The 71169-nt window shown below is 45.4% G+C and overlaps 4 protein-coding genes across 5 annotated transcripts; 2 read left to right on the top strand and 2 right to left on the bottom strand.

Annotated features, from left to right (window-relative positions):
• Nucleotides 1–11706: 11706 nt before the first annotated feature.
• Nucleotides 11707–29595, top strand: LOC127294901 (nardilysin-like). Of its 2 annotated transcripts, XM_051324810.1 has the most exons (19): nt 11710–12084; nt 12433–12508; nt 12618–12664; nt 14447–14559; nt 14658–14731; nt 14839–14934; nt 15015–15134; nt 15241–15474; nt 16039–16187; nt 16630–16786; nt 16865–17020; nt 17579–17955; nt 18534–18683; nt 19107–19289; nt 19480–19683; nt 20018–20124; nt 20588–20741; nt 26807–26928; nt 28885–29595. In XM_051324810.1, the coding sequence occupies exons 1-19, from the start codon at nt 11755–11757 to the stop codon at nt 29129–29131; spliced, it is 3096 nt and encodes a 1031-aa protein (XP_051180770.1). In that variant the 5' UTR covers nt 11710–11754; the 3' UTR covers nt 29132–29595. The 2 variants fall into 2 exon arrangements, with proteins under 2 accessions (XP_051180771.1, XP_051180770.1); XM_051324811.2 differs by lacking the exon at nt 26807–26928 and having other exon boundaries at nt 11707–12084; nt 28885–29041.
• Nucleotides 29596–36182: 6587 nt separating this feature from the next.
• Nucleotides 36183–38121, bottom strand: LOC127294900 (kinetochore protein SPC24 homolog). Its single transcript, XM_051324809.2, has 5 exons — nt 37908–38121; nt 37411–37552; nt 37217–37318; nt 36663–36736; nt 36183–36493 (listed from the first exon to the last, which is right to left on the bottom strand). Exons 1-5 carry the CDS (start codon nt 38086–38088, stop codon nt 36396–36398), a joined length of 597 nt encoding a protein of 198 aa, XP_051180769.1. The 5' UTR covers nt 38089–38121; the 3' UTR covers nt 36183–36395.
• Nucleotides 38122–52426: 14305 nt separating this feature from the next.
• Nucleotides 52427–55810, top strand: LOC127294897 (uncharacterized). Its single transcript, XM_051324806.2, has 7 exons — nt 52427–52704; nt 54469–54517; nt 54601–54703; nt 54796–54891; nt 54984–55058; nt 55160–55229; nt 55483–55810. Exons 1-7 carry the CDS (start codon nt 52462–52464, stop codon nt 55564–55566), a joined length of 720 nt encoding a protein of 239 aa, XP_051180766.1. The 5' UTR covers nt 52427–52461; the 3' UTR covers nt 55567–55810.
• A 233-nt stretch (nt 55811–56043) lies between these two features.
• Nucleotides 56044–58159, bottom strand: LOC127294899 (reticulon-like protein B16). Its single transcript, XM_051324807.2, has 5 exons — nt 57916–58159; nt 56944–57124; nt 56716–56857; nt 56567–56636; nt 56044–56407 (listed from the first exon to the last, which is right to left on the bottom strand). The coding sequence occupies exons 1-5, from the start codon at nt 58025–58027 to the stop codon at nt 56241–56243; spliced, it is 672 nt and encodes a 223-aa protein (XP_051180767.1). The 5' UTR covers nt 58028–58159; the 3' UTR covers nt 56044–56240.
• Between the last annotated feature and the right edge of the window lie 13010 nt (nt 58160–71169).

Below are 71169 nucleotides of genomic sequence, written 5' to 3'. Positions count from 1 at the left end.
AAAGGTGACAGTGTGTGCACCGTGTGGGTCTCTTAGGCTATATTTCACAGAATACTTATTCACTGTTATGAATGGCATAGTGAAGTGCTTATTTATATCTCTTTATGATTGCAATGTGTTTTGTATCACAATTTATCTATGTGCTACTCTAGTGATGTTATTAAAGTAGTTTTATTCCTCCTGCACGGTGTAATGGTGACAGTGTGTGCATCCGTGTTAGTACTTGGCGTAGGCTATGATTATGATCTCTTGTAGATTATGAAGTTAACTATTGCTATGATGGTATTGATGTGATCTATTCCTCCTACATAGTGTGAAGGTGACAGTGTGCATGCTATGTTAGTACTTGGTTTAGTCGTGTTGATCTTTCATGCACTCTTAGGTTATTTAAATATGAACATTGAATTGTGGAGCTTGTTAACTCCGGCATTGAGGGTTCGTGTAATTATACGCAATGGTGTTCATCATCCAACAAGAGTGTAGAGTATGCATTTATCTATTCTGTTATGTGATCAATGTTGAGAGTGTCCACTAGTGAAAGTCTGATCCGTAGGCCTTGTTCCTAAATACTGCTATCGCTGCTTGTTTACTGTTTTACTGCGTTACTACTGCTGCGTTACTACTGCTTGTTTACTGTCCTGGGCAAAGCACTTTTCTGGTGCCGTTGCCACTGCTCATATATATTCATACCACCTGTATTTCACTATCTCTTCGCCGAACTAGTGCACCTATTAGGTGTGTTGGGGACACAAGAGACTTCTTGCTTTGTGGTTGCAGGGTTGCATGAGAGGGATATCTTTGACCTCTTCCTCCCTGAGTTCGATAAACCTTGGGTGATCCACTTAAGGGAAACTTGCTGCTGTTCTACAAACCTCTGCTCTTGGAGGCCCAACACTGTCTACAGGAAAAGGAGGGGGCGTAGACATCAAGCTATTTTCTGGCGCCGTTGCCGGGGAGGAAAGGTAAAAGGCACTCATACTTTGGTCCCAGGTTAAGTACTTTTCTGGCGCCATTGTGTTTGTGCTCGAAGCTATTTCCTTTAGATCCTGCAATTGCAACTTTTTGTTTCTTGTTTACACTAGTTAGGCATAATGGAAAACAATAAAAATATGAGAGATCTTTATGAACTTTATCTTGAATTAGGACATGATGTGTTTGAAGAGAGAATTAAAAAACCGATGGAACTTTATATGCATGCTAATGGGAATGTTATTAATATGAATGCTTTGAACACTATTGTTGCTAATGCTATGGAAAATTCTAAGCTTGGGGAAGCTGGTTTTGATGAGCATGATCTTTTTAGTCCCCCGGGCAATGAGGAGGAAATTTACTTTGATGATACTTTGCCTCCTATTTATGATGATTATAATGATAGTAGTCTTTTGTTACCACCTGTTATGGAGGATGAATTTGATTATGAATACAATATGCCTCCTATATTTGATGATGAGAATAATAATGATAGCTACTTTGTTGAATTTGCACCCACTACAACTAATAAAATTGATTATGCTTATGTGGAGAGTAATAATTTTATGCATGAGACTCATGATAAGAATGTTTCATTTGATAGTTATATTGTTGAGTTTGCTCATGTTGCTACTGAAAGTTATTATGAGAGAGGAAAATATGGTGGTAGAAATTTTCATGTTACTAAAACACCTCTCTATATGCTTAAAATCTTGAAGTTGAGCTTGTCTAGTTTTTCTATGCTTGTTGCATTATGCTTCTTGAATTTGTTTATTTACAAGATTCCTTTGCATAGGAAGAATGTTAGACTTAAATGTGTTTTGAATTTGCCTCTTGATGCTCTCTTTTGCTTCAACTACTATTTCTTGCGAGTGCATCATTAAAACTGCTGAGCCCATCTTAATGGCTATAAAGAAAGAACTTCTTGGGAGATAACCCATGTGTTATTTTGCTACAGTACTTTGTTTTATATTTGTGTCTTGGAAGTTGTTTACTACTGTAGCAACCTCTTCTCATCTTAGTTTAGTGTTTTGTTGTGCCAAGTAAAGTCGTTGATAGTAAGGTTCATACTAGATTTGGATTACTGCGCAGAAACAGATTTCTTTGCTGTCACGAATCTGGGCAAAATTCTCTGTAGGTAACTCAGAAAATTATTCCAATTTACGTGAGTAATCCTCAGATATGTACGCAACTTTCATTCAATTTGAGCATTTTAATTTGAGCAAGTCTGGTGCCCCAATAAAATTCGTCAATACGAACTGTTCTGTTTTTGACAGATTCTGCCTTTTATTTCGCATTGCCAGTTTTGTCATGTTCGATGGATATTTCGATTCCATTGACTTTCAGTAGCTTTGTGCAATGTCCAGAAGTGTTAAGAATGATTATGTCACCTCTGAACATGTATATTTTGATTGTGCACTAACCCTCTAATGAGTTATTCTAAGTTTGGTGTGGAGGAAGTTTTCAAGGGTCAAGAGAGGAGGATGATATATTATGATCAAGGAGAGTGAAAGCTCTAAGCTTGGGAATGCCCCGGTGGTTCACCCCTGCATATATCAAGAAGACTCAAGCGTCTAAGCTTGGGGATGCCCAAGGCATCCCCTTCTTCATCGACAACATTATCAGGTTCCTCCCCTGAAACTATATTTTTATTCGGTCACATCTTATGTACTTTACTTGGAGCGTCGGTTTGTTTTTGTTTTTGTTTTGTTTGAATAAATGCTTGTGTGGGAGAGAGACACGCTCCGCTGTTGCATATGGACAAGTATGTCCTTAGTTTCTACTCATAGTATTCATGGCGAAGTTTCTTCTTCGTTAAATTGTTATATGGTTGGAATTGGAAAATGATACATGTAGTAATTGCTATAATGTCTTGGGTAATGTGATACTTGGCAATTGTTGTGCTCATGTTTAAGCTCTTGCATCATATACTTTGCACCTATTAGTGAAGAATACATAGAGCATGCTAAAATTTGGTTCACATAATTGGTCTCTCTAAGGTCTAGATAATTTCTAGTATTGAGTTTTGAACAACAAGGAAGACGGTGTAGAGTCTTATAATGTTTACAATATGTCTTTTATGTGAGTTTTGCTGCACCGGTTCATCCTTGTGTTTGTTTCAAATAACCTTGCTAGCCTAAACCTTGTATCGAGAGGGAATACTTCTCATGCATCCAAAATCCTTGAGCCAACCACTATGCCATTTGTGTCCACCATACCTACCTACTACATGGTATTTCTCCGCCATTCCAAAGTAAATTGCTTGAGTGCTACCTTTAAATTTCCATCATTCGCCTTTGCAATATATAGCTCATGGGACAAAATAGCTTAAAAACTATTGTGGTATTGAATATGTACTTATGCACTTTATCTCTTATTAAGTTGCTCGTTGTGCGATAACCATGTTCACTGGGGACGCCATCAACTACCTTTTGTTGAATTTCATGTGAGTTGCTATGCATGTTCGTCTTGTCTGAAGTAAGAGCGATCTACCACCTTATGGTTGGAGCATGCATATTGTTAGAGAAGAACATTGGGCCGCTAACTAAAGCCATGATCCATGGTGGAAGTTTCAATTTTGGACATATATCCTCAATCTCATATGAGAAAAATAATTGTTGCTACATGCTTATGCATAAAAGAGGAGTCCATTATCTGTTGTCTATGTTGTCCCGGTATGGATGTCTAAGTTGAGAATAATCAATAGCGAGAAATCCAATGCGAGCTTTCTCCTTAGACCTTTGTACAAAGGCATAGAGGTACCCCATTGTGACACTTGGTTAAAACATGTGCATTGCGATGATCCGGTAGTCCAAGCTAATTAGGACAAGGTGCGGGCACTATTAGTATACTATGCATGAGGCTTGCAACTTGTAAGATATAATTTACATGATACATATGCTTTATTACTACCGTTGACAAAATTGTTTCTTGTTTTCAAAATCAAAGCTCTAGCACAAATATAGCAATCGATGCTTTCCTCTTTGAAGGACCATTCTTTTACTTATATTGTTGAGTCAGTTCACCTATTTCTCTCCACCTCAAGAAGCAAACACTTGTGTGAACTGTGCATTGATTCCTACATACTTGCATATTGCACTTGTTATATTACTCTATGTTGACAATATCCATGAGATATACATGTTATAAGTTGAAAGCAACCACTGAAACTTCATCTTCCTTTGTGTTGCTTCGATACCTATACTATGAAATTATTGCTTTATGAGTTAACTCTTATGCAAGACTTATTGATGCTTGTCTTGAAAATACTATTCATGAAAAGTCTTTGCTTTATGATTCATTTGTTTACTCATGTCATTTACATTGTTTTGATCGCTGCATTCATTACATATGCTTACAATAGTATGATCAAGGTTATGATGGCATGTCACTCCAGAAATTATCTTTGTTATCGTTTACCTGCTCGGGACGAGCAGAAACTAAGCTTGGGGATGCTGATACGTCTCCGACGTATCGATAATTTCTTATGTTCCATGCCACATTATTGATGATATCTACATGTTATATGCACATTTTATGTCATATTCGTGCATTTTCTGGAACTAACCTATTGACGAGATGCCGAAGTGCCGCTTGTCGTTTTTCTGCTGTTTTTGGTTTCGTAAATCCTAGTAAAGAAATATTCTCGGAATTGGATGAAATCAACGCCCAGGTTCCTATTTTGCCCGGAAGCATCCAGAACACACGAGAACCGCCAGAGAGGGGGCACAGGCCCACCAAACCATAGGCCGGCGCGGCCTAGGGGTGGCCCGCGCCCCCCTATAGTGTCGTCGCCCCGTTGACCTTCTGACGCCGCCTCTTCGCCTATAAGAAGCCCCTCGACCTAAAACCTCGAGACGAAAAAGCCACGGTACGAGAAACCTTCCAGAGCCGCCGCCATCGCGAAGCCAAGATCTGGGGGACAGGAGTCTCTGTTCCGCACGCCGCCGGGCCGGGGAAGTGGCCCCGGCAGGCTCCTCCCTCGCCACCACCGCCATCTCCCTCAACGCCGGTGTCTCCCATGAGGAGGGAGTAGTTCTCCATCGAGGCTCGGGGCTGTACCGGTAGCTATGTGGTTCATCTCTCTCCCTATGTACTTCAATACAATAATCTCATGAGCTGCCTTACATGATTGAGATTCATATGATGATGCTTGTAATCTAGATGTCGTTATGCTAGTCAAGTGAATTTTACTTATGTGATCTCCGGAGACTCCTTGTCCCACGTGTGTAAAGGTGACAGTGTGTGCACCGTGTGGGTCTCTTAGGCTATATTTCACAGAATACTTATTCACTGTTATGAATGGCATAGTGAAGTGCTTATTTATATCTCTTTATGATTGCAATGTGTTTTGTATCACAATTTATCTATGTGCTACTCTAGTGATGTTATTAAAGTAGTTTTATTCCTCCTGCACGGTGTAATGGTGACAGTGTGTGCATCCGTGTTAGTACTTGGCGTAGGCTATGATTATGATCTCTTGTAGATTATGAAGTTAACTATTGCTATGATGGTATTGATGTGATCTATTCCTCCTACATAGTGTGAAGGTGACAGTGTGCATGCTATGTTAGTACTTGGTTTAGTCGTGTTGATCTTTCATGCACTCTTAGGTTATTTAAATATGAACATTGAATTGTGGAGCTTGTTAACTCCGGCATTGAGGGTTCGTGTAATCCTACGCAATGGTGTTCATCATCCAACAAGAGTGTAGAGTATGCATTTATCTATTCTGTTATGTGATCAATGTTGAGAGTGTCCACTAGTGAAAGGCTGATCCGTAGGCCTTGTTCCTAAATACTGCTATCGCTGCTTGTTTACTGTTTTACTGCGTTACTACTGCTGCGTTACTACTGCTTGTTTACTGTCCTGGGCAAAGCACTTTTCTGGTGCCGTTGCCACTGCTCATATATATTCATACCACCTGTATTTCACTATCTCTTCGCCGAACTAGTGCACCTATTAGGTGTGTTGGGGACACAAGAGACTTCTTGCTTTGTGGTTGCAGGGTTGCATGAGAGGGATATCTTTGACCTCTTCCTCCCTGAGTTCGATAAACCTTGGGTGATCCACTTAAGGGAAACTTGCTGCTGTTCTACAAACCTCTGCTCTTGGAGGCCCAACACTGTCTACAGGAAAAGGAGGGGGCGTAGACATCAGTGACCATGTATGATCGATTCTTTGAGCAACGGAGAAATGCCGCCGGAGAACTTGGCCATAGCACGTATCAGAAGGTGACTGCCGCCTTGCGTATGTTGGTATATGGTATACCGGCGGATCTAATTGATGATAATTTGGCCATGGGAGAGAGCACTTATATCTTGTGTGTGAAGCGCTTTGCCGTGGCAATTGTGAATGTTTTCAGATCCACATACTTGAGAGCCCCCAATGCTCAAGACACGGCAAGACTTTTGGAGTTCAACGCCGACCGGGGATTTCCAGGTATGCTTGGCTCCATTGATTGTATGCATTGGAGTTGGAAGAATTGTCCGGCGGCATGGCATGGACAATTCAAAGGGTACAAGAAGGATACCACTATAGTCCTTGAAGCGGTCGCCGATCATGAGACTTGGATATGGCATGCATTTTTTGGAATGCCCGGGTCTTGCAATGACATCAATGTTCTTCAACGGTCACCACTAATGACAAGATTTGCAATGCGGGAAGGTACACCAGTGGAGTTTGAAGCAAATGGCCACAAGTACAACTAGGGCTACTTCCTTGCCGATGACATATATCCAAGGTGGCAAACATTTGTGAAGCCGGTTATTCAACCACGAGGTAAGAAACAAATCCAATTTCACAATGCACAAGCGGCGGCTAGGAAAGATGTAGAGAGAGCATTTGAGATTTTGCAAGCCCAATTTGCCATTGTGAGGGGGCCGGCTAGATTTTGTGACCAAGAGTGCCATTGGTATATCATGATCGTTTGTGTCATCATGCATAACATGATTATAGAGGATGATCGTGGGAAAAATGTGGATCATACCCACTATGAGTTGATGGGAGTTTCTGTGCAAGTGAGGAGGTCCGCACATAAGATTTCCTGGTTCATTGCCTCGTACCATGCCATTCGCTCCAACGACACACATGATGAGCTCCAAAAAGATCTCATGAAAGAATAGTGGAATTGGCATGGACAACAATAGTTGCATACTTGTTGTATTTGTTTGAAAACTATATGTTGTATTGTTTCAAAACTATGTTGTATTGTTGTATGTTGATCCGTAAACTTATTGTATTTGTTGTGAATAATTTGATGTACTTGTTGTATTTGTTGTGAACAATTTGTTGTATTTGTATGGTACATTTATTTGTGAAGCTTGTTTGATCTTGTTTGATGCATGGTTGTGTGTGATTGTTGTTTCCGCCGGCGCTACGCCCTATATATTGGAGCATCCGGCGGAGGAACATTTTTAGCGCCCGCACACACGCTCTAGTTTAGCGCTTCCGGTGGGGGAAAATTCGGGGCAGAGCGCGGTAAACGTTTAAAGCACGGTCGCAACGACATATAGCGCCCTGAAATATAGCGCGCCTGTTGGAGATGCTCTTAGCAAGGCGAGTTTTCATCTTACCCTCACACGTGCTCGTTGCTGCGGTGCCACTATAACCAGTGGTGGAGCGTAGAACGGATATAAGGTTGGGTTCAACAAGAGTGGGCGAAATCACCACAAATAGTGACTATTTACTTTTGGTGGGTCAAAATAAATTAGATGTCTCTTGTAGAAGTCATAGGAAAGGATGGGCCACAACTCAGTATGGTCAACCAGACCCTCCGACTATGACTAGAACCCTCGTCGTGACGACCTGGGATGTCGCCTCCTCCTCCTTTTGCGCCCCTGTTGGTGGCTTTAAAAGGCCTAATAGTTGATTTTAGCTTTAAGCCGAAAGCCAAAGCCAAAATCATTTATTTATGTGCTTCTTTGGGGCTTAGAGATATTTTTTTTTAGCCTAACTAGACAACTCCTAGTCTCTCTGCTTTGCTTTCCTCCTTCTGCATCACCCATCGTCATTGGCACAGTCTCCTCCTCCTCTAGTGTCGAATGCTCTTACCACGGTATCCTCCTTATGTGCCCCCACCCTCCTCCTCCGCATACCACCGGTTCAGCCTTCTCTGCCCCCTGCCACGGTCTCCTTTTGACCCGCCATCTCTACATGCCTCCCGCTCCAAACCGTCCAAATGCTAGCAAGGATTTTTTTTCATTCTTTTTGGTTGAATGAATTTATGAATGGGTGAAGTTCGAAGTGATTTTGATGGTGAATGGCTAAGTGGAAGTGTTGACAAATCATCCATAATTGTAATGAAATGCATATGTAAATTTGGTGCCTATTTGTTTGACAATTGTAATGAAAATGCATATGATAATTTAACGTTGGTTTTGATTGGATGCATATGTAAAAATTGTTAATAATTTAGGTGTGTGTCAAATTGTTCATATAGGAGATGCGATTGTTAACATGTGAATTGTCACATGTTATGTGTTATGTCTAGATGAAAGTTTGACATCCTTGCATTTTTTGTGAACTGTATTGAGTTCTTTCCCATGAATGATGGAGGCGATTCAATGTCGGTTGAGGATCTTGGCACTTAAACAATTGTAGGGTGGTGGTGGGGTGGGGGGGGGGGGGGGTGGGGGAGGGGAGGTGACTACACAAGTCAAGAGGGCATATAGTTGTGTGCTTCACACAAAAGCAATGTCAGTAATACCCGATTTCATAGTTGGCAGTAAGTATCCAACAATGTGCACTGGAAGAGGATAGTCAAGCACTACCATGCCAATAAGTTCAAGTCTGATGGAAGGGCAAAATCTCCTTGAGCACCCTTCAGCTGCCATTCAGAAGGAATCAATGATGTTTAAGCGTATTATGACCAAGTTGAGCGTAGTCACCCAAGATACATACACACGCATAAAGAGCATGTAACTACACAATTTTGTTCAATTATTTTTTGTATGTCTATACCAAAACTTTTTTTTTTTTGAAACGGAGGCAAAAGCTTTTCCTCAATCTATTAATTAAGAAGAAAGTGCCCAATTTTTAGGAGAAAATCGGACGAAAACCAACAACACACACCTAGCACCCCGCCAACCTGGCTACTCACACGAAGCACAGACGCCATCGAGGAGAAAGACCATCGTTGAGGATGTCATCGAGCGTCATCGTCGTCACTCCTCCACGAGACAACGATTCCGACTTCACCTTAGACATCCGCCAACGAGACCCTCGCCGCAAACGACATCGGAACCCAAGTGAGCCTATGCCAAACAGTCGACCCCCAAGCACGTCGAGGAGGAGGCAGCTCCGACTTCAACCGTGACCTTCAAAGGAGAAGTTGCACGCCTTGCACCGACGCAAGCACCAATCCAGTGGCATCGTTGCCACAAGTCGCCTCGCAGCTCCGACTTCACCATCACGGCAGGGGTGACGAAGAACATGCCGCAACCCCGATCCGCTCACCATTGTCATCGTCGCCACGCAACCCATGACGCCAACACCATCCAACTTCCACGGGTCCCTCCGACCTAAGCAGCTCCAAATCGATGCCCTCAAGAGGGAAGACGACACAAGAGTGCCGCCATCGACCGATCACGGTGGATCTAGGGATTTCCCCGGAGCAAACCCAGACAAGAAGCGACGACGTCACCTCGACGATGCCTTCAAGAAGGGAGCGGCGCCCGAAGCCGCCACCATCGCCGGCCTCGGCCAGCTGCCGGCCGGCCAGCAACCGAGACAAGGCGTTAGCCCGGGACTTGTCGCGCCATCCTGCTTCGTGCCCAAGATCGGACCACCTTCTTCCACCTTGCCCACCAACACCTCGCCGCTGCCCAGGGCCGCCGCCCCCGGAACTCCACCAGCACCTACCACTGCACCATTGCAGCTCCACCACGGCCAGGGCCTCCCGCGCCAGCCAGCCGCGACGCCCAGGCCACCCACGCCCGGAGCCGGCCCGCAGGGCCCGGATCGGACCACCACCCGCGCCTCCGTAGCCTCCACCGCGCCAACCCCACACCGCGCCACCGCACCCACCGACGGGCCGCTGTGCAAGGCGCCACCCCGCCCGAAGGCCGCAGCCGTCCGCCCGCACCGGGCCCGTGAGGCCCAGATCGAGCCCGCCAGTGGCGTGGCCTCCGCTAGGCGCGAGCCGGCCGCCCTCCGCCGCCGGTCGGCCGCAAAGACGCCACGCCGGCCCGGAGACCACCTCGCCATGCCGCACCAGCCGCCAGGCCGCCGCCGCGCCGCGCCAGCCGCCAGGTCGCCGCCTCTCCGCGCGCAGAGGAGACACCGGGGCGCGCCCACCATTCCCTTCCGCCTTCGGCAGCAGGGCGCCGCCACCGCCACCGGTGCCGGCGGCGGCAGCGGCCAGGGGAGGTGGCTTTGTGGTGGTTGCTTGGCCTAGGGTTGGGCTCTCCGGAGTCGCCCCCGCGCGAGAGCGACCCGGGAGAGGAAGTGATCCGAAACGAATATAGGTTATACCAAAACTTTGGTGCAACTTAGTGAAGCACATGCATTTTCTTCCAAGGAGCCAAGAACAAGTCCATCCAATCTCTTCCTTGTTGGCCCAAGGTGAAGAAATATGAGAAGTTCCAACACTAAACCACATCAAGGGGTTAAGACCTATCAGTCTTAGAGTCCATCAGAGGGGGATGGCAGACTAGAAGTATAAGACGATGATGTCACCAAGAGTCCAACTCGTGACTCATCACGTTCACCGAAGAATAGACCAACATGTAGGAAGGTGGCCAAGGAGACGATTAAAGATGAGAGGGAAAAGTGCACCATACAAGGTGGATCTACAAGTTTTGATGGTGTGTTGTTTGAGGAGTTTTTTTTTTTGGATTCAAGGACATAGTATCATGTTCTGCGATGTTAATACCTTGGAGCCTGACGTGAGGACATATGTGTTGGTAGTGAGGTTGCATATTATGAGAAGTTAGCTTAGGTACTCTAAAAATGATGGTTTGGAGATGAGCTTGGTGGTGGTAGCGCGAGTTTCAATGAAGATGGCCATGGTGGCTTTGGGGTGTATTTGGTGGCGATAGTGCCAACGGTACGAGCCACATTTGATGATGGATTATTTGTGACATTTGATTAGGCATGATCATCTTCACTCATATGTGCCAAAGGCTAAAAGATGTGTGAATATATGTTAAGGGTAAAGAAACTTATCACGACATCTAAGTTTAGCATAAACTGGCAAGCTAAGTAAATTTCTTTTGACCAGATTATTTATATTAAAATGACATTTGTAATTACTTATAGTGCTAACGGATATAAATATGATAAAATAAGCTTAAATAGGTTACCAAGTGCTCCCTCCAATTCACTAATATAAGATGTTTTAGTTTTTAGTAGATTTATCTACTTTGGTATGTATCTAGTCTATTTTTAGTGTGTAAATTCACTCACTATGGTGTGTATCTAGTCACTTTGCAGTGTTTAAAACGCCATATATTTGCAAACGGTGGGAGTAGCTCCTATGAAAGTCCATGGTATGATAAAAATATATATGTGGATTCTTACAAGGATTATTACACCTCTCTATTTTTTCCCTCCAAAGCTCTTTTGCCCAATGGCGTATGCTCCCGTTTTAGACAAGTGATTCGTCGATGGCTTGATGCCCTACACTACAACTCTTCGAAGCAACCCTAATAAACAAGGGGCCCCAGTAAACAAAACCGAGATATAAACGAAAGAAACAGGGGAGGAGGCGGGCTCCTACTGACGCCCCCGGACTATCTCCCACCACCTCCTCCTCTCTCGTATCGGCGGCGGCGGACGGTCGAGATGGCGGCGGCTGTCTCGCGCGACGACGAGCTGGTGGTCAAGTCTCCCAGCGACAAGCGCTCCTACCGCCTCCTCCGCCTCGCCAACGGCCTCTGCGCCCTCCTCGTCCACGACCCCGAGATCTACGCCGACGGCGGCCCTGCCCCCAAGCCCGCCGAAGACGTGGACATGGAGGATGGGGATGATGATGAAGATGACGAGGACGAGGACGACGAAGAGTATAGCGACGAGGAGGGGGACGACGACGACGAAGAAGACGACGAGGATGATGATGGGAGCGAGCCCAAGAGGAAGAAGGAGAAGGGCGGCTCCGAGCCGGTCATTAAGAAGGTAGCAATGCGTTTTTGCTCTTAGGCCTTTACTTAGTCTACTCAAACTACTTTTGCTAGTACATTAGGTCACCCTCGTCTGCGGTTCCTGTGACGCCGCGTTATGAACATCAGTTGGATCTAGCGTGATTTAGTAGTGTTGGCAGCGATCAGTCAGGTGGATCATAATAAACAGTGTAATTGAAATTGGACTGTTGAGAGTAACTCGTTCATTCCAGTTTTTTTTTTTTCCTGCATAATTCTGCAAGTGCTAGGGTGGATTTCGATCGCTGCGAGTATTGCTGCCTGTTGCAAAAGTGTGATTTTTTGGTTTTTTCCTGTGCTTACATGACGGGCATTGAATTTTCAGGCTGCTGCTGCAATGTGTGTTGGAATGGGCAGCTTTACCGACCCTCCAAACGCACAGGGCTTGGCTCATTTTCTAGGTATGCAATCATTGACCTCAAAACAACTAACCCTTCTGTTTGATGCTACCCAAAAGACACCAGTCTGATGATCTAGTTTATATTAATCTCAGAGTCCAATTTTTTGCAGAGCACATGCTTTTTATGGGGAGCTCTGAATTTCCAGATGAAAACGAGGTTTGTACAATGTGCATGCTTTTGTGCCCCTTTCTTCTGTTCTGTGTGTCAAGCCCTAAGATTAGCTGTGTATGAGAAAGTTTTGTGCGTTTTGATGTCCGGTTCCCTTATTTCTATTACCATCACATGTTCTGTTTGGATCAATGTTTTGAATAGTGTGCGGTGGAAACATTGCCCTGAAGTGTTATTTTTCTGTGAATAGCGTATACTGGTGATATAGCATGAAAACACGCTCTCTGAGCTATGTAGTTACTAGACTAGTCAACATTCAATGGAATTTTTAGACGGCAATACTATTGCATAATGATTCTATTAGCAAACCTTCTTCCTCCGATGAATGTAACTCCTCTTTTCCCCCTCTTTTCCATGTGAAGGATGTGGGCTTGCAACTTGTTTATTCTCCTTTACTAACTCCATTTCTTTCTACAAGGCATACTACTCTTATAATCTAGTTGCAAAACTAAGACATGTATACATGCAATTGAACAGATGTTAGTTTCTTAGATTTATTTCTTCTGTTCTGCCCTTATTTCTTCATTCTGTTCCTAAGCATTATGCATGTCTATCCACGGAGACAATCATAGCTGTTTCCACAATACTTAATGGCAAGCTCTTTAATCATTAATACTTGTGCCTAGTAAAAATATACCTTGCAGACGGAAATAAGGGAGTGATACGAATGAACCATTAGAATAAAATACAAACTCTCCTTGTGTTAGGGAAAAAACCTGAAACAGTGAAACATCTTTGTTTAGAAGTGATACACAGTACTTGGTGCTGCACACTAGAGGACTATAGGGCCGCTACATCTGCACAAATGGGTGATACAACGACAGCAGCCAGCCGCTATGTAGCGGCCCTTTCTCTACTGTAGTATTCTGTAGTGCTGGCCTGCTGGCACACTACCTATGCTATGAATAATGGTTCGTATAGTCCCTGGGCTTTTGCATCGATTTGTCTCACATGCAAAGTTGATTTGTCTTACCTTTGCAAAATGCTATCTACTCCCTCCGTCCCGTTTTAATTAACTCAGGGGGAGAAAAACGCTTCAGTAATGCAATTTTACATTTCAGCCCTTTACAATGTAACAAAAATACACCCGCCTCCAAGCAGGGGCCCAGATCTGGCCCGCACCAACCACCATGGCCGCCGGCGTGAGCTCGCTTGCGATCTCCGCCGCCTCAGCCACGGCAGAAAAAGATCCCCGTCAGTCAGTCACAAAATCAGAGGAACCAAACCTTCACAGGCGCCCGCCGTCCGGAGACAAAAAAAAAGAACCCCGAAGTAGAGAAATCCGAACAGAGGAGGTGGCCTTGGGCGGCGGAGGAGGCGCGCGAGAGGCGGAGGTGGGCGGTCGCCGGTCGGAGCGGTAAAGCCGTACCTCTGCCGGGAGCTGGCGGGGAGTGCGGCCCGATGGCGACGGCGGGGTAGGGCTTTCGCTGCGGGGATGCGGCGGCCGGCGATGGGGTTTTTCGCCGGACGGAAAGAAGGAGGGCGCCCCTCCTCTCCTTGCGATCGCTTGCGAGCGGACTTGGGGATCGGCCGGAGACGACCTCATCCACTCCCCAGATCGAGAAGTGTAGGGAACGGGTGGTCAGGAGGTGACTCGCGCGGGGACTGTGGCGTAGAAAGGGGGAAACGTGAGGGGTTTTTCGCATAATTACCGGCGAGTTAATTAAAACGGGACGGAGGGAGTATTTCCTAATAATTTATTTATGGAGACCTTAATTTTGTAGATTTGGTGAAAGCTTTTATATTAATTTGATAAATATTCTTATGTAGTATGACAGTTACTTGTCCAAACATGGTGGTTCGTCAAATGCTTTTACTGAAACTGAATACACATGCTACCATTTTGAGGTCAAGCGAGAGTATCTGAAGGGAGCATTGGACAGGTAGTTATCATCTGCTCTTCTTCATTCTAATGTTTTTCTCTATAAACTAAATTCCCAGTTCAAGTTTACACTAATACATGGTTTTGATTCATTCTTAGATTTTCTCAGTTCTTTGTATCACCCCTTGTTAAGGCTGAAGCTATGGACCGTGAGATATTAGCAGTAGACTCAGGTATGTGTTTTTTCTTTCTTTTTAACCAAGTAACCACTGCTAGTTATTGTTTTCCTGTCTAAATTATGCGTTGTAATTTTGTTGCTTCGACTATTATGTTTTGTTAGAGTTCAACCAAGTTCTGCAAAGCGATAGCTGCCGTCTTTACCAACTGCAGTCCCATACTTGCTCTCAAGGGCACCCGTTGAATAGATTTACCTGGGGTATGATTATCATCTGGTTGTTTTTATGTAGTGCTATCCATTGAATTTTACTAGTGCTGAACTTTTGAGACTATCTATAGGAAACAAGAAAAGCCTGGTGGATGCAATGGGCAGTGGAATAAATCTGAGGGAAGAGATTTTGCAGATGTACACGAGTAACTATCACGCAGGGATGATGAAGCTTGTTATGATTGGGGGAGGTGAGGCTTGTTAACTATTTTAAATTTTGTGTTCACTAACTCATTAAAATGAATTGATGCTCTTGTTCTCTAGCTATTCATTAGATGTATGGTTCATTTGTTTCAGAACCCCTTGACACTCTAGAAGCTTGGACCTTGGAGCTATTCAGTAAGGTTAAAGCTGGTCCTCTGTTAGATATAAGTCCAAAGACTGATATGCCTTTCTGGAAATCTGGTAAACTTTATAAGCTAGAGGCTGTCAGAGATATTCACAGTCTTTTCCTGTCATGGACACTTCCTTGTCTGCACAAGGAATACATGAAGAAACCAGAAGATTACTTGGCACATCTTCTTGGTCATGGTAAATAATTTCTTCCTATAGGGGTAACCTTTTGCTCGTCGGCGCAGGTGCTGTATCTTTTATTGTATGTTGAATACTAAGCATGCACTTGGTTTCCTCTTCAAATATTTGTTTCATTATGTTTTCCTCTCTTGAGGGTTTTCAAGCTGTTTAATAGTAGCCATTCTTTCCTTTTAGGTTCAAATCCTGACAATGTATTCACCTTGATTTATTATGATAGTATCAGTTGGATTACAGATTACCCGATTGAATAGATATTCTTATGTATTATGTCCTTGATTGGGCTGACCCCTGTATGCCTCACCTGCAGGGATTTTCTGAATGTCCTTTATTCTTTGTTTAGGGTTATCTTATTCTATGTTAACGTCTGGAAATTTTGTATTCTTTGCAGCACACTAGCTCTTTATGAAACCTTTTGCATTATAAAAAAATTATATTTTTGAATAAAAAATCCAATGGTGGTTACTATCTTAATTTAGTGTGTATTTGGAGCATGCAGAGGTCTGTTCTTCATGTAATCATGCCCTTCCATTCAGCAACTGATCATCTTGTTTTTATTTTCAGAGGGCAAGGGAAGCTTACTTTATTCTTTGAAAGCTAGAGGTTTGGCTAGCTCATTGAGTGCTGGCGTTGGCAGTGGAGGAGCACAACGATCCTCATATGCCTATGTCTTTGAAATGTCCATACGCCTTACTGATTCAGGACTTAAAAATGTATGAAGGTTCAGACGATGTTTACATTTCTAATTATGCATATCTTTGTTGGCTGAGACTTTTTTTCTTCTCAAATCGAAGTACTTTAGTGTTTACATCATCATTTTACTGTTGCATTTAACAACATCCCAGCAATGCCTTGTGCTGAGGAACACGTGATTGTCTTTATGATGGGGTCAGTTTGTACCTCCAATCCTTAACTGCCAAACATTATTGAGACTAATAATCTTCAGGATATTGTAACTAGCAGCAATACATCCAGTCTTTAGATAAATTCATGTATTCACATGTACTCCCTCCGTCCCATGAAACATGTCGGAATGCACCCAAATTTAGACAAAGTTAAGACAAGTTTCATAGGACGGAGGGAGTATAACTATTTTCTTGCTAGAGAAGCATATTAACAATTTGTAACATTGTCTGATATGGAATGCTTTTGCAGCACTTCGAGGTCATTACAGCTGTGTACCAATATATAAATTTACTTAAGCAGACTGAGCCTCAAGAATGGATATTTAAGGAACTCCAGGACATTGGGTACATGGAGTTCAGATTTGCAGAAGAACAACCTCCAGATGATTATGTAGTAGATCTTTCAGGTCATCACCTTCTCCATGTTTGTTTCTCTTAATTTGTGTATAATAGATGCAGGGTTTACTTATACTCTTACTTTGCAGAAAATATGTTATTTTATTCTGAAAAGCACATCATTTCTGGAGAATATATTTACGAGGAATGGGAGCCGGAGTTAGTCAAGCATGTTCTGAGCTTCTTCCATCCAGACAACATGAGAGTTGACATACTTAGCAGATCATTTGATAAGCAGTCCCAGGGTAACCAGTTCATCTTGTCAGTTTTTTTCTCCTATGCCAGGCTCCTGAACACTAGACTCGTGCAGCATTGTGCAAGCTGTTCAAAGTTTCAAGTTAACATTGTTATGTCAACATTTGATGCTCCTGTGTTATATCATGATTCTTGATCACCATATTGCTCGGCCTTACTATCGTACTACAGTACTAGTCAAATGAGATGCCTCATGTTGTCTTCATTATACTTATGTTTTCTCCTTGTAGTGTATAAAGAATGAAATGATTATTTTACATTCTATATCCATTATTCTAGTATGGTTTTGTAGCCATAATAATAATAATGTTATTTCATGCTTCGACCTAGACATGCAACTTACCATATTTGAAACTCATCCTATTTGTAGAGTTGTATGGAGCAACAGCTTGTTCGGTTTGTGAGTTCGTACTTGACATTATGTTTACACCAAATGCTGGAAAGTTAGGCTAATAATGGGACCAAGTCAAAGTTTGTTCAACTGCGTATTATGCATGTTGTCTTGTGGTATTGACTGTTGCATTTCTGATACAGTCTATTTCTTGCAGATATTAGATGTGAACCTTGGTTTGGTTCGCCTTACATTGAAGAGGATATCCCGTCATCTTTGATTGAAAGCTGGAGAAACCCTGCACATATGGATGCTAATTTTCATTTACCTCGGAAGAATGAATTTATCCCAGGGGACTTCAGTCTGCGGAATTCTAACATTCCTAAATTGTCAGACGATGATAATCCTCAGTGTATTGTGGATGAACCGTTCATAAAGCTCTGGCACAAGATGGATAATGCATTTAATGTTCCTCGTGCAAATGCATACTTTTTGATTTCTGTCAAGGATGGCTGTAGCAGCCTTAGAAACTCTGTCCTGACAGATCTGTTTGCAAATCTTCTTAAAGATGAGCTAAATGAGGTCCTCTATCAGGTGGGTATTATTGAATTTATTTCAACGTTTGTTTGATGAGCTTACCGTAGAATTTTATGTTCTTCGGTGTAAATTGCACATGTGATGTGCTCTTCAAGACTATGAACAAGTTTTATCAGCAGTAGTTCTTGTGGCTGTGGATGCTTTGATGGTGCTGCTAATGTTTGTCACTATTCAACTTAATTAAGAGTGAACATTTACATCTGATACGGTGTAAATGAGAAGGCTTGACATTAGTTGGATAGCTGGCATTCGCAACGGATCCAAAATCCTTTATTGATGCAAAGTTTCACATAGGGTGTTTTATCCATATAAATTAGGGATCATCTCTGTCTACTGAATTTTATTTGTGCAGTATTGTTTTACGAAGTTTTTGTTCTAGCTACTATTGAATATTTCGATTTGCTGTCTTGCTTCCCAGATCAGATATCAGATGACCAACTTTCGTCTCTGTTCCCATATTTTTTGTATTTACAATTTTATTTGAGTTGAAATCACAGTATCTGCAATCTTATTGACTATTGTTAATTGGTTAGGCCTATCTGAATTATATCTTACAATTGGTTTATGACTCCCAGGCTTCTGTGGCTAAACTTGAGACATCGTTATCCGTTGTTGGTAGCAACCTTGAGTTAAAGCTTTACGGATACAATGACAAGCTGTCCGTCCTGCTGTCCCACATCTTGGCTGCTTCTCAATCCTTTTCTCCGAAGATGGATAGGTTTGAGGTAATATGTTTCTATGCTGAAGACATGATAGATTATATTGAATATAAATGTGGTAATGTATTTTTTTTTTCATATGTTTGCATGTAGCTCTGTACCTTCTCCATTGACTTCCACAGGAAAAATGGATAACTTAAATTGACGATTATTCTTGTAATTGTTAACGTGATCAAATTAGGAAAACAATTCATTCATTTGGTCCAACTTCATGTTTTCTGTCTTAGTTATCGACATAGTTAGCTTCCAGCGAGAGAAGCTTGTCAACTGAGTGCAGCCCAACCACTTGTGTGACTGGCTTATACAGTTCTTTTGGTTTTCACCTTACTAGTTGTTAACATATAGATAAGAGAATTCAAGAAAGCACAAAACCGTCTATAGACTTCTGCATCTTAGTATTTATATACAGTTTTATTGTGCACTCACCAGGTCATCAAGGAGGATCTGGAAAGAGCTTACAAAAACACTAATATGAAGCCTATGAGCCATTCCACCTACTTGAGGCTACAATTCTTACGAAAAATATTCTGGGATGTCGATGAAAAACGTAAAGTTCTTGCAACGTTAACCTTTTCTGATCTGGCAGAATTTGTTCCAAAGCTTCTTTCTCAAGTAAGTACGACGTTGATGTTTATATCTGCAATATTTCTGGTACTGCCTGTTCTTACATGTATCAAATGGTATCCAAGAATGAAGAACGCTTGCTGACAGTATGGTTCTGATAAAAAATACTGGAATGTTTTTTTTTAATCATGCATACATTTGGTAGATTGTATAAATCACTTTCCTTGGACACATGCAGTTGCACATCGAGGGCCTATGTCATGGTAATCTGTCAGGAGAGGAAGCGATAAATATATCAAAAATATTCCAAAATAGTTTGTCGGGACAGGCATTGCCAGAGGAGGCAAGGCATGGGGAAAGTGTTTTTTGCATTCCTCATGGTGCAAATTTTATTAGAAGTGTACGGGTGGAGAATGATCTTGAAGAGAATTCTGTGGTTGAGGTGGGTTATATTCTGGTGCCCTGTTAATTATTGTGCACCTTTCTTTAGATCTTAATAACTGTATACTGAAGCATACCTCTATAACTCTATTGCATGTTTCTTGAGATGCTGTTTGAAATTATAAATTGTATGTTAAATAGCATCAGTACCCTTCCTTTCACTGTAATAGTATCCTATTTGTGAGTACCCTGCTATATATAATACAACCACTTTGATATAGTGCATGGGCATCTGATCTGGAATCTCAGGAAACCTACAAAAGTGTACCCTCAAGAGGCCCTTTTTTCTGCTTTAGGTTAATCGGACAGCCTTCTGATACACCACTTCTTGTCAGGTTTATTTTCCAGTCGAGCAAGACACTGGAAAGGAGTCAACACGACTAAGAGCTATTACAGATCTTTTCAGCAATATCATTGAAGAACCTTGCTTTAATCAGCTGAGGTACATTTCTTGTTTTTTCAGATGAAGTCCCATCCACAATACCAAATATAAGAAATAGTTAATTACAGTGGTCCATGCATATTCCTGTTGCTATTAAATGACGTAATGCAACCAGTAATCTCTCTTTTACAGTACTACAGTATGGGTAGGGTTAATGCTGCAATTACAACACATGTGATGCCTTCAATTGGAAATGTTGTGGAAAGATGCTCCAAAAAAGTGCACATATTTCAAAATGGTTGGAGTATTATGGATGGTTTTTCCTAGGCCTTTCAAACATATGCATTGTATATTGCACAATGCCATTTTTTAAGTAAAGTTGGTTGAAAGTAAAATAGTTTTGGCTGCTCATATTTGTAGATCACATTTTTTAGGAGGGGGAGGGGGTGCTTATTATACTTCTATTATTATTTATATTCTGCGTCAACCTTGCTAATTGATTTTCTTGGTATTCCAATGATAGAACAAAGGAGCAGCTTGGTTATACTGTGGACTCTAGTCCACGGATGACATACCGCCTTTTGGCGTACTGTTTCCGAGTTATGTCCTCCAAGTATAGCCCTGTTTACCTACAAAGCCGGATTGATAACTTCATTGATGGTGTGTCTGCTTTGCTGGTATTGCTTCTATCCAACTTCACAATTCTGCGTTAGTGATGTATTATCTCATATTTTTGCACCTGATAGAAAATGTAGGTTATAGCATATTATATCTAACTACTAAGATTCTACAGGACATGGTAATATTTTGTTCACATGCCACATGCATCAGTTTGATTCTTACAACAGCATAGTGATGATTATCTCTGACCTATGGAAATCGTGCACTCATATTTTCATAAGTATTTGTTGACATTTTACTTTTATTCTAAGCAGCAATTCCTAAACAAATTGTCTTTGAGATGTTTTTCTTCATCGTATATTTTATCATTTTAAAATGAACTTTGCTTGACTTTATGGTGTATCCTTGTAATGAACTAATGATGTATCCATGTCTTCATTGAGAAAACATGTCTTATTAATATGAGAGTGGTGTTTTGGCACATGGGAGCATATGCTCCGTTTATTTTGAAATGCATGTTACACACATTTTGAAATTTCAAAAAAATTATAATGAAAAATTTGCACGTACATCTTCACGTGCTACGCGCTCACAAAGTCGTTTAATGAAAAATCGACTTGTCGTTTGGCGTGCATAAAAAGACAAAATTCAATGCTAAAAATAAGTTTTTTCAGAAGATATTTTTTCTCTTTTTTACATAGACCACAAAAAATATTTATGTTGTTTTAATCATGTTGCTAGTAGAGTAGTAGTAGCTAAGGTAGTAGAGTTCAAAACAAACTTGAACTCAGCCGTTGCTTAGTAGCTAAGGTAGTAGAGTTCAAATCAAATTTGAACTCCATCTCTAGGATAGACGGTTCCTAGGATAGACGGTTCCTGAGTCCTATATAAGGACATGTACTCATCACTTGTAAGACAAGCTATTACGTAGAGAAATAAATCAAGAGCTTCAGCATCACTCGTGTGTGTGCATACACCGTGAAACCTAACAATTGGTATCAGAGCTTCGATAGCCTCGAGAAGATGTCGAGGAAGGGAGATGTCGGCACCACCACCTCTCCAGCAGCGGCGTGCGTCCGCAACCCCTCCTCCGGCAAACGAGCGACGGCGATCGCCAAGTCGGGGACGGAGCAGGGTGCGACACGGCGGGGGCGAGGTCGTGGTACAGCGGGAGGTGATCCGCGAGATGACTAGCGGCGGAGGCGGCGGTACGAGCCTCGTCTTCCCGATGCTCAAGCGCGGAGACTACACCAATCGGGCCATGGTGATGGAGGTGAACCTGCAAGCGGCATCGCTCTGGGACGCGATCGAGGACGCCGCAGTCTCTCGGCGAGAGGACAAGCAGGCCTTGGCGGCACTGCTCCGCTCCACTCCACCCGAGATGCATCCAATGCTGATCGGGAAGGGGAGCGCCAAGGCGGCGTGGGAGGCGATCAAGGTGCAGCACCAGGGCAACGATCGTGTCCGCGATTCACGCATGCGGCGGCTCCGTACTGAATTCGAGACGATCGCCTTCAAGGATGGCGAGCGCATCGACGAGTTCGGATTGCGCATCACGAACCTCGCCGCCACCATGCGCTCCCTCGGGGATACCTGCGATGATGAGAAGATAGTAAGGAAATTCCTCTCTGTCGTCCCAAAACAGTTTGTGCAGATCGCTTTCTCGATGGAGACGATGATGAACCCGGCCACACTCACCGTGGAGGAGGTTGTCGGACACCTTCGGGCCGTCGAGGATCGCTGAACCACGAGCAGACACCACCGCCTCCGGTGGCAACTTGCTGGCGACAGAGAAGCGGTGGGAGGACGAAGGAGGAAGCGGCGGGGAGGCGACTGCGGCGGGAACGGTGGCGGTGGACAAAAGGGTGGCAAGCCACCGCCCAAGTCCTCGCTATCGCAAGGCTCAGCAGCAACGCCCGATCACAGAACCGCCACTATTGTGGCAAGAAGGGGCACTGAAGCGTGATCGCCGCAAGAAGCGGCGGGACGAAGCTGCTGCGGCGGCGCACCCGATCTAGGACGAGAATGGCGGAAAAGCACCCGGAGCCGCACATGGCCACCATCGTCGAGCTCGCATCTCTGCACCGCCGGTGCGAGCCTCCTCGACATCGATCGATCCACCCGCACCGCCTACGGGGAGCAGTGTATCTCAATGAGGAGCGCGCCCGCGTCGTGTTCGAGCGCACGTCGCACGACATCGACGCAGCGTGGTACCTCGACACGGGAGCGTCGAACCACATGACCGGCGACGATAGCGTCTTCGCCGAGCCGGACAGATCTCCGGCAAGGTGCGCTTCGGCGATGGATCGGTTGTCGACGTCTGCGGCCGCGGAACCGTCCTCTTCGTCATCAACAACGAGCGACATCACGAGCTGGCCGGCGTGTCTTGGATCCCACGGCTCAAGTCGAACATCGTCGGCATTGGGCAGCTAGACGAGCTCGGGTACCCCACCCACGTCGAGCACGGCTACATGGAGGTCCGCGATCGTGCCAAGGTCTTGATCGCCAAGGTGCCAAGGACGACGAACAAACTCTACGTGGCGCGACTCCAAATCGTGCGCCGGTGTGTCCGGCGGCGCACGCCAATGACGACGCGTGGCGCCGGCACTCACGCTTCGTCCATCGTAGCTTCGATAGCCTCGAGAAGATGTCGAGGAAGGGAGTGGTGCGCGGTCTCCCCACCATCGGCCATGCCGAGCAGCTTTGCGGCTTTGCATCGCGGGAAGCACCGGCGCTCCCATTTCCTGCGGCAACCAAGTACCGTGCCACGACGCCTCTTGAGCTCGTGCACGGTGACCTCTGCGGTCCAATCTCGCCAAAGAACACCGGGAGGGAAGAAGTACTTCCTCTTGCTCATCGACGACAACGGCGGTACATGTGGGCATGCACCTTTCGGAGTCGAAGGATGAGGCAGCTGCGGCAATTCGGCGTTTCCGGGCCGAGACGGAGAAGGAGACGCGGCGTCCTCTGCGCGTGCTCCGCACCGATCGGGCGGCGAGTTCACGGCGGACGAGTTCGCCGAGTGGTGCGCAGAGCATGGCGTCCGGCGTCACCTCACCGCCTCCTATTCTCCACAATGTAATGGGGTAGTGGAACGGCGGAACCAGGACGATCGTTGGCGCCGTCCGAGCATGCTCAAGGCGAAATCCGTCCCGGCTAAGTTACGGGAGAAGCGGCAGCAACGGCGGTGTTCGTCCTAAACAGATCCTTGACAAGAAGCCCGGAAGGAAGACACCATTTGAAGCCTGGTATGGCAGAAAACCTAGCGTTCACTTTCTTCGCGTATTCGGCTGCAAGGCATACGCGAAGGAGACGAAACCAGGCTTGAAGAAGCTTGAGGACCGCAGCCGCCCGATGGTGATGCTTGGGTATGAGGAAGGAAGCAAGGCGTATCGCCTATATGACCCGGAGAAGAAGTGCCTCCATGTCTCCCGCGACGTCATCTTCGACGAGGCCGCGAGCCGGGATTGGGAGAGCACAATGACGGCGCCGCCACTCTCGCTGTGGAGAGTTGGACGATGTCGCAACCAACGGCAAGACCGTCGGAGAAACCGGTGACGGCACTCGCATCAAGCTCTCCTTCGCCGTCACCACAGGTAGCATCGGCTCCGACTGGGCCACCATTGGTGGGTCGGCCCATCTCTGCGGCATCAGACCAGCCCGTGCGTTTCGTCTCTCCACCAGCAGATGGAGGCATCGAGAATCTGGATGCTGGAGTTGACCCAAGTCTCGCTCGCTACCGCAACATTCGAGACTTCCTCAACCCAAATGAGGAGAATCCAGGGCGGGCGGAGCGCCTCCTCCTCACTCCCACAGGCGAGCCAGCAACGCTCGCCGAGGCCGAAGGAGACGAAGATTGGCGGCTCGCCATGGTCGATGAGCTGCAGTCAATCGAGGAGAACCAGACATGGTCACTTGCTGATCTGCCGCCGGGTCACAAGCCCATCGGATTGAAGTGGATCTTCAAGCTCAAGCGTGACGCCGACGGTCACGTCCTCAAGCACAAGGCCAGGCTCGTCGCGAAGGGATACATCCAGCGGCTAGGGATTGACTTCGATGAAGTCTTTGCCCCCGTTGCGCGACTGGACTCTGTCAGGCTCCTGATCGCCGTCGCTGCCCAATTCAAGTGGGAGGTCCACCACATGGACGTGAAGACGGCATTCCTCAACGGTGATTTGGGGGAGGAAGTGTATGTGACTCAGCCACCAGGATTCGTCGATGGCAACAACTCGAGCAAGGTGATGCGCCTCCACAAGGCACTCTACGGTCTCCGTCAGGCCCCGCGCGCATGGAACACCAAGCTCCATGCCGTGCTGGTGTCACTCGGTTTCGTGCGGAGTGCTTCGGAGCATGCCGTGTACACTCGTGGAGAGGGTGACTCACGACTCCTGCTCGGCGTCTACGTCGACGATCTCGTCGTCACAGGAGGGAGCACCACCGCAATCTCAAGCTTCAAGCGGCGAGATGTGCGGCAAGTTCAAGATGAGCGACACAGGCTTGCTCACCCCGTGCACAGGAATCGAGGTATGTTAGGCTCCCCGGCCACATCACGTCGGGCGAGCGCCTTCGCAGCGAAGGTGCTCGAAAAGGCGGGCATGGCTGACTGCAACGCAGCTCATGTGCCGATGGAACCAAGGCTGAAGCTCTCGAAGAGGAGCACGAATCCTCCGATCGACGTCACGCTGTACCGCAGCATTGTCGGCAGTCTGCGTTACCTCGTGCACACGAGGCCGGACATCAGCTTCGCCGTTGGCATGGTGAGCCGCTTCATGGAAGCGCCCACCACGGAGCATCTGAGTGCTGTGAAGCACCTGCTCCGCTACATTGCGGGGACGATCAACACCGGCTGTTCGTTCTCCTCCGCGCCAGAAGGTGCACACCTGATCGGCTACAGCGATGCAGATCATGCTGGTGATATCGATGACAGGAAGAGTACTACAGGTACACTCTTCTTCTTCGGAAATTGCCCAGTGTCATGGCAGAGCCAGAAGCAAAGGGTGGTGGCATTGTCGTCCTGCGAATCTGAGTACATCGCAGCTGCGACGACGGCGTGTCAAGGTGTTTGGCTCGGCCGTTTGCTCGGCGACTTGCTGGGATCTGCTCCTCTCGTCGCTAATCTGCTCGTGGACAATAAGTCTGCGATCCAACTATGCAAGAATCCAGTGTACCATGACCTAGCAAGCACATCGACACGCGGTACCACTACATCAGGGACTGCATTGAGGATGGAACTGTCACGGTCGAGTACATCGGCACAGAAGACCAACTCGCAGATATTCTGACCAAGGCACTTGGTCGCGTTCAGTTTCAAAATCTGCGAGAAAGAATTGGCGTCATCAACCTCTACCGCAACTAGATTAGGGGGAGAATTGTTGTTTTAATCATGTTGCTAGTAGAGTAGTAGTAGCTAAGGTAGTAGAGTTCAAAACAAACTTGAACTCAGCCGTTGCTTAGTAGCTAAGGTAGTAGAGTTCAAATCAAATTTGAACTCCATCTCTAGGATAGACGGTTCCTAGGATAGACGGTTCCTGAGTCCTATATAAGGACATGTACTCATCACTTGTAAGACAAGCTATTACGTAGAGAAATAAATCAAGAGCTTCAGCATCACTCGTGTGTGTGCATACACCGTGAAACCTAACAATTTATTCCATGCGAAACTTGACGAACTCACATATATTGTGGAAATGTGCATGTAGAATTTTTTTTTCAAATTTTTTTGACATTACAAAATATAATTTTTTGATAGAGAGCATACGCACTTGGGAGTCGAATTGAATTTCCAAATATTTATATTCATATTCATGTTTAATATGGAAATCCCAAATACAAACTTTTATCACTGATATTGATATTTCTCCGCTCTTCATGCAATTGGAAACACAAAAGATATCTTAAGCTTGTGGAATGCTATTTTATTATTCATAGCTTTTTCCTTGTTCTTGTCTTGTTTGAATTGTCAAAACATTAAGTTGGTTTTGGAATGCTGGTATTCATCTACCCCTGTATTTCTTGTTGTGTTTTGAGGATATATTTTCAAATTTATGAAAGCTGAAAAGTTAATTAATTGGAACTTCAAAATTACTTTCTTACTCTTGGTCAATACCTGTGCTGTTTGAAGGATGGGCTAGAGGAGGAGACTTTTGAGCATCATAAGAGTGGACTAATAGCTGATAAACTCGAAAAGGATCCTTCCCTTAGCTATCAAACTGGTGATTACTGGTCGCAGATTGTCGACAAAAGGTATAACTTCTTTCTTGCTTCAAGTGCAGCTATGGATCATTGGGAACTTGTGTGCAACGAAGTAATTAGTATCTACCTAAGGCTAACTGGTTTAAGATCAAGACTGGGGGTGTTCATTGGTTGGGTCTGACCGCTCAACCTTAACACAACTAAACATGTGCTACATATTTGTCTGGTTATGCATAAACCGTAGAATCTGCCCTCTTTCACTTTCTTCGTGCCAATAGTGCGTGTCATGAAGTCATTTATCTTGCCACACCATGGATTATCCGAATCCAAGCTCCAAGCTTGGGGGCACCAAGTTGAAGCTTGCAGTTTCATGCGCTTAGACATGCGCTAGGCGACAGAAACATGCCTGACACTTAATCATGATATGCGTGCGCTTACGCTAGGAAGAGGCAAAACTAGGAATTAGCGCCTAGCTTTTTTTGAACCTACACGTGTTAATGGCGAGCTGTGCCTTTCTACTCCGCATATCCAACAAAAAAAATGCCATAAGGCAGCAGGCCAACAACTGATTGGGAACAAGTTGGAAATGACCAGTTCTTGCTAATTTTCTCGTTAAGCTTTGGAAAAGCAGTGCACTGCTTATAGAAAGCAATTCAAACGCCTCATATTCTACAGAATTTGATTGTAACTTTGATCACTTGGCCAAAAGAAACCCCATGTGCCTAAATCATCTGGTTTTTGTAGATAAAACCTGACCAGCAGTTTGAATGACATGCAGTTCAAATTACTGGCATGTATTGCGGGGACGTATCAGGTGAAAATGACCAAAGTCTGCAAATCTGAAAATTTTCCACACTGTCCATCCGATGCTGTACCAGTGGCCTTGATTTTCCCGAAGGAGCACCCACATCTGGTCTGTGCATTTTGTAAAAACACGCCCGCAGGTCATAATGTACTTTACATAGAACCCCTCGTGAGCAGCTCCACCTCAGAGTCCCATATCTAATTCTGAAGATGATGGTTGAAAAATACGTCTGAAGGTCAAGAACAAACAAATGCTCCATGGATTTGGATCTGAACAGAGTACGATAGATTTTGCCGTTGCTGCTGGTGATACAAAATCCATAGATTTGGAACTGAATAGTGTATATTATGTGCACTAATTTAATTCTCAAGACGGTTCCTCAACAACTGAACCTGTAATTTCTGCACATTACTCAGAACATATCATAAGAAGAAGCTAACACAAGTCAAGAACAAAATCAAAGAATCTACACACATACTGGAACTACATCGATAGAAAGGTTGTACTGCACTAGCTAGGCATTGAAGACCAAATGAACTTTTTTTTGCGAAAAGACCAAATGAACTTTGTACCAGATTTCACATGAACAATCAAATGACTCAAGAATGTATACTGGATCCAAAGTACAAGAACAAATTGGTTCGAAGGAAAGCAAGAAAACTCAGATCTAGGCTTGCTGGTGCAGCACACAAGTCAAGAAGAGGAGGCCAGCTCTGCAATTGAAGCACTGCTCGAGCAGAAGTTGTAGACGCTCAGGCATGGAAAGCCGACGCCGGCGGCGTCCGCATCGAACGATAGAGGCGCAGGATCCATATGCCATGGGGATGGGGATGCTGGATCGGAGGACGCTGGAGATATTGCACCACCGGAACTGCGGGATCTCAGGGTCTTGAGATTCAATCTGGCTGCCGTCTCCTGAGAGAGAGAAAGAGAGATGGGATAGAAGAGAGTGACAGAGCAGTTTTTTGAGATTTCAGGGGTTTATTTGCCAAACATATGAGGTGGGATGGAGGCTGTCGATCACAACCGTTGGTGCAAAATCCAACAGTTCAGGAGACCATTTTCAGATTTTCAGAACTTGTGTTGTTTGCACGTGATACGTTCCCCATGTATTGCCTGGGTACTTTACTTCCGTTGTATATATATACGTAAATGACAACTGATGGATTTCATTAAACGCGTCATGTCTCCTATCATTGTAGGTATATGTTTGATATGTCCAAACTAGAAGCTGAAGAGCTAAGGACAGTTGGGAAGGAGGATGTCATCAGCTGGTACAATACCTACATAAAGCAATCATCTCCAAAGCGTAGACGGTTGGCAATCCATGTGTATGGTTGCAACTCGGATATTGCTGAGGCTGCCAAGCTGCAAGAGCAGTCATGGACTGCAGTTGATGATGTTGAATCCTTGAAGGCTTCGTCTCAATTTTATCCAAGCCTCTGTTGAGGGAAGGATAATCCTATACACTGGCTATCATCTCTGGAGCTCAGATGGGAGCTATCATCTGTGTGGTTGCAGCTTGGACATTTCTGAGGCCGCGATCAAGCTGCAAGAGCATCCGTGTACCATCGATGGTTGATACACAAACAATCCTCTATAGAAAATCGACCACATTGTCAAACATTTCATTAATTGATCTGCAGCTTGTAAATTGATGAGTATCCATTCATTGTCAAGCGGATACAAAATTTAACCTTCTGTTGGTAAGGTGGAGTATAGCAGGTGTTTTGTAGTTCAGTGTGCGCTTCAGTTTTTGAACTTGCAAATGCAGCTTTCTTTTAACTTCGCTCAGAAAATGTACTCGCAGTGTTTTGTAGTAATATTCTTCACTTGCGTGAGTTCATCCTATTTATTTGTACTACATTCTATTATATCAATTTTGATGATAATTTAATGCATGGATTATTTTTTGGCTGTTGTCCAAGATTACCTTGTGTTTCTAATCCTGTAAGTAAGGGGTTCTTTTCTTGTTACAAGCAATGCTGGCAATCAAAGCATTAGTTATGTGTTATTCTCTAGATGACTCACGTGATGGCGACAATCAAGTTTCGAATTAGAGCCCTGTGGACAATCACGCCAGTGAACCCTTAACAGCTTCAATTGGATAATATAACTTCTGTCAATCGTGATTGTTGCTATTTATACGGACGCACCCTCTCCCTCATGAGTCTGGTCGTCATCAGATCAAAAATGACGCTGTCCATGTTTTTTTTAAAATGTTTTTTTTTTGCGAGTACGCCAACGACGTACCATATCTTTATAGAAGGCAGAAAAAAGCATACAAGAAGATTACAACTCGCTGCAAACAACGAGCGTGCACACACACTCCACTCCACCACAGACACAACAACAACAAAACTTAGAGGAGCCTGACCTAAGCTAAACTACAAAACCGCGTCACGACCAACATCGAACGCTTCCAAAGAAAAGACCCTCCAGAGCCTCTCCTTGTCGACGCACCATCTGAAGAGATAGACGGCGGGACTCGGACAAACCCAGGAAGCCTGATCAAGGAAGCCTGATCAAGGACACGCCGACTATGGTGTCCATAGCGCCCCTGAAGAACAGCCTTGGCCAGCGGCGAGCACCGGAGGAGTGCAACCTAGGACCTCTAACCTTGTCTCCAAACGCGATACTCCCAACAGAGGAACGACGCCGAGGACGCCGCTATCACGCCGATCCAACTCCGAATCTAGGCTTTCGCCCGGAGACAACACCAACACCACGAGAGAGCGCAGACGATGTCGAAGCTCCTCGGCGGCGCCTCCAACGAGGAAAAAATGACACCCGTGGGTGCCGTCGCCGCCGGCCCGACCAAGATCGGGCGGGATTTTCATCCGTGCCATCGCGCATCCCGCACCTCCGAGGGTTGGACCACGCCGTCCAAGAAGCCTCGCACCGCTATCACCGCAGCTCCTCCCCGAATCTGTCGCAGATCTGTGGACTCCGACACACCACACGGCCGAGGACATGGTCCATCTTCCACCTCCAACTCCGACTCAGCAAGGGAGAGGCAACCTCCCTCTCCACCGGCACGGGCCAGAACCGCCCACCGAGGCTGTCGCCAACTCAGCATCGGCCCTCGGCGAGCAACTCCGCCACCGGCCGATCCGGGCCTCGCGAGCCCAGATTGGACCCGCAGAAGCCCGGATCGGGCCCGCGCCCACTCCTCCGGCCTCCCCGCCGGCCACCACCGGGGCAGCCGCCGCGCGCCCGCACCGTCGGCGGCCGGCCTCTCGCCGCCTGGACTCCTCCTGGCCGAGCCTCCCGCCGCCGCCACGACCACCTTGGGATCGCGCCGCCGCCTCCGGCTCGCGCCGACGCTCCATGCCCGCACCCACTCCTCCGGCCTCCCTGCCGGACGCCACCGGGGCAGCCGAGCGCGCCCTCACCGTCGAGCGGCTGGCCTCTGCCGCCTGGACTCCTCCCCGGCCGAGCCTCCCGCCGCCGCCATGACCTCCTTGGGCTCGCGCCGCCGCCACCGCTCGCGCCGACGCTCCATGCCGCAACCTGCTGCCCACCTCACCGAGAAACTCCTCCTCCGCACCTCCACGCCCCAGCCGTGCGCCGCGCCGCCGCCAGACGCGCCGCCGGACACACCCACCACCAGCGCCGCCGGGTGACGTCCCGCCTCCGCGCGTAGGGGACCCGTCGGGGCGCGCAGCTCTCGCTCGCCGCCTTCAACGGCCGGGCACGGCCGCCACCGCCAGCTCCGGCGGCGGCATCGGCCAGAGGAGGGGGGAATTTTGGGTGGTTCCCTACCTAGGGTTTGGACGCCCCTGGAGCCGCCCGCGCGAGGCGACCCGAGGGGAAAGAGCACCGAACGCTGGAATAAAACTGATCGCTATGCAGAGTTTTTTAAAATGTCGCTGCCCATCTTAGCGGCTGCCACTCTGAGTGCCTTGAGATCGGGGACAAGCAACGACGTGGGAGGTCGGTCACACTCACATGCGCAGTTCCGCACTGCTGCTTGCCGACCGCCGGTCTCCTAAGAGCATCCCAGCCGTTGGTCTCTCAGCCCTAAAACCGGCGCTATTTAGAGGCCGAAAACCGGTGCTATTTAGCGTCCGGATGGATGTATTTTTTGGTTTGAGGAGGCCCATTCGCTCATGGTCGCCTTCTGACGCTCACCTATCGCGTGCATAGCGACGGTGCAGTCATCGGAAAGGGCAACCGTCGGAGTGCACTCGATGCATTGAACCGCCGTAATGGTCGGCGAAGTGGTCTGGGGAGCCCAAACGCCTCGTCGGGAATGGGTGAAGTGGCCTCGACGCGAGAACCACCGTAATAGAGCACGAACTCCGCGGAATAGCAACCGCCGCTCTCTTCGTGGATAGACCTACATATACGGTTTCCAACTGCCGACGCCATCCATCTACTCTCTCCTCACCATCCTGTGTCAACCATGAGCGATCTCTCTTGGCCATCGAACACCGACAGCGAGGGGAAGCCGCCTGGATAGCGCCATTGGTGGGATCGAGCTGCATCGTCCAACAACGACGATTCCCCGCTGCCGTCCAGCGAGGACGAATGGGATGACAAGAGGAAGAGGACGAATAGGCCGATGAGCAGGCCGAGGAGGAGGAGGAGGAGGAAGAGGATGAAGACGCGGCGGCCCAGGCGAAGGCGAAGGCGCAGCTGGCGACCACCTTCGACGACGAGGAGGACTCAACTTCCTCCGACGAGGAGGTGACGAGCCGGAAGCGTCGCCGCGACGACGATGAGGCGGGGCCATCTAGGAAGAAGAAGTAGTTTAAGTTTTTTTTTAAGTTTTTATATGTAATTTTTATGTTTATTTGAAGTTTTATATGTAATTTGTCTATGTTGCACCACTTGAGTTTGTTCAAATCTTTCGTTCGACGAGGGTACTGCCGTAGAATTACAAATTTCCCCCGAAACGTATATCGGGAAGACGAGGGTATTGCCGTAGAAACCCAGACCTTTGTCACCGACAGATCGGGGCCACCAGACGGTTCCCGCTCTTTTCTCTCGCCCGGAGTCCCCGTGCGCTTCCCGGGGACCCGGGAATGGCCTGGGATCCCCGGACGGATGAAAGACCTAATCCGGACGAAAACGAGGAGCCGGGGGGCGCGACTGGGCCGTTTTCGTCCATCCGGATGAAAAAAGGCGTCCCGGGGGCCTTCCAGGGAAGACGGCTGGAGATGCTCTAAGATCATCTCTAGCGGATACGGGGAAACACTACAATATTTATAAAGAGTAAAATACATCGCGCATCACCAAACTCGATGTTGTATTGTGATCCAAATTTATTCTAAAGGGAGGCTAACTTCTGACGAGTGGAGCGAGACCCATCGCCGGTACGCTTGAGCCGAAGAGGGTGCCCCCGCGGTACGGATCGTTGCCACCGCCTATATATACCTCTTGTAACCCATCAACTAAGATTTATCACCTTATAAGATAATTACCAACGTTTGTAAACACCTCCCGATATAGTGAAGTATTTGCTGGCTGACATCGTGATTTTTTTCCATTCTGTGTTGGAGGGGTTTTCCACGTTAAATCTTATGTCTTCGCTGCGTTTTCCTTTATCGTTCTTTGTTATTTACTTGTCGCCTTTATAACACTCGACACCCTTACCCGTCCCCATCACTATACATAGGAATATACATTCTACGGTAACTAAGTAGGCTCAGAGCTCATAATGGTCACTGGCGAGGGGTATAGCACCCTATTTATGTCAGTCAATGACTGTCCAGAGAATTTCTAAAAAAAAAGACTATTCAGAGAGACTATTTGTTAGTAATAATAAACTACAAGAACTAAATTGAAAAATGACAGAGATTGGGACCCTCCTCCCACTACCGACAGTGAGATTCCTATTCGCTCGTGCTCCACATCCCTGGCAAGACCGGTGACTCCTTCAGAGAGCTCAGGCACCGCCCTCCAGGAGCCTTAGAGCATCTCCAGCCGCGTCCCTCAAAGCGTCCCCAAATCGCGCCGAATTGAGCGTTTGGGGAACATATAGACTATTTGTTAGTAATAATAAACTACAAGAACTAAATTGAAAAATGACAGAGATTGGGACCCTCTTCCCACTACCGCCAGTGAGATTCCTATTCGCTCGTGCTCCACATCCCTGGCAAGACCGGTGACTCCTTCACAGAGCTCAGGCACAGCCCTCCAGGAGCCTTAGAGCAGTCCCTCAAAGCGTCACTCAAACCGCGCCGGATTGAGCGTTTGGGGGACGTGTTTTGTTTGTGCCGCGTTTGGGGGACGTCGCTCCCCAGCCGCGTCCCCCAAACGCCTCCCCAAACATTTAAAATACTTTTTTTGACATTTTTATTTCAATTTCCACAAACTAATACATAATTGGGAACGTGGTTTACACGGAGACACAGTTTGGAACATGGTTTTCCACAAACTAATACATAGTTTGAACCATGGTGGACACAAATATAAATTTTTGCAAAGAAACTAAACCCAACTAGGCCGTGCATCGAAGGTTTCCTGTGTTCGCTGCTAAGAAAGAACACTCGAGAGCACACCCAGTCACATAAACTGGAAAATCCAGCGGGAGGATGGTGCCCTTGTTGGTTCTACCGATGAGGCGAACATCTAGAAACTTCCGTGCACGTGTTCGCTGCGAAGAAACAACACTCAGTCGTCCTCCTCGTCGGTGCTGTCGCCGTGGTAGTCCCGGCGGCAGCGCGTCTCGTCGAAGACCTTGACGCTCATGTCCCTGTCGCCGAAGTAGGAGAACAGGAGGATGAAGCCGGCTTCGAGGATGTGGTGTCGCGCGAACTTCTCCCAGCCGATGTTGAGGTACATCTTGCCGCGCGCGTCGTAGATCACGTCGACAATCCACCGGTAGTAGCCGCACGCAGACTCCCGCAGATGCATCGTGCGCGGGCGGTCGTCGCCGGCGACGTAGTCGGCGAAGGAGTCCGGCAGCCTCTGGATGCCGCGCGGGTCGCCCTTGAGGACGAGGACGAACTCGAACAACACGTCCGACTCCACGTCCATCTCCGACGATGAAGCCGGCGGTGTGGGAGGCGACGGTGAGCGTTCAGCTCTGCCGCGGCCACGACCACGACCACGACCACGGCCGCGAGGTCGGCCTCCACCTCTACCAGACATAGCGTCGAGTCTTGTTGAGATGGTGGCGGCTAGGGTTTGGGAGAGAGGCGCTAGGGTTTGTGTGTGAGAGGGACGATGAGAGGCGGCCCTTTTATAGGCCGGAGGGAGGCGGAGGAGCGGTGGCGCTCATTAACGCTGGCACACAGAGCTAGGCGCGATGGGACGCGTCGCTGCGGCTCTGCGGGAACTGCACCGTCGCTGCGGGAACTGCACCGTCGCTGCGCGCCAGTAACTTCCGTCGCGAGGTAGGCGACGGTTAGGTTAAAATTTATTGTGTCGCTGATGAGTCGGCCCCGCCACTCCCCGCCTCGCTTTTCGGTGTGTCTGGCGTCCCCGGTGCGTCCCCTGTGGGACGGGGACGGGCTCGGGGCGCCGGACACCGTATCGGGGCGTGACAGACAAAAATGGGCTTTGGGGGACGCGGCTGGAACGGTTTTTTGGTCCGGCGGCGTCCCAAATCCCTTTGGGGACGCGACTGGAGATGCTCTTAGACAAATCCGGCTGCCCCTGCTCCGGTCATCGATGGGCGAGCTCGATCTTATGCGCTCGGCAACCCTGCGTACCGGCCGCGGCGAGAGGCGAGGAAGGAGGTGTGGTGCGAGGGGAAGGTAGTCCCGGACACGCGGGCTTGGTCTCCCGACGCGCCCTGGTCATGCACAGTTTGGGGATGGGAATCCGCCGCGAATCCAGTCGGGGGCACAGCCGGCGGCGCGTCTCCGGGGACGTGTAGGACGAACTCCGTGGCCGGGGAGGCTCGCCAGGCGCGCACACCTGCGGGCACGAGGTGCCCGGGCGCTACGAGTGCCTCAGCTCCAGGGTGCGATGGCCAAGGTCCAGCTCCGGCGGGTCGACGATGACCATAGACATGACGAACGGCCACACGTCCAGGTGCCATCCGAGGGAAACGGTACATGTCGGTGATGGAGGAGACGACGGCGACAGAGAAGGCGCACTGGACCATGTGTGGCCGGCGGTGGTGGAACTCGGTAGCAGGTAGAGGCGTGGCCGGAGGCAGTGAAACTCAGGAGACTAATTCCAATTTTGTTTTGGTGATGGGGAATTGAGGAAGGACCTGTAGTGAGAAAGACTAGTTGGTTTGGGGGAATTTTTACAAATATTGCGTGGTTGAACCCATTTGGGACCTGACATTTGGGGCCATAATTTGCCACGTCAGCGAATACGATGCTCTACGCAGCACCAGTGACCGTAGATGGGCCTTGTAACCATATTTAATTACCGTAGAATGCGTATCCCTCAGTACGGTGATGGAGGCGGGCAAGGCTGCCGAGTTTGGATAGCGTCGTGTATTTTACTCATTTATAAACATTGTAGAGAGCTAAGAGGTACAACACAGGGTAGCAAGTGCTATAAGTGAGATTTGACTTCTCAACTAATTCAGTGAAATACCAAAGCAGAAAATCATATCTAGATCGAGAACAAACCTGGGCTAGTCTATTTGCCAACATATGAAGAGCAGATTGCCATACAACTAGGTCATATGAAGCAACTGGATGAGTTGCATTCTTCACATTGGTAGGCTATTACCTTGCAGAACAGTGCAAAAATCAATTTCTGCTAATGTACAATGAGTATGATCTGCAGGTAGCAGGCCCTAAATCATTTTCCAAAACTTGTCGCAGATCTCAACTGGTGACATTGTCTTCTCAAATTCGAACTTCTCCAGCTTCTCCATGTTCTTGTCAACAGTATCTGACAAATGCTAAGGATTCGATACAAGTTTTTGTTTGCTGCAACATAAAAGCAATTGTGAAGTCCGAAGAGAAAAGGCAGAATTGTAGTTTATCTGTTGTGCATAGGTAGAAACTGATGTCCTTGACTAGATAAAAGAGGGTAAAACACTAACATATTGAAAGGATACATCCAGAAATCTTATCTTGATCTTCAAAATTTGGCATGATATTTGTAACCGAAACACACATAGAAAGCATACTTCTGCACAAACATGTGGCGTCAATTTAACAGAGAAACAGGACAACCAGTACAAGCAACAGTGCCAAATCTAATAGTATCATAGTGAATTAGGAGGCACCATTCATCTAAATTTCACATGGTGTTTAAAACATCACCAAACTTTGCTCAAGAAAGATAAGGCACCAGTAGCAGTATAATGTCAAAATACGTAAGAGGAACGATACGGCAGCGATAGCATTATCCAAATTCGAAATTTACTCACAAACTACAGAAACCGATTTAACATGACGAACATCAACCCCACTGCTACACCAAACTTGCTATTGCAATGGACTATGTAATGGTGCTGCTAGTTATACAATACAACCAGTTTGCCCAGATGAGATTTTCTAATCTCAGTTTCATCATCAATTTTTTTCTTATTGATGGTAATGTGTGCAGTTACGAAAGGAAAATGTACTTGCATCTACTCAGTCACAGAGATAACAAATCTCGACTTACTGTGCCTTTAGCATGCCTTTCTCCTTCTTCTTGACAGCATTCTTCCTTTCTTCTGTTGAAGCCCTTTGAAGGTCTAGGTTATCAAGCTCATCACTTACTGCCGTGTTGACAACATAAACTGTATTAATTAGCAATCCAACTTAATGTCACACTTCATACGACAGGGAGTTACAGACGCTGAAGTAAGAACTTATCTTAAGTCTTGGCGAAGCTGTTGCTCGCTCTGGAGTTTCCCTTTCATCTCATTTCGCAGTGCCCTCAGTTCTTCATCCGTAACTGCTTCAGATTTTGCTTTGTCTAACTTTTCCTTACATGAGTTGATTTTATCCTGATACTCTGTTGTCCAAAAGCAGCATGTCATTTGTATTGTTCAACATCCAAACAGCCAATCATTAAGTTTGTTGCAACACAACTTCTGTAATTTTTTCAGAAATAACTCCTTAGGTATGCAGGTGTTGGAATGCACTAGAAGACTTATTAACTCTGCTCATAAGTTGTGACATGCTTTTTTTTTTGTTCTAAAATTAACCCTTTTATGCAAGATTTTGAACCACACAAACTCGAATTACTGGTGGGATTGAATACATTACTCTAAATTTTCCGTACTGAACTTGAGTAATCCCTTCCACCACACGAGGGGTTCCAAAAACGACATGAAACCAAATCTCGACGAGGACGGAGAGAAACGGACCTTTCACCTGGAGCTTGAGGTCCCCGGACTCGGAGTGGCAGGCGGATCGCAGCATCCGCGCCCCGTCGTAAGCCTGCGCGAGGGATTCACCATCCTTACTATCGAGGAGCACCCCGACGACGTCGTCGCCGAAGGAAAGGAGGTTGGCCACGTCCAGCCGCCTGCCAGCGTCTGCTGCCATCACGGAGGCAAAACCCCTAACCTCTTTCCGCTATCCACAGTCCGCGAACTGGTGAAGATAGATGGATTGAACCCCTAATTCAGATCCACACATTTATTATTTTGTGCAGCCCAAAATACACAGTATTTCCAGTTGAAAGTTTACACGATTGTGGGCTGGCTGCATCATAATTTATTTTTAGATTTTTCTAAAATTTAGAATAATTTATAATTACTTTTTAAAAAGGGACCACTGATATTTGTCCTGGGAAAATGCAATAATACTACATATCAACTCACGTAATTGCACATAAGATGTACCGGAACATTACATATCAAGGTTCAAGGTAGTACTACGTACCAAGTGCAGTGGCACACACATAAGTTCATCACAAAACAGTTCTTGCAAACACACATTGAGTAACAGTAAAATGGAACCACCCACGCCCTCCTACAACGATTTGGCGTTCTCCACCGTCAGATTCTGCTCTTGAACGCTCCAGATTGCCCAAACGTCACCAAAAGGCCGCTGGAACAATTTTCCCCATCCATTCCCGTCGAGTGGGTCAGCCTGCCGTTGATGGGCTGCTACTCCGCAGGCCGAGCTCGGTGTCCTGTGATTAATCGGGCTAGATTGGCCCACCAAGTGTGTGATTGAGGCCCATTCTGTGCAATCCATGTGTCTAATTCTCTTCTCTCCTCCGTTCCTCACCTCTCCGCCCACACGACCACCGACCACGCAGTCTCCTGCAATCCCCTCCCGATCTCGGGACAGGGAGAAACCTGGACGTGATGCCAACTGAGATGTGGAAGGGAGATGTGAAGAGGTAGTAGTCCACGGGAGTGAACCATAGTGCGCCGCCCAGCGCTACATCGAGCGGCGGTGCGCACCCGGACGAAAACGCACCGGCGTCTGCTGGTGCTGTGTCGCCCAAGACGAACGGCGGATGAGCTTCTACGTTCCCTCAACTCTGGCTGTCCTTTTTCTCTGCAGGTACAGCTTTCCCTTATCCAATCGGGATCATGATCTCTAGATGTCGCCGCTATTCCAGGAGTGAAACATACTGCAACTTCTCCATGTCCCACCTCCGCTTAGGCATCCTGTCGTCTCTTACCTGAGTTGATATACTTCTTCCTCTGGTTGCTGTGAAACCCAAGCGGAAAAGATTTGTATGTAGGGATCATTTATGCTCTAGCTATGTTTATTAAAAAAATCTTTACTCTGCTGGTTCCAGGCCCTACCTCAGGAACATACACGAAAACCAAGGTATACTATGAGTGCTTCGACAAATCGTTCAGGTGGCTAGCCTGCTTTTGTAACCTGATTGTGTATTCAGTTATGTCTGGTATCGTAAAAGAAAAAAAAAGTAGCTAAATATTTACCTGTGTCAGAGGTGTTGATAATGCAAGTTTTGCCTAGGAGTGTTCCGAGTGGTACAGACTCCTTTTTAGGACCATATTTGGATAAAGATGATGCTTCGTCGCCCACTAAAATTCAGTTGTTTGAAGTGCGGCCACCATCATGGAGTGTAAGTGTGCAATGCATTTGTGCATATGTGAGACATTAACACCAGAACCTGCACCTGAGAAGGTTGATCCGTAGATGACAATACGATCAACTGAATCAATTTTGGTAGGTATGCACCTACCTAACTCTCTTATGCAGCAGAATATATGTGTCGCTTCCTTGGCTGCAGATTAAACTCAAAGCAAATGATCTTCTAACAACCAACATTCAGCCAAATTAAGCGGGAAGAAGGATTCAGGTACATCCAGGTAAACTTCACTTTTATACATTGTTAAAAGGAATGTCTAACCTATCCCTGTCCACTAATCTTCATAGTATATTAGTATCCTGTCAAGTTATGTGATCAATTTTGTTCTACTATAAATTTATAGCATATTTTAGTCATTATCTTACTACGCAAAATTTTCACAATTGTAATAGCAAGGTTACATATTTGACTTCTTCGGCAAAGATATACAGCATATTTTGGTCATTATGTTACTGGCACAACTTCTACACGTTTGTGTTAGGAAGATTACATATGTTGTATTAGGCATAAACTTTGACTTATAACTGATCTTCTCATCTCTTTGTGTGCACTAATGTTGCTATTCCAGATCATTCTCAAATCTGACCTGATGAGAAACGTATCTGTGATAAAGACTCCTTATATGAAGTTATTAGCAAGGTAAGCTTAGAAACAACTCAATAGTCCCCCCTTTCGATTTATTTGTCCAACTTATCATCCGGTACATGAAATATTTCTATATATACCGGCAATGTAGGAGTTTCTGGCAAAAAAATAAATGCAGTCTTTATTTTCTTATAGGGACCGAGAGAGGGTGGATATTAAAGCTGTGAAGAAAAACTTTTTAGTTAGGCACATTTTCTATATTTTGTATCGTTTTGTATTCGCTGACTTGATTCTTATAATTAACATTGGGCAGGGAGTATATTCTAACTACCGTGACAAGCAAGGATTTACTTTTCTACATTTGGTATTTCAGTAACTCCCTGTTAAATTATATTGACACGTCATTACTAATGAATAAACGTGTTCTTATTATTGCATGGTTGTACAACAGTAACATCATGTGCAATTTAAAGGCTAGCACAACCATGCACTAGGATGATATACGACAGTATACACTAATACTGAAATGATGTATCCGCTGGAAAATGAAATATCCAAACAAACACTTGACCTGATCAGTTTGTCTACTTTCTGGTATTGTTGCTTATGCCAGATACATATGCATTTGTCTCTATCATATAAGAAGCCATGTGCATGCAAACATGACTACATATCGTGTTCATTTGTAAATAGCTTACTTGGGCATATTGATGATTGTACCACAGAGAGTTGTTCTGCGCGGCACGTAGATGTCAAATAAAATAAGCAAATCTCCATCTAATTAACATCTGTTTATTTGCATGTTGAGCTATTTAACCACACTAACATTGCATTTCTCATGGACAGTGGAGTAAATATTAATTGGAAAAATATTCAAGTTTGTTTTTACTATCTGAACCTCTTTTGTCATGGAATCTATGTCGTATACAATATTATCTTAAGTACTCAGCATCCATATGCTCCTGTTGTTTTAGTTAATTAATATACATATATATCTCTATGTGTGCAGTTTTCTATGATTCCTAAATTGTGAGATCTCCTTGGTAGCTTTGATGTTTGTAATGCTTTTGCACCTCTCAAGTTGTACAAGAAAAGTCTACGGACGTTGAAATGTCTCATGGAAGGGCATGCTCCTGGCTAAAAAATGAAGTTAATTTTCCTATTTATGTGCGTGTAAAGTTTCATGAAGAAGAGTTGTTCTATGTGTTCTATGAACATGCAATCCTTTGACTTACAATCAATTGTAACTGGTATTTTGTTCGCTTAGGAGGATGAGTTTATACTAACGTACAAAAATTTGATTAAAATTTTGAGTATATAAAGTAAGAAATATTAGAATGGACAGTGTCATTAAGTAAGATGAAGATAACAGACGAGTCTCTTTATAATATTCAGTCATGGTTCACTTTATTATAGTCTTATGTCATTTGGAATTTACCAATTTAATGCATGGTATAATTTTTGCCATACACTGTACTACTTGTACTTGGTACTTGAAGTTTCCTGTCAAATCGTTCTTTTTTTTACTATCTACGTTGGGGAACTGTACTTCAGACTGATGCATTTTAACTTCTATGTTCGTATTTTCCTAATATAGAAAAATTCTATCGCAGACGGGCGGGCGCGGCAACGCGCGCTTTTATGGTCTAGTAAGTTATTACCGACACACTATGACCTCCATCACCATTCTCGTTAGTTGGACGGTTTGTAAGGAATGAAACGCGAGAGTTTTTAACAACAAATCAGCTCCAACCCCAATTCTAATTTCATCCATTAAAACCCCAGTTAGGATTGGGTTGCCGAGTGGGGTGGGGTGGGTTGGGTTGGGGTGGGGGGAGGGGGAGGGGGGAGGGGGGGAAGCATCTGGGTCATTTTAATTTTGGGAGATTGGTTTTAGGTCTTGGAACCTTCTGCTGCGGACACGTGGACGACACGGTGGCGGGTTAATTTTCAGAAAAACCCTGTAATTTGTAATCTTCACAAAAACCGCCTAGATCTCTTCAAGGCCAAGTCCCTGTTGTGTCGCGTTGCCCCGTACCAAATTTCCCAATCCCAACTATGTATTAGGTAAGCCCATGCTCCGTGCCGCTGATGGCGCCGGCCACCCGCTCACCCGGTGCCCCTGCTGGCTCCCAGGTTCCCCGCGGCATGGCCGCGCCAGGTCGTCCGGGCCTTGACTCCGAGGTGGTCGCTACCTCCTTCGCCGGATCTGCTGGTCCGTCCCCTGCCCCCGCCAAGCTCGTCCCTAGATCTGAAAGGTCCAGCTCTTCCCCGCCGCTTCGGTCGCCTCACGCCCCGACCACGGCGCCTGATGGACCTCGACCACGCCTTCAATCCATTGTGGTCTGCGACGCCGCTCCTTTGGTCAATGCCTCAAAGGAACAAAACTTCCCTCATTGGGGGTTGGTTCTTTCGAGGCGTGGCCGGCGTGGGCGCTCCCCTCCGCTTCCGACAAGGCAACGGCCCATCCCTGCTGCCTCGCTCCGCCGCACAGGTGCTCCGCTCGACCCTACCCACGCGGCCTTTTAAAGGCGCTTCCGAGGTCGCTGCCTTCGCTGCCTCAGCAAAACACACTATCGAGCTGCCTGCAGAGACCCAATCCGGTGCATCGAATGTTGGGCTTGGGGGCACACCGCGGGCATCCACTGTCCACTCTCGCGACGGGCTCCTCCATCCCGTGGGGCGGTGCACGAGCGGCTCCGCTTCCCTGTCCAGTCACCGGTCATGGACCACCTCATCGCCTCCAAGCCTGGTCCTCGTCGCTCCACGCCGACCTCCAGCCACTCAATCATCATCGCCTCCCGCAGCATGGAACATCAGATCTTCAACCTGCGTAGCCGTGGTGTCCTCGCAAACGGCAACGGAGGCGCGTCACTGTGCCAAACCTCACCTAGTGGGGCAGGCGCTGGAGAAGGAGCTCCGCCTGCCGCCACACCAGCTGTGGGTCACCCGCCACCACCCGAAGGCTTTCCTCGTCCTCTTCGACATCCCGTCACACCGCGACCGCGCCATCGCCCTCGGCCGCCTGCATGTCGACGGCTCCACCTTCATGCTCTAGGTTTGGCGTGAGTCCGACCATGCCGTCCACCTGACCTACAACCTGCACGTTCGTGTCTGCATCGAGAGGATGCCGATGCACATGTGGTCGAGAGAGGGAGCGGAGGAGGTGATGGGCAACCATGTCCTCATCGACCGCCTCGACAGCCGCACCTACTCGCAGGAGAACACTGAGCTCTTCAGCTGCTGGGTGTGGTGTCGCAACATTGACTGCATCCCAGGGCATCACGGTTTCTCTGTCTTTCGCAGGATGTCGGCCGCATCGTGGAAATGAACGGCTACTTGCCGCTGCGCAGGGAGGTGACGCCGCCACCGGAGTGCCTGTGCTATGATTCCCTCATCCACATCGACCATGTGGAGGACTGGACCGTGCACGAGGCGCTGATGGTGCTCCGGTGATGGTGCCAGACAATCTTGCTGAGCGTTGTTGTGGAAACGATTGGGAAACCCTAAGAGGAAGGTGTGATGAGCACAACAGCAAATTTTCCCTCAGTACCAAACCAAGGTTTAATCGACTAGTAGGAGAAATGCGTGACTTCTGAAGGTGATGCGAGCTGACTAGTGGCAGGGCGCACTACTAGCGGCAGCAACAACATGGAACCTGAACACAACCAAATTACTTTACCCCAACTTACAGTGAGGTTGTCAATCTCACCGGTTTGCTGAACACAAATGATCAAATGTATCGAGTGGAAGGAGATGTTTGCAGTAAATAAAGAGAACAAAGCTTTGCAGTAAGTAGTAAGTAACAGATCAGGATTGTAGTGGTTCAATTTATCAGTGTAAAGGAAAAGACCGGAGTCCACAGTTCACTAGAGGTGTTTCTCCATAAAGATAAATAGCATGTTGGGTGAACAAATTACAGCTGGGCAATTGACAGAATATCGACCATACATGACAAGATGATTACTATGAGATTTGATTGGGCATTACAACATAATACATATGCCGTAATCCAACTACGTATATGACTAATAATCCACCTTCCGATTATCGTTGGGATCCGTCGTCGCCGCAACTAACCGCTGCCACTGCCTCATCTCCGCCACCTCGTCGAAATTGCCTCTGTTTCTATTCTTGCCCAAAAGGTAAGACAAAGGAGAGGAGAATAACTGAAATATAGGAGTACGATGTGCCTTTCTATAAAAAAAACTCATCCCAGCGCATGAAGCAATGCTGAATCGTATTACTCGTTATTTTCTGGACTTCACTGCAAAAAAAATCAAGTACGCAACCTACGTGGATTCAGACTGTTTGAACCAAATTTGTTCACTTTATACAAGTTGTGGTACCACCGGTTTCCACTTTGCAACAAGTGGGACTAAAATGCAATTTAGCTGCAAGTTGTGGTACCAAATATGTTCATTTTTTTTATTCTTGAACTTTCTGACTTGTCATGTTATGACACTCCTTATTTAATGAATGGAGGCAAATCTTTGCCTCCACGTTTCAAGAACTAAATTCAACACACACAGTTCATCAGAAAATAACTGTGACACACATAAGGGCAACACAGAGCTGTTCAAACACAGATCGGGGCAACACCCATGAATTCATTTCAAGCACTTCATATCTTCCAGGGTCATTTTGTGAATGTTGTTTGCACTTCATATCCTTTTCATCCTGCTGCTTGCCTGTCTATTCCTTGATTGCCTCCCAGCAACAACATTTGTAGATTCTACTAGAGTGGTGCTTCTTGCCTTCTTGGAGCTCTGAATGAGCCTCTTCTTGCTGTGCCCTTGGATAGAGATATGTAAGTGTAAATCTTAGAAAGAGGTAGAGGAATGAAGAGTTGCAAGTGTGAATGCAGCCGTTGTCACTCTGTTTTGTCAAGTCTAATGAATTTATTTACTACTCTATTTCACCGAGCCTAGTACATGTTTTGCAATGCATTGGTGATAATAGGTTTCATTGAAATTTACTCTTTCGGGGGTGCGCTGAAATTTACGCTCTTTTTGGAGAACTGAAACACATGAATGTACTGAACACATTAAAAAAGAGAAGGCAATTAAAATGACGAATTTGCTGAGACGTAAGAAATCTCAGTCTTTTTGGCCAGCGCTAGGCGTCGGTCGGCTGATATTTGCGCCAGCATCGGTTGCTCCGGCTTCCGTTGGATTAGGATCGTGCGATCCAACTCTCTCCGTACGTCGCTCTCCTTTCCTGCACCGCGTCAGGCAAGATACGTCACGTCGCATTCTTGGTGCTGCTTGCATGGAGACCCGCTGGCCAAAAAAGGTGGAGTCTCATCACGTGGTACTGTGGTAGCTCTATGCACACTCTGACTTTTCTAACTTCGTGCATTAAAGGTACAACTGCTATTGTTACACACACAAGCTACACATAAAAGAGGTGATATCCTATTTAGATTTGCACATATGGATTGGGAAATAGAAAATTAACATAAAATTATCGATAAATTGTGCAGTAAAAAACCATTAAACATTTTTTTTCTTACAAATTGATTTACAACAAAAATTACCAGTTATCTTCACAATTTTGTTTAGCAATTACAACAAAAAACCATTCTTACAATTTGTCACAAATTTAAAAACACAAACTATTTGAACAAAACTTATAAGTGATTACAACAACACAAAATCATGTGTTGCACCATTTTTAAGAGCATGTAGACATGATCGAAAAATCTGAGAAAAACACAACTTGTAGCAAACACACATAAAACATTACAACATCCCATGTCCACTTTTACAACAAAATTCATACGAGTTTGGTACATTTTAGAAGCACTTACGTAACATCGAAAAAGCCGAAAAAAAACTTGTAACAAACGCTGATATAACAAAGCAACATCTCCTGTGTATTTTCACAACAAAACACATAAGGGTTTATTACAATCTTAACACACATATGCAATATCAGAAAATTTCATGAACATGCTTACTTGTAATGTCTGGCATCTAATTTCCCAACAAAATTCATATGAGTTTGTTACATTATTAAATAACTTATACAACATCGAGTAACCTGGGAAAATAAACTTTTAAGGTAAGAGCTTAGATAAACATTACAACATCTTCTATGTGCTTCTGTCACAAAACTCGTAGAGCATTTGTTACAAAAATAACTAACTTAAAATTAATTGTGTGTAAATCAACACGACATGCATCGGGTACACTGGTTCTATCGTACTATTGCATGCATGCTAGTACTAGCACCAACAAAAACCCATCCATTAATCAGTTGTCGGGTCCACCAGGTGAAGGCCATAGCTACTAACCTAGTGTTGCTTGCATGCTAGTAGCAGCAAAAGAACTCAGCCATAAACAACTGCAGGTCCACCACGTGAATGCCGAGTCTTGCATGCGGGATCCTTCCGGCAAAAGGACACCCAAACCATACTATTAGCAGCAAAAAGGAATACAGGGCCCACCGTGGAAACAGTGCGCAAGGGAGGAAGTGCGCGGGCTCTCAGCGACCGATCTTTTTTTGCTCGATCGGTCGGCTGATTAGGAGCATTTTTTTTTTTTTGGGATTTCTATTTTCGTGCCCCTGGTTCCTTAGTTGTGCTCAGTTTTCCTCAGTCTCTTAACTTTTCCTCAGTTTTCTCCTCCCTCTAGTTTGAAACCCCTCGGACGGGAGGGTTGCCGTCAGGTCAGAGGCCTTACCGTTACCGTTAATCTGACGGGTGGGGCTGCACAGATCGAGGTGGGGCTGCACAGAGGGCAGTTCCTCTCTGACCGTCTCGTGCTGATGGGTAGCCATCCATTTGCCGCTGACGCGTGGGCCGTTTTATTTCCTGATTATATACGCGGTGCTGCCAATGACAAATGGGGCCGCTCTATAGGGCTGCCGCAGCCAATGACCAGTGGGGTCGTCTATTTTTCAAGAAAATACATATATAACCGCTCTGTGTGGCTGCCGCAGCCAATGACCAGTGGGGTCGTCTATTTTTCAGGAAAAGACATATATTACCGCTCTGTGGGGCTGCCGCAGCCAATGACCAGTGGGGTATTCTATTTATTTAGAGAAAATTATATATTCCCGCTCTGTGGGGCCTCCGCAGCCAATGACCGCTGGGGTCGTCTATTTATTTAGAGAATATCATATAAAGCCGCTCTGTGGGGCCGCCTCAGCCAATGGCAGGTGACTATTTTCGAGCTTAATCTAAAGTGAATCTTATGCTAAACATGGTGCTTCCCGACGGTGACCTAGCAGTGGCGGCGAGCATAGCCGTTCTGACCATGCCGATATCGGCATCGTTTGGAGGCTGTGGTGCTCGAATCATGGTGAAAATTGCGATATAATTTTTTAAATGCATAATATATAGCTAGATCTCTAAATCGATGCATATGAAGCTACATATATATTCTTGGTCATAATTCCCTTATCTAAAGGGGATGGATGCATGGCTTCACGTCGTCGTCGCTTTCATCGTCAGTATCTTCGTCGTCCGAGTAGTAGTACATGTAATATTAATAGAGTCCATTTATTGCCTAATTCTTTCATGGAAAAATTTAGGTGGAATTTTCATGCAAGATATTAGTTATTAGCTCCGCCACTGATATTATGCAATAGTAACATAGTCTGGAAACGAAACGGAGGGCGAAATACATGTAGCCCCCATAATTAATCACATGCATCATATATGTGGGAACACGGACGTACCTTCTTGACCAAAGGATCTTCATAGACGACGATGAAGAACTCCTCTATGATCAATGGCAGTGTTGACGGTGGTGGTGGCAATGATGATAATCCACGTGGAAGCCATGGCAATGGATCAAGTGTATGTGAACGAAGAAGAGAGAGACAGAACCTATTGACACAAGGGATGGCCGTTGTGGGTGTTTATAAGGGAGAGATGACCGTTGTAGGGGTTTACACAATAAATTAAGGAGGAGGTGACCGTTGTGGCCATGTGGGGGTTTACACAATAAATTAAGGCTAGTCATAGTGCATAGTATCATATTGTTGTATCATGCATATGGTATTTGCCTATGATACTATCACTATAGTGGGTGGTATTATAGGGTAATATCATAATCTTCTAAATTTATTGTTTTGTAGAATCTCAATACAAAATGTGTGTACAAGATCTATTTAGATACTAGCACTATGCCAGCCTAAGGAGGACATGATCGTTGTGGGGGTAGTCATCTAGGTTTTGTGTTTAGTCAAACTTCCCTTTAAACTTTGACCACATATATAGGAAAAAGTAGTAGCATTTATGACACTAATTTAGTATCCCGAGATCCCTTCAAATCGTAATTCATGATAGTTTATCATTTTACCGTAATGGCTACAAGAAATGGGTGATTGTTCATCATTTTACCGTGAAAAGTAATGCCTAAAAGAAATGGTAATTCATGATAGTTTATCATTTTACCGTAATGGCTACAAGAAATGGGTGATTGTTCATCATTTTACCGTGAAAAGTAATGCCTAAAAGAAATGGTAATTCATGATAGTTTATCATTTTACCGTAATGGCTACAAGAAATGGGTGATTGTTCATCATTTTACCGTGAAAAGTAATGGCTAAAAGAAATGGTAATTCATGATAGTTTATCATTTTACCGTAATGGCTACAAGAAATCGGTGATTGTTCATCATTTTTTGTGTGGAAAGTAATGGCTACAAGAAATGAGTGATGGTGTATCATTTTTTGCGTGGAAAGTAATGGCTACAATAAATTGGTGATGGTGTATCATCTTTTGCGTGAAAAGTAATGGCTACAACAAATGGGTGATGGTGTATCATTTTTTGCGTGAAAAGTACAAATCGGTGATGGTTTATCATTTTTTACGTGAAAAATAATACCTAAAAGAGTTTATAATTTATCTCGTGAAAAATAATACAGAAAACCAAACTTTAGCGTACTGGGTAACCGCCCTTTAGCATACATAGAGGGTGGAAGCTAACCGCCGACACAGAGAGAGAGAGAGAGGATGGTGGCCCCGACCAGAGAGAGATAGGGGTTATCCTGCCCGTTAAATCATACGATCAACGGTCGGCGGGCACGATCCGCGTGACATGGGCTAGACCAATTAGGGCAATGTTGGGCGTCTGTGAGAATTTGTGAAGGAAGAGGGCAAAGCTGAGTAGTATCAAGAAACCAAAGGCAAGTGAGTAGTAAACAGACTAAGGAATTCAAATATGAGATTTAAAAAATGAAAAATGCGTGTTTTGTACAATGAAACCCATCTTGGCCTACCTCAAACTATTTGCAATACAAATATACATGAGTGTGAAAATTATGGCCTCATTCAGACAAAGTATGTTTTGGAAAAAGCTGTTTTGGGTAGGGCTTATTGTGGAAAACCATGCACCTTCATAGCTACTAGGTGATTTGAGAAGTGGCAATTTGTGGTAAAACTTGATTTATCTATGATTTATCTATGATTTGAGAAGTGGCAACTTGTGGTAAAGACTCCATGAGTAAGTGCCACTCTTTTTCGTAATTTTTTGCACATTAAATAACTCATTTAACTGGTTAATCCTATTTGTTGACTCTCTGTTGACCAGCCACTTGAGGGTAAAACTGAGTATATTGCACTAGCCAGTATTAGCACCCAAGGGGAAAACTGAGCACACAAAAAATGCTAGTATATGACTCGAGGGTATACCTGAGTATATCTAAATTTCCAAGGTTAGACTCGAGGACGCGTGTTGCGGTGCAGAAGTGGAAGACGTGCCATTGTTGACGCGTGTCGCGGTGCAAACGTGCACTAGTGGACGCGGGTCGCATTTAGGACGCGTAAGCCCCTCTCTCCCTCCTCTCTCGCACACGCACGTCTCATTCTCGCTCACGCACGAAACCACGCCTCTCACGTCCCATCAACTTCTCCAAATCGAAGGAAAACCCCAACCGCCGTACGAGCCCTGCCGACGATGGAGAAGAAGAATGCGCTGGCGGCCATCGCCCCCGAGCCCGTCGCCTCCGAGCCCGTCGCATCCGAGCCCGTCGCCGCCGAGCCCGTCGCATCTGAGCCCGTCGCATCCGAGCCCGTCGCCGCCGAGCCCGTCGCCGCCGAGCCCGTCGCCTCCGAGCCCGTCGCCTCCAAGCCCGTCGCCGCCGAGCCCGTCGCCTCCAAGCCCGTCGCCGCCGAGCCCGTCGCCGCCGAGCCCGGCGCCTCAGAGCCCGTCGCCGCCGAGCCCGTCGCCTCCGAGGGCGGCGCATCCAAGCGCGTCGCCTCCGTGAGCTGGGCCTCTCTCGTGGGTGACGGACCACTTCACAAGATCGGCGAATGCTTACTGGCGAATGAGGAGTACGTGGACGCCTACTCTGCTATGAGGCAAGTCTGTAGAAATTGGCGCTCAGGTTTACCTGAGCCCGACGTGCACCTGCACGAATGGATCATGGTAGACCACGCCCTTCCACGCGCCGCTGAGTTCACCTTCCTCCAACTCGGCACATCCCGCTACGTCACCATAGATCTATCGGAAGTTCGTGCAAGGTTCAAATTCCTCCAAATTCCTCCATATCTATAGGGTTAATATATTCTTATTTTCAATCTTAGTGTTGAATGTTATCTTCATCAATATATTTTAGATAGTACTTCGTCGGCTTTTGCCGTGGTGTCATCGTGCTTGCCCAGAAGAACCCGCCGCACAAGATACAGCTTCTGAACCCACTCACAAAGGCATCGAACACTATGTTTGAGGCGCAGATGCCATCTGTTTTTCTGAATTCAGTCGCTGTGATCAAATCCCCGACTATGGTCTTCGTTTGCTCACCTTACCCGAACGAAATTAGTTGGGTCGATGAGAGCACTCCAACTAAGGATATATATGAAGATTGGGGAGATGGTAGTATTTCGATGGAGAACCATAGTTTGCGTTGCATTACCCGTTCAATGGTGAACTGTATGCAATAGTTGTGGATAATTTTGAGTCCGGAAGAATAGTGTGCACCATTGTACAGTTGCAGCAGCGCGCGAGCACTGTCAAGATGGAGACACTAATTTCATTTCCACAACTTGGAAATGACAAGTTCTATCTTGTGAAGTCGGATGGTGATCTGCTGCTTGTGTTGTTGGACAACATGCTTTTGGAGGACCAACCATTGGTGTACCGTGTGGACACTCAGAGCCGCTCTCTCCATCCGGTCAGTAACATTGGAAGTCATGCCTTCTTCGTGCATTATATCCGGTGTATCTCCATCGACACCACAGTGCACCCGACACTTCTACCTGGCTGCATCTACTACGCCGATTTGGGTTATATCAGAGAGTACATTCATGATACAAAGGCCTGGGATGAGTGGCCACGATATGTGAATAGAATGGGAAACTACGGTCTGAGAAATGAACACAGGCCATACCGTCTGGAGGATGTATTAGCTGCATACTGCAGACGGAAGGAGTTCAATGAATATTTCCTTGGGATAATGCACGGATGGGACGACGAAGAAATATATGAGCAATGAGGAATCTTCTAGCTGGCCATACATTGCGTGCGTCTTGTATTTTTTTCATCTTAGTTTGTCGTGAACATTAACAATGTTATTGGCTGCTTTTGGCTGCTGTATGCAGTTTATGTATTATACGTTTTACGATTATGCCTTCGTGAATTTATCATATACTAGCTTCTAGATTTGCTGCCATATTGGGCAAAAAACGAGGGTCAAAAGGCAGAAATAGAGAAGCTTCTCTAGATTTGATACTAATTTGGTGAAAAAGACAGAGAGAGAAAGAGGGGAAAAGGTGCTCTTAAAAGGGAAAATGCCAATTTGGGCCGAGAGAGACAAAACTGAGCTCCTGCTCACGTGCAACCAAACGCTATCTCGTCCTGTCCCACGCGGTCCCTTTGTACCAGCTCCACGCGACGAGGACCCACACGACGCGGCTCCACACGTCAGCACAGCACGGAACGGTCAACTTAACGGGAATCCTGCCGTCTGAGCTGCTTCTGCGGGTTTCAAACAAGGACTTGGGAAAAACTGAAGAAAAACTAAGGAGCTGGGGAAAACTGAGCACAACTAAGAAACCGAGGGCACGAAAATAGAAATCCCTTTTTTTTTAGGAAGTAAAGAAATCTCAGTCAATCAGGACATAGCCAGACCCTTAAAAAGTACGAGTATACATTACGCGGGCCGAGTTGCTAAATGGGCCATACAGTAGGCCTAAAGTATACTTACAGTGATCTGGGCCTTAGCTCCAGACCTCAGTCCAGGCCTCCAGGGACAGAAACTCAGCCGCGTGCCCCTCACGCTCGCCCACAAGGCCACAACGAATGTCGCGTGTAGCCACCAGAATTTTCCTGACGCCGTCGCTGCTCCCACTCCCACTCCCCAAGCTTCTGCGGAGGCGGCGGCGGCCTAGCATCTGCTCGACGACGAGGGCCTTCGCGATGGCGGCGTCGGGGTTCGAAGGCGGCGAGACGTTTCGCCTCTCTGCGGCGGCGGGGGCCGGCGCGCTGAAGCTGCACAAGGGCGACATCACCCTCTGGTCCGTCGACGGCGCCACCGACGCCATCGTATGTGCTTCCGCTCCATCCCATGATCCCAATCCCACCTTGTATCCTCCACGCCGTGCTGTTTTTGTATGATCTCGGCCTGCGACGTGGCCTGCTTGCTTGCTTGCCCGCGGTTGATCTCAAATGGGGAACCGAACCGAACCCAGCTGCGGAAACATCAGATGGGGGTTTTCAGTTAGGTTCAGAGTGTTTTTGCTAGGTTTAGATTGGTGAACAAGGTCTTTTTAGCTATACTAGTATACTTATTTCCGGTTTTGATGTCCGCAACTCCGCATCAGTCGCTTCTACCATTAGGGGATGACGATCCTTTACAGGGCCCAGGGGCAAGACAATGGAAAGGCCCCTGGCTCAGATAAAAGTACTTAATATTTCTGCTACACTATATTCAGTTTTAGATGTACTACAAAAAATCAACCGTAAAGATTATCAGTTATTCAGAGTACTTAACATGTTGCATTTCAAAAACAGTATAAAAAACAAGTACACACCAATGATCAATGACCTCTACATCTTAAACTGAATGACTAATAACTGCTCAATATTCAAGGGGGGTATACCAGGAAACATCATGGTTCCATACTTCATAGAATGTTGGTTTTATAGGATATATTTATTGATCATGAGACCAACTACATTGCATAAAAACTGGCCAAGGCATGGAACAAAAGCACCTGGATATGGCTCAATTTGGATGAAGGTGACTTGATCTGCAGCACGAAAAATAAGACCACATCATGAACTGAATGAACTTTTCCCCTTTCTCTTGAGCACTCTCTCGGATCCAACCAAGAGTTCAGGAATCAGGAACGGAGCACATAAAATTGAGTAACTTGGTCCTTGTTTTGATACGCTGAAATTGAGTTGAAGAGCAGAGGGAAGCGAAGTCAGCTGAGGGTGAACTAAGAAACCAGAAGAACGAACAAGAAGAGACGCAGTATCTCCATAATCTCAGCCACTGTTTGATGGGAAAAGTAGAACGGTTGAGAACTGCTGGAAACGATGAAATTGCCTTGTTGGCATCCATTAATGCATGGTTGCAACTTTAGAAAGGCTCAAGACAGAACGCGATAGTCTCTATGTTTCTTGTAGAACAATTAGTCGAGCAGGTAGCAATCGATTGATCTCTTGTGCTTGTTGGACTTGTAGTGGGCTTGCCTCTCGGGGGGTGGTGAGGGCTAGTGCCTTGCTGGCCCTGATCCTTCATTCTGTCATATATATTCCTTGGTGCTACTGGGATGAGATCAGCTCATACAGGACAATGCATTGTTGGTTCTACATATGCTTCCTGATAAATTCTGCTTACTAACTTGGCGTGTGGATTGCTTGCTACAATAAACTTCTGCGATACACAAATTCTGCGATAAACTTATGCTCAAGGAGTTTGATCAAGTTCAGCCTACTAGAATTCGGAGTCTTGAAAGCTAAATTAAACCATCATGAAATTTCAGTCCTTTTGCAAAAGTTTCTAAGTTTGAAAACAAGACGTAAGCTGGTGAAGTATCGTATTATGAGCCCATGAGACTGGTTACAGCTTATGTGCTTGCAATTTAGTATGCCATGATCAATTATGCGGGCAAGTGTAGTAACTAAAACCTCCTCTTGATCTGATGCATTTAGTGACATTTCTGTTTAAGACGCTATATGATGTGTAAAATTTGTGTTGTGACTTTCTTGAAAGCAATACTATCACTGTATTCAGCAATGAAGCAGATAATAATCTTTGTATTCAGCAAGAAAGAATATAACGTAGATATGTTTTGGCAGGTTAATGCTGCTAATGAACGAATGCTAGGAGGGGGAGGTGTTGATGGAGGTAATGACATGTTTCTGAGAGGCGTAATCATTTTACTTATCACTCACTGAGTATCTCATACTAACTTGAAACCCATATGTCAGCTATACATCAAGCTGCTGGACCACAACTTGTGCAAGCATGCCGTAAAGTTCCTGAGGTTAAACCTGGAGTCCGTTGCCCTACTGGAGAAGCCAGAATTACTCCGTTAGTACCTTTTCTGATTCATTTTAGTAGCTTCAGAATGCCATCTTCCTAAAAAAAATTATATCCGTCTGCCTGTGTATTGAATGAAACAGAGCTTTTGAGCTTCCTGTGTCCCGTGTGATACACACAGTTGGGCCCGTATATGATATGGATAAGCGACCTGAGCTGCTCTTAAAGAATGCCTATGAGTAAGTCCTTCTTTTACATTTATATATTAGAAAATACCATTCTAGCTGTGAATCATGGAAAAATTACCCTGAACTGCATCAATTAATCGCAGAAATAGCCTGAAGCTTGCTAAAGAGAATGGCATTCAGTACATTGCATTCCCTGCTATATCCTGTGGTATTTTCCGGTATATACTAAATGCCTTTTCTCATTCATGTATGTGCTTTTTTGTGCATATTATTCTATGTACTATCTAATTTGTGAAATTTAACATGATTGGTCATGCAGTTACCCTCCAAAGGAAGCATCGAACATAGCTATTTCAACTGCTCGACAGTTTTCAGGTGATATTAAAGAGGTAAGCCGTAGATCTTCATGTAAACACTTAGTTACTATACAGCCATGCCAATATGGTATTTGTAACCAAATGCCGTTTTACACAAAAATACAGTAACTATATAACCACTACTTAAATTGGCATTCATTATGAAAACTCGTTAAATCGTGACTCACTGGTTAGTTTAGAAGCATTTAGTTTGGTTTCATTATTCTATTTCTGTGGCGCTGGCATCTATCTTAATTAAACATGTAAACCACATTGTAATTGGCAGGTGCATTTTGTTCTGTTCACGGACGAGCTCTACAATGTTTGGCGTGAGACTGCACAGGAGATGCTGGCGCAATTTGAGAAATGAATAACCACGATGCCAGTGTAGTAATGCTCATGTCAGCCAGCATTAAATATGGCTACTGTAGTTGGTTTACTATGATATTGTGTATGGAACAATTTCAATGTACTATTTATCTGAGAGTTGGATGGACATGCTGAATGAGAAGGCCTGAATGAGATTGTACCATTCATCATGGTACTCCAGTGACAGTGCTATGAATAAGATGCCTCACAAGTGATAGTGCTAGCAGTAGTAGCATCTTTGCTGATGTGTAATCGTATTCCAGAACTTCACAGTATATGTTTGTAGTTGCTATGAAATGAACTTGCACATGTATGTATGCCAGGAGACAAGTCCGAATGATGTGTGTAACAGCTACTCTAATTCTGACAACTGTCGTGTGCTCTAATATTTAAGAACTTGCAGCTGATTTTGCCCCGAAACAATTTCAATAGTCACAAGTAGACCATCATATACAGAGGACTAGAGGACTTAACGATATTGGATGAGGTGCTGCGATCTTCTGCATGTCTCTTTGGTTTCGAACTTATTCATCAGGAGTACATTAGAACGATACCTACATCAAGCTTCGCTTTCACTGATCTAGAGTTAAAACTTCATGCAACCTATGTTGCAGAAATACAACCAAAGTAAACCAAAGGAAAAAAAAACTAACATCCGTTAACTGTTCGAGAAGATCAGTCGTCTTTGTCTCTGATAAAACTTCTCGGTAGTCTGCTTATCACATTTTCGTCAACTACCTTGTAGTGCCTTGAGAAGTTCCGGTGGAGCATCCCAGCATACTTGTCCACGTTCTCCTGGTGTCTATGGTATAGTGCAGGTACTGTGACCAAAGCAATGGTTCCTGTCACCCACACACTGTAAAATTAGCATTCAACCCTACACAAAGGACAAACTGTAGACAAACAAACAGATACACGATTCTGCATGCTTCTTGGTACTGTATGTCCCTACATGTCTGTCTCTAAGCGGATTCAACATGAGATGTTTACACATAACATACCTACGTAAGCAAGAGTTACAGAAGAGTAGAAATTGCCAATAACAGATAGCAGCCAAAGGACAGACACAACCTGTGAAGAATTTCCATTGGTCAACAATCATAATGATCTCATGTAATCAAGAAAGAGAAACAATGTCATGGTAGCTAACCTGGAAAAAGAGGCGGAAGTCCTTGCCAAGAGTAATGTCATGTGCAATCATCAGCATATTGTTGACTTTAACACGGAATAATGCGGCGGCATTATTAACCATCTCCTCTGATAGAACTAACTCAGGTAGTGGCCTAGGTTGCCTACAATAATTAACCGACAAGAAACATATAGATACGCTTGTTTCAAAAAATGCAAGAACATGAAAGGAGGGATATAGGGTCCTTACTTATTCAGCAAGCCAGATATTTTCACCCATAGGAACTGTACAAGTATCAAAATGAGCAGTACATCACAGCAGATGGTCAAGAATGACAGCTCAGACTTCTCGAACAACCACCATGCAATGGTAGCACCAAATATAAGACCAACTGTAGCACGTCTACACTTCCACAAGATGATATCGGCAGCTGAAAGGTAGGAACAGCATCTTAAATCATGAGCAAGACTGCAAGAGAGAGACATATGACAACTGGTACTTTGAGGCATAGAACTGGAAAAACCATGACTACCTGAACTTCAAACAGAAATCAAGCTATATGCGTATATTATCGACTTTGCCATTAACAGTGCAGAAGAAATTATATTAAAAGACCGTATTCCTGAAGTTAAGCTGAGCAAATAAGTGTATCAGATGATAGACATGAGTCATCTGAGGTGATGCTAATGATTGTTCTCTCACTGCATTGATACTAACACAGAAAATCGCAGGAAAGAATATTAAATGATAAAAAGTGCTATTAACAACATCGAAGGCATCCGTTGATTCAAATCAGTATGTGCAGGTGACCTTCATGTCATGTTTGATCAAATTAGAGTCATAGGTATTTCAAGGGTGATAAAGTTGACAAACATCAGCTAGAATTCGAACCAAAACTTTATGGCATGACCTCGATTCTGTGTGCACAGCACAGTCACAAGTACAGAATCTCAAGTTCTGAACTACTAAACAACTACACCAGCCTTCGCTCGCATTCAGGCACGCTTCTTCTATCACCCTACGAAGTAGCAAAAGCCAGCAGGTCAACCACCTTTACTCGAACCCTGACACTACTTTGCGCAAATACAATCACTGTAGTATTCATGAGTTAATTAAGGGAGACATCGCGGCCCCGTGACAACCTGACGACATCGAATTCGCGTATGCAGAATTCACGCTGAACTTAGCACGGGACTAGGAGTCGGAGAGTAGTAGCGGTACCTTTCCCGCCGCCGACGATCTGGTGCACGGAGAGTCGGCCGGCGGAGCTGCAGGGGTCGGCGGACCCGTCGATCCACCCGGGGTTGGCGGCCTCCGGCCCGCTGGCCTCCATGGCTTCTTGCCCTTGGTTTCGCGGCGGCGGGGGCGGGGAGGAGGCGAGGCGACTGGGGAAAGAATAGTCCGGGGATGGGAAGGGGGAAGACCGCTCCTTCCTTCCTCGACGGGACGGCGGCGATAGCCGGTAGGACCGCACGAGGGCGCTGCCTTTTTCAATTTTATTATCACTCGACTTGATTTGCTTCGCTAATCTAATCGATGTAGCGATGATTAATTGAGCCTTTGGTGCTGTCACTTAGTCGGAGGCTATAAAAAGAGACTGGCTTCAGGGATTTGATGTGATGTGAAATGCTAATCAAGCTGAAGCGTAATGTATTTTTAGGGATTTGTGGGAATTATCCCCACCAAATTTCAAATCATCACATATTATTTGGTTTTAGTGTACATGTTAGTTTGATTCATTTCTTTTCTCAAATACTAGTGTATTTTCTCCAATATCTAATATACTATCCTACTTAGTGGATTGGGGATTGCAACTTTAGGAGGATTTTAGGGGATTAGATGAAGGTAATAAGAGTTTCACCAAATTCCCTTTAGAATTATCTCCTCTAATCTTGGCAAAACCTTTAGTACCAAACAAAGCATGGATAACGAAGCAAACTTGTAGGAAAAATCAGATAATAAAATAACTTCGGTAAATTCAGTTGGCATTTCTTCCATAGGAATACTTAGATACAAGTGACCAAAATGATTTTTAAAGATGGGCTAAATACGAATTTGAACATTAGTTGCATCACAATGGGGCTGGAGGTGCAACACCACCTTGATGGGGGGGGGGGGGGGGGGGGGCTTAGAGCATCTCTACCAGATACTTGTCGGTAGAAATGCAACTCCAACCTAATTTGTATGTCCGGGTTTCGATCCCGCTTAATTTGGATAAGATGCATTGCACCATCCTTGCCATGTCATGCATATCATATCATGAGCATGTTGATTCTTTATCCGTAGTAGTAAGACTTGTATGCGTTGTGTGTTCCAGTATTTGCTTCTTCCCGGATAGAATCGCGAAGTGGTGTTGTGAGATACGACGAATTCTCCGGATGTTCTTCGACAATCTTTAATAGGCAAGCATTTTCTAAACTCATGTCTCTGCAGGAGTCGCTCACCTATTTTATTTTGCCTTCTCCCTTATGCTAACCTTGAGTTGCGTTCTTGTCACGTCAAGCAGCCCATTTTGCCTCCACCACCCTCCTACAGCTATTGTTTGGTTTTCGGGTATTGCGAGTCGTAGTGCATGCTAGTGCCGTTTATATCTCGTCACCGTTATCGCTATCTTATCTGGTTATCTGTTTGGTAATCATGACACATGGTTATGTATATATCTGTTAGTAGTTGCTTAGCGGAGGCATCGGTGGGTCAGCTGATCGTTTTATAATGGCTCACTTGTGTTTCTTTATAACTTAGGACCTGAGTTCTTGTTATCTGTTCTGAGACTGAGCGCTCTAACCACACGTTGGTATGCTTACCGGGTCTTCCCTCGACCACTCCCGGAATCTATAGCTTTGTCCAGTGGCCATAATTAGTTTGAATGTTTTGTTCCCCCGGGCGTGCAAGCTTGTTTCTTTGTGGTCAGATGATATGATGTTACTTTAGGGGAAGCCATGTGTTCCTTGTATCCCCGTTGTCTCTTGCACGTCCGTGGGTGCGGCACGTATTGTTAAGAGGTCATCCTCTAGTGGGCTCTGATCCTTCTTAATCGTCCTCGCAACAGCTAGGTCCGTCTCGGAGAGTCGGCCGGACTCTGATTCGGGTTTAACATAGTTAGGTGGTTTCCTGGACATTGTTGTAGTGAAGGAGAATGCGAGTCGCGATATCCACCTGTCGTAAGTGGGTCGAGCGTGCGTGTGGGCACATTTGGGCACCCCTGTAGGGTTACAATCTTTTCGAAAAGCCGTGTCCGCGGTTATGGACGACTTGGAGCTGTATGACTCGACCATAGACAACTTACACCTGTTGTTTCAATACTAATAACTTGTATAGTAAGATAGAACAACTTAAATAATAACTGATTAAAACTTTTCAACCATGTGAGTGCCTTTGTAAGTACTTCCTTGCAAAGGGGGAAACACATCGGCTGTATTATGTTTGCAGAGTATAGAACTGTTAGTTTATGCGTTCTCTCACCTACTTTGTTTAGACGAACATTGTACAGTGTCTATATAGGTTTTTAGTGCTTGCGCGCAAACCCCCAAATCCGTGTATCCAGGGCACCACAACGCGGATTTGGGTTCAAAAAGCACATACGCAGTTTAGATACGACATTAAAAAAAAACGCACGCAAGAGAAAAATAGTTCGATGCTTGCAGTTCATCCTAAATTCAGCTGCATTGCAGCACTTACATTACAGCAAAAGTAAAACAATCCGCCACGATAGTACATGTAGCAAAATCGGCTCACCGGAGCCCTGTGCCGTGGCGGCGGCGCGTCGGCTCACTCCTCGTCGGTGATGAGGTCGACGAATAGCGGTCCTGCTCGAGGGCGATGTGCCGCCATTCCTCGGCCTTCTCCACGTCCTGCTGGCTGGAGCGCGCGACGAGGCCGACGACGGTGTCAAGCTCCCGCTCCGCGATGAAGTCGCCCGGCGCGAGGCCCGCGTTGACACCGAGCTGCGGGAGGAGCTTCTTGAACTCCTCATCCTCAAGGTAGACGCCCTCGGCGAAGTGGGAGAGGCGCGACGGCTCTGGCTTCGGCTCGACCTCCATCTTCACCACCAGCGCAGTCGGCGGGCGCTGGCGGGAGCTCGACGCCGAGGACGACGAGGCCACGAAAGAGGACGCGGCGCATCCGCGGAGGTACCGCTCAGACTCGCGCTTGGCGAAGGCGGGCGGCGCGGCGATGTCGTAGTTGCGGTAGCGGTAGCTACCGTGGATGCGCGCTGTTTCCGACTTCACCTTCTCCGCCTCCGTCTTCTTGCCGGCGGGTGATGATGCGTAAAGCACACGCCCGTTGGGAACCCAAGAGGAAGGTGTGATGCGTGCGGCGGCAAGTTTTCCCTCAGTAAGAAACCAAGGTTATCGAACCAGTAGGAGTCAAGAAGCACGTGAAGGTTGATGGTGGCGGAGTGTAGTGCGGCGCAACACCAGGGATTCCGGCGCCAACGTGGAACCTGCACAACACAATCAAAGTACTTTGCTCCAACTTAACAGTGAGGTTGTCAATCTCACTGGCTTGTTGTAACAAAGGATTAAATGTATGGTGTGGAAGATGATGTTTGTTTGCGAAGAACAGTAAAGAACAAGTATTGCAGTAGATTGTATTCGATGTAAAAGAATGGACCGGGGTCCACAGTTCACTAGTGGTATCTCTCCAATAAGAAATAGCATGTTGGGTGAACAAATTACAGTTGGGCAATTGACAAATAAAGAGGGCATAACAATGCACATACATATCATGATGAGTAGTGTGAAATTCAATTGGGCATTACGACAAAGTACATAGACCGCTATCCAGCATGCATCTATGCCTAAAAAGTCCACCTTCAGGTTAGCATCCGCACCCCTTCCAGTATTAAGTTGCAAACAACAGACAATTGCATTAAGTATGGTGCGTAATGTAATCAACACAAATATCCTTAGACGAAGCATTGATGTTTTATCCCTAGTGGCAACAGCACATCCACAACCTTAGAACTTTTCACACGTCCTGCATTTAATGGAGGCATGAACCCACTATCGAGCATAAATACTCCCTCTTGGAGTCACAAGTATCAACTTGGCCAGAGCCTCTACTAGCAACGGAGAGCATGCAAGATCATAAACAACACACATATGATAGATTGATAATCAACATAACATAGTATTCCATATTCATCGGATCCCAACAAACACAACATGTAGCATTACAAATAGATGATCTTGATCATGATAGGCAGCTGACAAGATCGAACAATGATAGCACATGAGGAGAAGAAAACCATCTAGCTACTGCTATGGACCCATAGTCCAGGGGTAAACTACTCACACATCAATCCGGAGGCGATCATGGTGATGAAGAGTCCTCCGGGAGATGATTCCCCTCTCCGGCAGGGTGCCGGAGGTGATCTCCTGAATCCCCCGAGATGGGATTGGCGGCGGCGGCGTCTCTGAAGGTTTTCCGTATCGTGGTTCTCGGTACTGGGGTATTCGCGACGAAGGCTTTAAGTAGGCGGAAGGGTAGATTTGGAGGCGGCGCGAGGGCCCCACACGCCAGGGCGGCGCGGGCCCCCTCCTGGCCGCGCGGCCCTAGTGTGGCGGCGCCTCGTCGCCCCATTTCGTAATCCTTTCGGTCTTCTGGAAGCTTCGTGGAAAAATAAGACCCTGGGCGTTGATTTCGTCCAATTCCGAGAATATTTCCTTTGTAGGATTTCTGAAACCAAAAACAGCAGAAAACAAAGAATCGGCTCTTCGGCATCTTGTCAATAGGTTAGTGCCGGAAAATGCATAAATATGACATAAAGTGTGTATAAAACATGTGAGTATCATCATAAAAGTAACATGGAACATAAGAAATTATAGATACGTTTGAGACGTATCAAGCATCCCCAAGCTTAGTTCCTACTCGTCCTCGAGTAGGTAAACGATAACAAAGATAATTTCTGAAGTGACATGCTATCATAATCTTGATCAATACTATTGTTAGCATATGAGATGAATGAAGTGATTCGAAGCAATGGTAAAGACAATGAATAAACAACTGAACCATATAGCAAAGACTTTTCATGAATAGTACTTTCAAGACAAGCATCAATAAGACTTGCATAGGAGTTAACTCATAAAGCAATAGATTCATAGTAGAAAGTTTTGAAGCAACACAAAGGAAGATATAAGTTTCAGCGGTTGCTTTCAACTTCAACATGTTTATCTCATGGATAATTGTCAACACAAAGTAATATGATGAATGCAAATAAGCAAGTATGTAAGAATCAATGCACAGTTAACACAAGTGTTTGCTTCTAAGATAGAAAGAAATGGGTAAACTGACTCAACATAAAAGTAAAAGAATGGCCCTTCGCAGAGGGAAGCAGGGATAAAATCATGTGCTAGAGCTTTTCAAGTTTTGAAATCATATAGAGAGCATAAAAGTAAAGTTTTGAGAGGTGTTTGTTGTTGTGAACGAATGGTAGTGGGCACTCTAACCCCCTTGCCAGACAGACTTTCAAAGAGCGGCTCCCATGAAATTTTTATTTTTGGGTGACACTCCTTCCAACCTTTGCTTTCACAAGCCATGGCTAACCGAATCCTCGGGTGCCTTCCAACAATCACATACCATGAAGGAGTGTCTATTTATTTTAGTTTTATTTAGAGATGACACTCCTCCCCACCTTTTCTTTCTCAAGCCATGGCTAACCGAATCCTCGGGTGCCTTCCAACAATCACATACCATGGAGGAGAGTCTATTTGTAAAATTATGAAGGTTAATTAATTGGGGCTGGGAACCCCATTGCCATCTTTTTGCAAAATTATTGGATAAGCGGATGAAGCCACTAGTCCATTGGTGAAAGTTTCCCAATAAGATTGAAAGATAAACCACCACATACTTCATCATGAGCTATAAAACATTGACACAAATAAGAGGTAATAACTTTTGAATTGTTTAAAGGTAGCACACGAAGTATTTACTTGGAATGGCAGAAAATACCATGTAGTAAGTAGGTATGGTGGACACAAATGGCATAGTTTTTGGCTCAAGGATTTGGATGCACGAGAAGTATTCCCTCTCAATACAAGGCTTAGGCTAGCAAGGTTGTTTGAAGCAAACACAAGTATGAATCGGTACAGCAAAACTTACATAAGAACATATTGCAAGCATTATAAGACTCTACACTGTCTTCCTTGTTGTTCAAACCCTCACCAGAAAATATCTAGACTTTAGAGAGACCAATCATGCAAACCAAATGTCAACAAGCTCTACAGTATTTCTTCATTAATAGGTGCAAAGTACATGATGCAAGAGCTTAAACATGATCTATTTGAGCACAACAATTGCCAAGTATCAAATTATTCAAGACATTATACCAATTACCACATGTAGCATTTTCTGTTTCCAACCATATAACAATTAACGAAGCAGTTTCAACCTTCGCCATGAACATTAAGAATAAAGCTAAGAACACATGTGTTCATATGCAACAGCGGAGCGTGTCTCTCTCCCACACAAAGAATGCTAGGATCCAATTTTATTCAAACAAACAAAAACAAGAACATAAAGACGCTCCAAGTAAAGCACATAAGATGTGATGGAATAAAAATATAGTTTCACTAGAGGTGACCTGATAATTTGTCGATGAAGAAGGCGATGCCTTGGGCATCCCCAAGCTTAGATGCTTGAGTCTTCTTGAAATATGCAGGGATGAACCACGGGGGCATCCCCAAGCTTAGAGTTTTCACTCTCCTTGATCATATTGTATCATCCTCCTCTCTTGATCCTTGAAAACTTCCTCCACACCAAACTCAAAACAACTCATTAGAGGGTTAGTGCATAATAAAAAATTCACATATTCAGAGGTGACATAATCATTCTTAACACTTCTGGACATTGCACAAAGCTACTGAAAGTTAATGGAACAAAGAAATCCATCAAACATGGCTAAACAGGCAATGCGAAATAAAAGGCAGAATCTGTCAAAACAGAACAGTTTGTAAAGACGAATTTTTCTGGGGCACTTAACTTGCTCAGATGAAAATGCTCAAATTGAATGAAAGTTGCGTACATATCTGAGGATCACTCACGTAAATTGGCAGATTTTTCTGAGTTACCTGCAGAGAATACTACTCAAATTCGTGATAGCAAGAAATCTGTTTCTGCGCAGTAATCCAAATCTAGTATGAACCTTACTATCAAAGACTTTACTTGGCACAACAATGCAACAAAATAAAGATAAGGAGAGGTTGCTACAGTAGTAACAACTTACAAGACTCAAATATAAAACAAAAGTGCAGAAGTAAAATAATGGGTTGTCTCCCATAAGCGCTTTTCTTTAACGCCTTTCAGCTAGCCGCAGAAAGGGTGAATCAAGTATTATGAAGAGATGAAGCATCAACATCATAATTTTCATAATTTGTCACAATAGGTATATTATATGCTCCATTATCCATAGTGGTACTAAGGGCTTTGTCAATTTTAGGCCTATAATAGTTTTTTTTGGCTTAGGCACCTTAGAGACATACATGAACTTTTGCTCCTTACCCACATAAGCTTTCTCCTTACACTTAAGAGAAGAAAAAGTTGAACCCAAGGTTCCCATAGCTGCTTCAAGTTCACTAATCCTATGGGTTTGATTATCATGAGTAGTACAGGTTTCTAAGACGGCAATTCTCTCATTAATTCCACCTAGAGATTTATCAAGTTTATCAGTGCTATTAAGTAATATTCCCAATTTAGTATTAATACTTGGAAGATTTTGCTCTATGGTCTCCAGCTTTTTCATGACATCTTCAAGAGAGATTTCAATTTTAGCTTCATTAACAGGTGGTATTCCAAATAGACTCTCAATAATGCAACTAGCTTCTAAAGCAGCAGTGCCTAGGAAATTACCTCCCGCGAGATTATCAAGAACATACCTATTCCAGCTAGAGATACCAACATAAAAATTTCTGAGTAGGATAATAGTGGAGTGTTTCTTAGTGCACCTATTATGAGCATCACTAATCCTATACCAAGCATCTTTTAAACATTCTCCCCCTTGTTGCTTAAACGAACGAACTTCAACCTCAGGATTACTCATTTTAGCAATAGTAAATAAAGCAAACTAGATAAAGTAAATGCAAGTAACTATTTTTTGTGTGTTTTTGATATAATTCAAACAAAGCAGTAAATAGAGTAAAGTAAAGCAAGACAAAAACAAAGTAAAGAGATTGGAAGTGGGAGACTCCCCTTGCAGCGTGTCTTGATCTCCCTGGCAACGGCGCCAGAAAACTGTCTTGATGACGCGTAAAGCACACGCCCGTTGGGAACCCCAAGAGGAAGGTGTGATGCGTGCAGCGGCAAGTTTTCCCTCAGTAAGAAACCAAGGTTATCGAACCAGTAGGAGTCAAGAAGCACGTGAAGGTTGATGGTGGTGGAGTGTAGTGCGGCGCAACACCAGGGATTCCGGCGCCAACGTGGAACCTGCACAACACAATCAAAGTACTTTACCCCAACTTAAAAGTGAGGTTGTCAATCTCACCGGCTTGCTGTAACAAAGGATTAAATGTATGGTGTGGAAGATGATGTTTGTTTGCGAAGAACAGTAAAGAACAAGTATTGCAGTAGATTGTATTCGATGTAAAAGAATGGACCGGGGCCCACAGTTCACTAGTTGTGTCTCTCCAATAAGAAATAGCATGTTGGGTGAACAAATTATAGTTGGGCAATTGACAAATAAAGAGGGCATAACAATGCACATACATATCATGATGAGTAGTGTGAAATTCAATTGGGCATTACGACAAAGTACATAGACCGCTATCCAGCATGCATCTATGCCTAAAAAGTCCACCTTCAGGTTAGCATCCGCACCCCTTCCAGTATTAAGTTGCAAACAACAGACAATTGCATTAAGTATGGTGCGTAATGTAATCAACACAAATATCCTTAGACGAAGCATTGATGTTTTATCCCTAGTGGCAACAGCACATCCACAACCTTAGAACTTTCTGTCACTGTCCCAGATTTAATGGAGGCATGAACCCACTATCGAGCATAAATACTCCATCTTGGAGTCACAAGTATCAACTTGGCCAGAGCCTCTACTAGCAACGGAGAGCATGCAAGATCATAAACAACACATATATGATAGATTGATAATCAACATAACATAGTATTCCATATTCATCGGATCCCAACAAACACAACATGTAGCATTACAAATAGATGATCTTGATCATGATAGGCAGCTCACAAGATCGAACAATGATAGCACATAAGGAGAAAAAAAACCATCTAGCTATTGCTATGGACCCATAGTCTAGGGGTGAACTACTCACACATCAATCCGGAGGCGATCATGGTGATGAAGAGTCCTCCGGGAGATGATTCCCCTCTTCTGAATCCCCCGAGATGGGATTGGCGGCGGCGGCGTCTCTGAAGGTTTTCCGTATCGTGGTTCTCGGTACTGGGGTATTCGCGACGAAGGCTTTAAGTAGGCGGAAGGGTAGATTTGGAGGCGGCGCGAGGGCCCCACACGCCAGGGCGGCGCGGGCCCCCTCTTGGCCGCGCGGCCCTAGTGTGGCGGCGCCTCGTCGCCCCACTTCGTAATCCTTTCGGTCTTCTGGAAGCTTCGTGGAAAAATAAGACCCTGGGCGTTGATTTCGTCCAATTCCGAGAATATTTCCTTTGTAGGATTTCTGAAACCAAAAACAGCAGAAAACAACAACTGGCTCTTCGGCATCTTGTCAATAGGTTAGTGCCAAAAAATGCATAAATATGACATAAAGTGTGTATAAAACATGTGAGTATCATCATAAAAGTAGCATGGAACATAAGAAATTATAGATACGTTTGAGACGTATCAGCGGGAGGAGCAGTGGAGCTCCCACCGCGCTCGGTAGAGCGTCCGCCGTGGCCCACCTTCCCGCCCCTGCGCCCTGCCACCATCGTAGCTGGCGGGAGGTGGGGACTGTCGACCTGCGTTCTACCACGTCGATTGCTCTCCGGAGGAGCGGCGATTGCTCGTCAGCGGGAGGCGGAGAGGCGAAGGAGCGGATGGGGTTTGGCCCCCATCCGCCTCGCCGACCACTATATATGTGGGCGTTTTGGCGATTTGGGCTGCGGCCTGGATCCATTATCCGGGTCAGACCACCGATGCGGGGTCTGGTTTGGCCCAAAATAACGCCGAAAACCGCATATCGGCCCATCGCCGCGTTTGCAGGTCGATATGCCGTATCTGCGAGAGATGATCTTAGTCAAGGGCCAAGGTGGTCTGTATACATAAACTACGGTTGCGTCATTGGTACGTCAACCATGACAAACAGGCCGCCACGATTACGATGATGTTGAGGTGGAGATTTTTCAAGGCAATTCGAAGAAGATCGACAAGGACTAACAGTGAAGCTTGCTTTGCATGGGCAAGGTTTCTGTCGCGTTGTAATGTCAACGTCAGGATCGTTCCAATGGAAGGGTGAAGACGACGCTTTGCTGCTCATGGTGCTAACCCTCGTGTTGTTTGTGTGGCGATGCCCATGTCAAAACCGTGCAGATGATGATTATGAGTGGGCGATTAGTACTTTACGACGATGTTTCCTACTGCGTCGAGCCGTTGTTCGCCTCGTGGAGGGAAATTTTCTTTTTCACTTTGTGTTCTTTTGGTGGTGTGCATTCTCGATGTCCTGACTACCTTTTGATGGCATGTTGTTGCAGAGGTCGGGTGTGTAATTCTTATATGTGTTAGGTTATTAGAAAATTTCCAAGCAAGTTTTACTATCGAAAGCAACATCACATAAGCACTAGCCGTCTTAACCACCAGCATAAGACTGAGTACATCTACTAGATCTGCATATGGAACAAGAAGTGGTGCAAGGTAAGAGAGGATGAGCACGTGTGACCGGAAAGGTTGCAGTACCAACTTCATTGTTGAGGTCGCCCATAGTATTGACTAGGCCGCCAAGTCCACAGAGATCTAGGAGGAAGATACAAACTGGCTATGGATAAGTAAATCGAAGATGAAGAATTCAAATGGCAACGAGCATTAGCACCGAGCCGCTCCCCAAAAACCTTATCTTTCGTACCCGGTACAAAGATCTCAACCGAGAAGGTTCCAGAGGCCTGGTGTCCTGAATGGTCATGCAAGATTTTCAAATCTCCTTCTTTATTTGTTTTGTGCAGAAATGGAACAATTTAGGAGGAAATCAAAGCAAATTAATGAAGAATTAAGAGATAAAGATGTCGCCAAGTCATCCAGGCTCTGAAGCTGATTCTCGGGAGGTTTAAGGACCATTGGTACGGTCATGCCCGCCCGTACGGCCTGACCATACCATGTGTCGGTGGCTTTGTCTTGTCAAACCCAATATAAAATGTGAAGGCATCTAGGACACTCGAGAGATACATAGAGAGAAAAACCACATTCCACTGCCATATACAACTAGATCCAATCTACACCGAAGCCCTGTCGCCGCTGCCATCGACTTCACCGCACCATCATCTCCATCAACTCTCTCCCCTACTTGTAATCTTGATTAAATTCACGATTGGCGACATTGTAATATTGTTTATCATTCATATCTTTGATATTCAGAATACAATGTTCATGATTGTTGATCTTTGATGTGTGAGTAGTCCTCACAGGTTAATTATGGGCGGAGGCCTAGCCTCGCAGCATCAACTGCAACTATTTACTTATGGGATATTGTGTAGTATGGTAGTAGAGATCCATTTCTAGTCTCTGGTCACTTTGTCTCGATCTTAAGGTTTGACTGGTACCTAAGATTGGTAAAGGTATTGAGGTTTGAGTAGAAATAGTTGCATGATTTGATGCTATGCTCAAGTGACAACATTCATGGGTTTGTAGTGTAGCTATCTTCTACGGAATAACAATGACGTCACTGCTCCAAATGCTATTTTCCGGTATATCTTAATACGAAGACTCCACATGTTGAGTAGGAACTCGACGTGAATAATCGATCCATAAAAATTGTGGTCTGCAATTGTGTTTTTAGGACACATCGCCCATATTATGTGTTGCATCTTTGTAACACATGCGAGCTTCATTTTGTCCTTGAATCCCATTACTAATGCACAACTGCAGTTGAAACCTCTTAAGCTCTAGCGTATCTCCAAATCATTGATGCACAACAACAACAACAACCAAGCCTTTCAGTCCAAATAAGTTGGGGTAGGCTAGAGTTGAAACCCATAAGATCTCGAAGCCAAGTCATGGTTCCGGAACGTGGATAGCTGATACGTCTCCAACGTATCTATAATTTCTTATGTTCCATGCTTATTTTATGACAATACCTACATGTTTTGCTCACACTTTATAATGTTTTTATTCAGTTTCCGGAACTAACCTATTAACAAGATACCGAAGTGCCAGTTCCTGTTTTCTGCTGTTTTTGGTTTCAGAAATCTTACACAGGAAATATTCTCGGAATTGGACGAAATCAAGGCCCACGATCTTATATTTCCACGAAACTTCCAGAACACCGAAGAGGGACCAGAGGGGAGGCCCAGGGCCCCCACACGCCATGGAGGCGCGGCCAGAGGGGGGGGCCTGCTGTGTGGGTCCCCGTGGCCCTTCCGACTCCGCCTCTTCGCCTATTTAAGCCCTGGTGACCTAAAACTTCGATACGAATAAGCCACGATACGAAAAAAGTTCCAGAGCCGCCGCCATCGCGAAGCCAAGATTCGGGGGACAGAAGTCTCTGTTCCGGCACGCCGCCGGGATGAGGAAGTGCCCCCGGAAGGCATCTCCATCGACACCACCGCCATCTTCATCACCGCTGCTGCTTCCCATGATGAGGAGGGAGTAGTTCTCCCCCGAGGCTGAGGGCTCTACCGTAGCTATGTGGTTCATCTCTCTCTTTGTGATCTAGTTGAATATCATCTATGTGCTACTCTAGTGATGTTATTAAAGTAGTCTATTCCTCCTCCATGATGTAATGTTGACAATGTGTGCATCATGTAGTACTTGGTATAAGCTATGATTGTGATCTCTTGTAGATTATGAAGTTAACTATTACTATGATAGTATTGATGTGATCTATTCCCCCTTTCATAGACTGTCGGTGATGGTGTGCATGCTATGTTAGTACTCGGTATAATTGCAATGGTCTATCATGCACTCTAAGGTTACTTAAATATGAACTCCGGATGTTGTGGAGCTTGTTAACTCCGGCATTGAGGTGCTCTTGTAGCCCTTCACAATGAATGGTGTTTGTTATCCAACAAGAGAGTGTAGAGTAGTTTCAGTTATGTGATCAATGTTGAGAGTGTCCACTAGTGAAAGTATGATCCCTAGGCCTTGTTTCTGAACATCGAATCTCCGTATTCATCCATATTACTTGTATTTCACTATCTCTTCGCCGAACTAGTGCACCTATACATCTGACAAGTGTATTAGGTGTGTTGGAGACACAAGAGACTTCTTGTATCTTGATTGCAGGGTTGCTTGAGAGGGATATCTTTGACCTCTTCCTCCCTGAGTTCGATAAACCTTGGGTGATTCACTTAAGGAAAAACTTGCTG

This window comes from Lolium perenne, chromosome 4 (assembly GCF_019359855.2).
Source record: "Lolium perenne isolate Kyuss_39 chromosome 4, Kyuss_2.0, whole genome shotgun sequence".
Classification (NCBI taxonomy): Eukaryota; Viridiplantae; Streptophyta; class Magnoliopsida; order Poales; family Poaceae; genus Lolium; species Lolium perenne.
This window is presented reverse-complemented; position numbering and strand designations above follow the sequence as displayed.

Excerpts from the sequence above, each read along its gene's own strand:
- LOC127294900 (XM_051324809.2), bottom strand. The coding sequence starts at position 38,088 with ATGGCAGCAGACGCTGGCAGGCGGCTGGACGTGGCCAACCTCCTTTCC. Across the intron at positions 37,319-37,410 it reads CAGCTTCGCCAAGACTTAAG|GGCAGTAAGTGATGAGCTTG; the intron begins ATAAGTTCTTAC and ends TGTTGTCAACAC. Across the intron at positions 36,737-37,216 it reads AAAGGCATGCTAAAGGCACA|AAGTATGCTTTCTATGTGTG; the intron begins GTAAGTCGAGAT and ends ATGTTTGTGCAG.
- LOC127294897 (XM_051324806.2), top strand. The coding sequence starts at position 52,462 with ATGTCGCGTGTAGCCACCAGAATTTTCCTGACGCCGTCGCTGCTCCCA. Across the intron at positions 54,704-54,795 it reads GGAGAAGCCAGAATTACTCC|AGCTTTTGAGCTTCCTGTGT; the intron begins GTTAGTACCTTT and ends TGAATGAAACAG. Across the intron at positions 54,892-54,983 it reads CTCTTAAAGAATGCCTATGA|AAATAGCCTGAAGCTTGCTA; the intron begins GTAAGTCCTTCT and ends AATTAATCGCAG.
- LOC127294901 (XM_051324810.1), top strand. The coding sequence starts at position 11,755 with ATGGCGGCGGCTGTCTCGCGCGACGACGAGCTGGTGGTCAAGTCTCCC. Across the intron at positions 12,085-12,432 it reads CCGAGCCGGTCATTAAGAAG|GCTGCTGCTGCAATGTGTGT; the intron begins GTAGCAATGCGT and ends TTGAATTTTCAG. Across the intron at positions 20,125-20,587 it reads CCTTGCTTTAATCAGCTGAG|AACAAAGGAGCAGCTTGGTT; the intron begins GTACATTTCTTG and ends TTCCAATGATAG.
- LOC127294899 (XM_051324807.2), bottom strand. The coding sequence starts at position 58,027 with ATGGAGGCCAGCGGGCCGGAGGCCGCCAACCCCGGGTGGATCGACGGG. Across the intron at positions 56,858-56,943 it reads ATATCTGGCTTGCTGAATAA|GCAACCTAGGCCACTACCTG; the intron begins GTAAGGACCCTA and ends TAATTATTGTAG. Across the intron at positions 56,637-56,715 it reads ACTTCCGCCTCTTTTTCCAG|GTTGTGTCTGTCCTTTGGCT; the intron begins GTTAGCTACCAT and ends AATTCTTCACAG.